This window comes from Galeopterus variegatus, unplaced genomic scaffold (assembly GCF_000696425.1).
Source record: "Galeopterus variegatus unplaced genomic scaffold, G_variegatus-3.0.2 Scaffold133, whole genome shotgun sequence".
NCBI classification, from domain to species: domain Eukaryota; kingdom Metazoa; phylum Chordata; class Mammalia; order Dermoptera; family Cynocephalidae; genus Galeopterus; species Galeopterus variegatus.
Window position 1 is genome coordinate 308,462 of NW_007726244.1, and position 52,844 is coordinate 361,305.

The window sequence follows — 52,844 nt, forward strand, 5'->3', positions numbered from 1 at the left end:
GAGGCACAGATGTTTAAGTTCTTGCTCAACATCTACTCTCAGTAAATGGTAGTACCTACACTTGAACGCAGGCGACTGAGCTCCAGAGCTGACATCTCAACACTAAGATGTAAGTTGGAGGAGTGAGGGTGGAGACAGGTGATAAGACCTAGGACCCCCGCATAGATGCAATTTGTGGAGTGCAGAAAGGGTCCACCTGCTCAAAAACATCTCCACAGCCGTCGGGGATCCAACAGTGTGCTGCGAACTCTCATTAGCGTTCTTTATATGGTTTTAAAAACAATCTCTTAGCATTTCCATTAAATGGCAAATATGCTATTGAGAGAGAAGCACATGAAATCTTTATGCCCATTATTGCAGCATAGATTAATTTGTTGGATTAGTGGGCTGAGCCAGCTGGAGGAAGATTTATGGAGATGGGGGACATTGAAGGGGCTGTGTAAGTCTACCGCCACCTGGNGGAGGAAGATTTATGGAGATGGGGGACATTGAAGGGGCTGTGTAAGTCTACCGCCACCTGGTGGACATCTCTCAGAGTGCCAGTCATTAGCCACTGTGAGACAGAGCACCATTTCCCCAGAAGGAAGTGTGTACACCCACAAGGGCACTTACTCTGCTCACATGGTCATAAATTTTATTTAATTTGAAAAATAAACTTTTTAAAAAACTTTTTTCTTAAAAGAGCCACTAAGATTATGTATGTTTCAGACCCTCACAAAACCAACATCTACCCTGCCTGGAGAGCTGAAGCTTGAAGTCGGGTATCGTTTCTAGAGAGTAAAGAGTCAGAATTCTTTATCCAATTCTTTATCCAAAAGGATTATTCCAGGGACTCTGGGGTGAGGGTCTGTGAAGCTCAGTACACACTCAGCACACGCCTGCCTTGCTATGACCTTGCCATTCAAAGTGTGGTCTGTGGATACTGTGGTTTCCCTGGATGCAGAACTTTCAATGCTGAAACAGGGAAAGTCCTGGGCAGACAAGCTGGCTACCCAATATGCAGATTAGCAGCATTGTCATCAATCTGGAATCTTATGGAAATGCAGTTTCAGGCCTCACCTCAGACCTACTGAGTCAGAATCTGCATTTTCCAAGATTCCCAGGAGGTTCATGTGCACATTAAAGACTGAATTGCTCTGATTTCCACAGGAAGAGAAAGATTCACACCAGCCCTTAAATGTCTGCCTTCCCTTGGTGCACTGCAAAACCCGCAGGGTGATTCCAATTGGCCTTTAATTCGAATAAAAGGCCAGATTGTTGTTCCAGGCCTAGCTGGCTCCTGTTTCCTTGGCTACAAAAGGAGCCTTGGTGATACGTACCTCCCAGGGCAGTGTGGGCATAAAGTGTTTATCTCTCCTGTGCCTGAACTGGATTATCCTTGGGGGCAAGCCCCTGTCCGATGAAGAAGAGGGCAGCCATGTAAAAATGCCTGGTAAGTTGTTAGGTGGGACTCAATTTTAGGACATTATTGCTCTAAAACATGGAGTGGTCAAAAATCATTATCATCATTGCTCTTATTGAGCAGTTATTATACACCAGGCACTGTTTTAAGCTCTTTGTAGGTATTAACCCTGGAAAGGGTTAATACCTCACAACCAGAATCTATGCTAGATGCTATGACTATTCCCATTTTACAAACGACAAAATTGAGGCCCAGAAGATTGTAAAAGAGATCTATCAGTGAAGCACAGACGACAGCCAGAAGTGGAAATGACCAGTGCGCCCAATGCATGGTGGGGTGGGGGATGATTTCCATTCAACCGCAGCTCTCTCCCTATCAGCGTACCTGGGGAAGGCCTCAGAGGAAAGCTGGGCCTCGGAGGGAAGGCAGGCCAGGTGTGGACAAGTAGCTAAGGGAGGGCTGAGCTCAGCTGTATCTTCATCTGTCCTAACGTGGCTTCATTCATCCATGCTGATCACTGGAAAACTCTAAGAACCAGCTCTGGGCCAAGCACCAGGTCAGGGGTGGGGAGACAGAGCTAAGAGGCCCAGTTAGACAGATTCAGACAAGTAAGCAGAGTTCAAACAGAGTTGTGAAAGAAGTAAGCTTCAGGAGGCGAGGGGCACTCACCCAGTTCGGCTGAGTGTGTGCTGGGGCTGAAAAGCCTTTGGACAGGAACTGACTCTTGTAAGAAAGGGGCGTGCATCCAAAGGAGGGTGCTCGGCCAGGACGGGGAGCACAAGCCCAACAGCCTGGAGAAAAGAGAAGGCAGTTTTGCTTCCTCCTTTAATACCTCCCTGCTTGCCCTTCATCCTCCTTGTTTTCAGATTCCGTGGCCTATAGTTCTTATACGTGTATCAAATATACACTAATGCTTCCCCCTCCTTTTAACCAACTAATTGCCATGGGTGAGTAACAGTATTGATGATTTCATCAATATGCTGGATTTTTTCACTTACTAAAGCTATGCTGCAATTGGAGATGCTTTACTTTTTGTCTGACAAACTCTCACGAACTTTTCTTTTTTTTTTTGGCAGCTGGCCAGTCCGGGGATCCAAACCTGTGACCTTGGTGTTAGACTGTGCTCTAACTGACTGAGTTGAAGGGAAGCATGCGAAGAGAAACCTTGAGTTTTATCTGAAAAATTTCCCCTTAATATCCAGTATGTCGTGTGGGGACACTTCGAGGGAGGAGAGAAATTCTGTGAACAGATTTTGGCGAAAAGCCTAAGCATCACTGGAGACATGGTGATTGCAATGGTTAGGTAAATGGTTCAACTAGTTATTAAAGATAAAAAGGATGGATATAAATGCCACCTCTAAGGTGAGAAGCAAGACCCAATCCCCCTTTTTGTAAAAACTTTTGGGGCAGATCAGCACCTAGTTGAGTAGTTTCAAGAGGTGTATGTGAAACAATGGTAGCCTGTATTTTTAAAGATGTGATTTTGATCTAATCGAGGCCAAATGTGCATTTTTTTGAAATAAAAAATATAACTCGAAGCCATCATGGGAGATGAAGATTGGGAAGCAGAAATCATCAAACCTCATATATCTTCCTCCGTTCCAGTATTTGAGAAGGTAATAAAATTTAAAGTTTTCAGTTATTAAATGCTACAGATTTTATTGAAGTTGGAAATCACCGTGTATAAGTTATACTGCTTGTTTTAGTGTTTATTTCCATGTAACTGTTATTAACAATTTTATAGGGTATGAGAAAGAGGCGAGCTAAGCCTCAAATAGAATAAAATAGTCTGAGGTAATTTGATAATTAACTGCTAAAATAGATGTAATAACATTAACAATTTAAGTATCAATGATTTAGGACTTAACTCAGGTGAAAGCAAACTTGAATAAATGTAGTTGAATGTCTCAGAGACGTTTGTATGGAAAATTGAAAACAGTAACTTGGTTCTGGGTGATATTTTGAATTCTGAAAATTGTTTTTATGCATGGAGGGTTCTCAAGGTAAGTTTATTAAGCTGATTCAGATGGTACCACCAGTTTCATGTATCCTATTATCAGGTTTTTGGGGGGAGGGCAGAGGGTGTAGGGAAAGGCCCTGGAGAGAGAAGGGGAGTGTTTGTAATCTGTGCTGGCAGATAGCTCTGGCTTGGACAGAATTAGAAAGTTGTTACAAGGCCTGGGAAGACTATATTTAGCTGACAGCATGTTTATCTCTAGATCCTCTTAGGACTAGAACACTGGAGCCTCCACAGGGGCCAGAGCTGTGCTCTCCGGTCCCTGTTCCAGAGGGTCCTGAGGCAGCGGTGAAACCCACCTCTGTTTTGCCCTGTTTCTCAAATCACTGGATTCCCTGCCTCTGGGGCCAGTTTCACCTGACCTCCTCAACCCACCAGTCTCCAGCTTTAGGCATAGCTTAGGAGGCATTGCAAGGGTCCTGGAAAGGGCCCAGGCTGGGCTGGAAGCCTGGATCTATCAGGTGCCTATCAGACAAATTACTTAACCTCCTGCAGCCTTGCTTCCTCATCTACAATGAGGATAAACTAGCTACCTCATAGGTGTGTAGATTCAGTGAGATAACACAAGTAGTAACTGCTCACCAAACAGTTCCTTCCTCCCACTCACCAGCCTCCCTTAGAGTGGGAGGACTCTGGGATGTCTTGGCTCCTTCTTGCTGACAAAGATAATGGTCTCCCAGGAGACACTGTATGTGTGATTCAAAACATTCACTGGATTAAAAGTTCAAATATGAATACAAACTCTTCACAAGTCAAATTCTGAGCCATATATAAAGGAATAACAAATTCTCTCTTCCCTTCCTACAGTTTAACTCCTATATATTCAACGTCCACAGCCTTGTGGGCCCTTCCACAGTTTTCATCTTCATACAAACACATAAAGATGTTTTTTTTTTCCCTCTAACCGGCTGAGATCCCACTAAAGGCATTTCTCTGCAGCTTCTTTTTTCTTTTTAAAAAAAAAAATTTTTTTTTTCCTTTTTTTTGTCTTTTTTCGTGACCGGCAATGGATCGCAACCCTCAGTGTCGCGCCCGCACCTCGCTCAGCCAGTGAGCGGCCGGTCTGTATGTGGGATCTGAACCCTCGGCGGGAGCGCTGCCGGGCCGGCCCTGCAGCTTCTTTTTTCATTTAACCATAAGTCATGGTTATTAATCTATGTGAATACATATGGATCTAGCTCATTCGTTTTAATAGCTGCATAGGATTCTATAGAATGCATGAACCATAATTTTCCAGTCATTAGCCATTTGATGGATTTTTTTTTGTTTTTTGCCACTACAAACAATCCTGCATTGATGGTCCTTGTACAAATATCCTCATGAAATTGTGCTTTAATTTCTGTGGGATACTTTGCTCTAAGTATGACTACTGGTTCAAAGAATGTGCTATTTACCGTTTATATTTTCAACAGTTTAATATATGAGAGGTTAGTTTTTCCAGATTTTTGAATTTCCTTCTCAGAATTTGTTTGTTCCAGACACTGTCGCTTTTCAAGCTCTAAAGAGTGTTGGAGTGAGCAGGACTGAAGCTATGTTTGGACCTAAAACCACATGGGCTCTACAGATTTTAAATAGACAGTTTTGGGCCGGCCTGTGGCTCACTCGGGAGAGTGTGGTGCTGATAACACCAAGGCCACGGGTTCGGATCCCATATAGGGATGGCCGGTTAGCTCACTTGGGTGAGCGTGGTGCTCACAACAACAAGTCAAGGGTTAAGACCCCCTTACTGGTCATCTTTAAAAAAAAAAAAGGGACAGTTTTTTTCTTGGCATGTATTTCTGTGAGTTCCCTTTTTTCCTATGGTTATTTGATAGTGTGAACCTTGGTTATGGGGCGAGATGACATTATTTACATGAATGTGAAGTTGTTTCCCAGCCAGCCTGAAGCTGCAGACTTGCACGTACTAACCAGACCCTGAGATAAGGACGAGAGCAGAAAACAGTCGGAGTCTTGGCTGGCGAGACTTTGCACCCGAGACCCTGCATGAAAACCTCGCTGCTCACGTGCCCCTCCCTCCTGCTTTTCATTGTCTACGTTCCATTCCCTCATCCCCCTCTCTGAAAACCCCTCAGGAAACATGAGTCTTTGAGATGGCTTTAGCCTGCCCGTTCTCCTTCAGGTTTATCAGAGAGCTGAGCCTACCATCGCTCTGCAGGTCACCGGCATTCCTGAATAAAAGCTGACTTCCATTTTCACCAACAGTGGACCTTTGTTTGTCTGGTTTTTTGTCTGGTGGCAGGCAGCCGGATCTGTGAGTTGGTATCAAGTTTGGGGAGCCTCAGCCAGGAGCTGAGTGTGCCCTGGAACAGGGGCAGGAAGCCAGCGACGCCTCCCACGGAGGAAACGCCAGTTGCAGGCAGCATCCCTGTTAGCGTGGATGCAGGTGGTGCGCCAGGGACAGAGGGCTTAGTGGGGAGCGCTAGGCGGCGGCGGAGGCGGAGAGGCCAGGCCTGGGGTCTCGTGTGACCCTGGGCTTCGTTTTCCTTCTGCGTAGTCTGACCAAGGTTAGGCCCTCGGGGTCTAGAGTTGGCGACCTCAAATCTCTGCCTTTATTTTCCCACGGGGCGGCTCCCCCAGGACGGTAGGCCGTGCCTCGCCCCCGCTCTCCGCACCACCTTCCCTCCGCGCGGCCCCACATTCTCCAGAGGAGTTGTCTCAATAAGGCCAGAAAGGGTGAAGCGACCACCATAATGAATCCCTGCCCCAGATCGGTCATTTATTACTTCCGCCGGGCTTTGGCTCGGCTATCGACTACTCCTGTCTCGAGGCTAACAGGTAGCCCGGAGCGCGCCCGTTCGGCCCATCAATTGCTTCTTCCTGGCCCCCGCTCTCCCGACGCGGCAGTGGTGTAAGAACTGCGATCCTTGACTCGGCCAGCAACTTGTGCCCCCTTTACCTGCCGCGGCCGTTTCCGGTTCCGGTAGCGGCTACTGGCGCTCTATCCCGGAGGCCGGCCATGGCGGGGAGCCGGCTGGAAACCGTGGGGAGCGTCTTCTCGCGGTGTGTGCTTGGAGCCGGGGCTGGCCTGCGGGTGCCTTTCCCGGGCGGAGGCTTTCATCGGGTCACGCTCTTCCTTGGGTGGGCTTGAGCAGGGCCAGGCGTCCTGCGGGGGTCGGGTCTCTGCGCCGGGTGAGGCCCTCTCTCGTGCTCTCTCCTGGCTCCGACGACGTCTCTCCTTGAATTTCTTGTCTGTCATGTTAAAGATTGCACCTCCCGTCCTCCCCGAGTGGGGGGCTCTAGGAAGAGGAAGGGAGGAAGAGGCTGGTGGGCCTGACTGAACCGTCTTTGCGTTTTCCGTGACGGAACAGGGGTCGGATGCATATAAGGAGAAGACAGAAGGTCTTAACCCCTGAGCGTTGTTAGCTTGGCTTGGGGTGTGAAAACGTCCTTCCCGTAGGTGGGGAACACCCCTGTTCCGCCCTCCTCCCACTGATCTGTGTTGCGGACTGCGCGATAACTTTGACGTCCCAAGGTGTGCTGAACTGATTCAGGGGCTTTGGCAGGCTGTCGTAACTGACCGACCTTTTTCCCGTTCTCTCCCTAAGGACTCGGAACCTGATTCGGGCTGGAGTGTTGAAGGAGAAGCCCCTCTGGTATGATGTATATGAAGCCTTTCCCCCACTGAAGGAGCCGGTCTTTCGAAGACCCCGCTTGCGATATGGCAAAGCCAAAGCTTCCATCCAGGACATCTTGTACTATGAGGATCGGATTAGAGCGTGAGTATGCAGCCCATCTAGTGGACAGGAGGCTACAGAACTTCAGAAGGAAAGGATTAGGTAGCAGTCTGATAACTCAAGTAAGGAATTAAGTCGGGGATTGTCCTGTGGAGAAGGTCTTATATGTCCAGCCAGATGAGGGGATCAGCCCCTCACCGCTGTAGTGAGAGAAAAAAAGTTCTGAGAAGTGGCATTTGGAGCCCAGCAACTGACAGATCATTGCAGTTATAACCACCTGTTTCTGCGCATCTGCTTTGTGCCAAGTGCTGTGATAACCTCTTTACAGGCTGCATCTCATTATCTCATAGGCCTTGCCTTAATGCTGTAAGGTAGGCTCCTTGTCTCCATTTAATTCGAGAGGACTATGATGCTCAAGGAAGTTAACTTCATGTGTTTACACAGGAGGGTGGCAGATCTGGGAATCACATCTCCAGTTCCAAGCTGATGTTGGTCACTGTGCCTGCTTTCTCCAGGAGGGGAGATAGGAGGAACTTGGTCTATGGATCTAGTACTTGTGATCTTTGAAGCCACTCAGACAGAAGGATGCTCAACAGTCCAAGAGATTTAAAAATAAAAATCATCACTAGAAATTTGAGGGAAAGTGCTTGTGTTCTTTATTTCTTTAGCATTTATTTCCTAATTTATTATAAAAGTAATACATCCTTGTAGAAAATTTAGAAACAAAGGAAAAGCATAAAGAAGAAAGCACAAATTACCTGTAATCAAATAATCGGAACCATAATCAAACAATCAAATAAAATAATCAAAACCATAATAAAGTATGGTTTCAAGGCAAGCGGTGCTACTTCTCAGCTGTGTTACTTACTCAGCTGTGTGACCTTGGGCAAATTACCCTTGTAAGCTTCCATTTCCACAGAGTAAAATCTAATAATAGTACTTAATAGAGTTGTAAAGTTTAAATAAGGTGATCCATTAAAAAGTTTTTAGTTCAGTGCCTGGCACAAAGTAAGCCTTCAATAAATTTTAACCATTATTATTGTTGTTAACAACATTTAGGTTTGTTTCCTTTCATTTTTTACTATGTATATATGTGCATATACATTTAATCGGTAACATATGTTACAAATAATTTGTGTCCTTTTTTCTACTTAACATTATTATGAGCATTTCCCCATGTTATACATTTTAAGAAATACGTTAACCTATTGTGAATGTTCTATATTTAACAACTTCCCTAGGGTTGGACATTTATGGTGTTTATATAATATTAGCTATAATTAAAGCAATATTTTTGAATATATATTTTTCTCTGTAACACTAGTTATTTCCTTAGGGTGGTTTTGAGAGGTCAAACAATGTGAACATGTTTAAAAATCCTGCTGCAGTTACCTAATTTGTTTCAAGTCTACAGCCATACCACCCTGAGGTGCCCCATCTCCCCTGATCTAGGAAGCTAAGCAGGGTTGGGCCTGGTTAGTGGTTGGATGGGAGACCACCTTGGAATACTGGGTGCTGTAAGTTTTTTTATTTAAAAAAAGAAAAAGTTGTCCTAGTTTATACTCTGATTAGCAGTATCTGAGAGTTCTTTATCCTTGTCTGCATTGATAGTGATTATTTAAACTTTTTTCTGATCTAGATAGTTTTAAAATAGTGCCTAGATTTTAATTTGTTTCTTTGATTAGTAATGAGTTTCCTATTTTTAAGTTTACTGGCCATTTGAATTTATTTTTGAAATATCCATGTTCTTTAATAATTGTTACTATTTATCAATAAGAGTTATAGAGTTAAAGATATTAGTTCTTTGACTAATACATTGCAAATATTTTTTCATGTATTTGCCACTCATAATGTTTTTTTTAATGTATAGAAGTTGATTAGTTCATTTTACAAATGTTTTTTGTGGTGCCTTTTATATAGCAAGCATTGTGCCAGACATCATGCTTGGGACTGGAGTATTTTATGTATTCAAATCTACCAATTTTTTTGTTGTTGTTGGCTTTCTTACCTTTAGACTTAGAGAGTTTTAGAAGGTCTTTTTCAGTGAACTCAACTAAGTTTTTCTGAGTCACTTTCAAAGTGCAAATCAGGTATTGAAACTAGTAGAAATAGTAATTCTTTAATCTCTTCTTCTCCTTTCTCCATGGAAAATGTGCTTCTAATGGTTTCCCAGCAACATTCTTAAAAATTTCTTTAAAGCTCTCTACTTTTTTCATAGTAAGAAAGAACAGCTCAGATGTCACATTCTTTTGGGACTACTTCTCTGCTGCCTCCCAGTGTTAGTGTCTCCTCTTTTGTATACCCTGAATACTTTGTTCACATTGCCCCTATTATGGCCTTAGCCTGTCGTTAATGGCTCTGCATGCCAAACGTCCTGTCTTCATTCAGTAACAAACATTTATTAAGCACTACTATGGGCCAGGCACTGTCATGTTCATTCTCAGTGACTAGCCCAGCGTGTGGTATGTAAATTGATCATTAATTATCTCTTGAATGGAGAAATTAATGAACGAATGAACCGTAAGGATAGTAGAGGGAGACATGAGAGAAAATCCTTTGGACAGGAAGAATGGAAGGCCAGGTTTGGGGCTGTTTGGAGAGTGGCCATCAGAGTTTTATTAGCTCCCTGAAACAACTTCTAGAACAGTTGGTTAGAAACCTCTTCTATGGCCACATTTAGCTTCCCTATCCACATATCTCAGATCTAAGTAAGTGGTAAATCACTCACTGGGAATTTACTGACAAAGCCCTTTCAAATACTGATGTCAATTAGTTTTTAGTACCTAGAATTTGTCTGGTTCCTTTTCTCTTAAACGGTAAGACCAGAGATTGTGCCTAATTAAAGTTAATACGTATCCCTTATTCTTACCGCTATTCCTGGATGCAAGAAAGTGGAATTTATAAAGTCATTATATTTTCCACTGGTGCACATACGTATCATTTGAGGATTCTTTTTTTTTTTTTTTCATAGCACTGCTTTGAGGTAGCAGAACAAGTATGTTCTTGCTCTACTTGGAAAGTTTTAGGGTAGGAAACGACATCTTTGGGGGAGTAAAATACTTTTTTTCAGTACCTTCTGCTCAGATCCATTGCATACACTTGGTCAGGATGCTTTTGTGGTTCATTAATGCAATAAAACCATTTGTGCTACTGTGGATAGCACTGGAATTGGGAGATAGATCACTGGAAAATATTTTACTGCTCCCTCTTTCTGGTTAAATATTATTATTATTAATGCCAAAGTAATAACACCTTGTATTTATATAATTCATTGAACCTTTATCTTTGTGGCTTTTTTGGTTTGTTTTTTATATTTCTAAGAACAAAAATTCCAGATATATCAAAACCTAAATGTAAAAAGTAAAATTATAACAGTGTTCAAAGAAAACATGGGAGAATTTAAAAATAAGCTGAGTGGTTAAAGGCCTTTCTAAACATGACATAAAATCCAAAAGCCATAAAATAAAATATTAAAATTTCCTGCACGAAAAAAGAACCATAAGCAAAATCAAAAGACAACCAACAAACTGGGAAAATTTTTAGTAGCCTGTATGATAAAGGACTAATTTTCTATTTATATGGCTACAAAGTCTGCTTATAAATCATTAAGAAGAAGACCACTGTCTTAGTTTGGGCTGCTGTAACAAATTTTCATAGACTAGATGGCTTAAAAACAGCAGAAACTTATTTCTCAATAGTTCTGGAGGCTGGGATGTGTGAGATCAGGATGCTAGCATGGTTGGGTTCTGGCGAGGGCCCTCTTCCTGGTTTGAAGAGGGCCATCTTCTTGCTGTGTCCTCATGTGGGGGGAGAGCAGAGAGAGGAAGCAAGCTCTCTCCTTCCTATTTTTATAAGGTCACTAACCCTATCATGAGGGGTCTACCCATGCCTAATTACCTCCCAAAGGTCCCGTTTTCAAATACCATCACATTGGCGATTAGGGTTTCAGTATATGAATTTGTGGGGTGGGATACAAACATTTTGTCCACAGCAACCACCAAATAGAAAAATGGGCAAAGAACATGGACAGTTGATAGAAATGGAAATTCAGTTTGCTTTTCAACTTGAAAAAGTGTGCAGTCTCTTTAAAAGCAAATTAAAACTCTAGTGAGGTATAGTTTCTTACCTATCGAATTGGCAAGATCAAAAAATTGGAAAATATAACTAGATAGAGGTGATAGTTGCATGACTGTGAATGCACTAAATGTCATATTAAATTGTACACTTAAAAATGGTGCAGATTTCACCTCAGTTTTTAAAAAGGCAAGATGTAACACAGTGTTTACCATTCTTTGGGTTAAAAAATATGGCTGGAGAAAGGAATGGTAGATGCATATATGCCTGTATATTGGTGGAGTATTTCTGGATGAATATATAAGAAACTGGTTAATGTTGCTTCCTGGGAGGGGAACTAAGCGATTAGAGTATGGAAGGGGGAGGCAGTGTTACTTTTTACTGGACACCTTTTTGTACCATTTGATGTACTTACTGTGTGCATGCATTATTTATTTAAAAAACAAAACTGTTCAGCTTAGGCTATGTAGATCATGCTATACTTAACTCCCCTCAGGGCCTAGCAGTTATTTCTTTTACTCCATTTTTGGCCACAGTGTATAATTAGAGATTTATCTATTCGTTTGTTTACTTATTTGCAGCTGGCTGGTTTGGGGATCCAAACCCTTGACCTTGGTGCTATCAGGTGACACACTAACCAACTGAGCCAATCGGCCAGCCTCTATAATTGGAGATATATACTGTGTTATTTGTATCTTCTAGGAAATTTTATTCTGCTTATGGATCTGGTCAAAAAGCATTTGATCTGTTCAATCCAAACTTCAAGTCTACCTGTCAACGGTAAGCTATTTTGTAAGTCCTGGGATACTTTTTATTTCACTTTATTTTATTGAGGTATTTAGTTATCAGTTTGAGAAATTTTGTTGAATTCCACTTGAGGAAAGAAAATGTTCCTATAGGAAGATCTGTTAAGGGAATACTTGATACTGTGTAATAGCTTGTCTTGACAACTCTAACATACAGACCTAACACGTGACTGTTTGGAATTCCAGATTTGTAGAGAAATACATTGAGCTACAGAAACTTGGAGAAACAGATGAAGAAAAGTTATTTGTGGAAACAGGGAAGGCTTTATTGGCAGAAGGTGTCATTTTAAGACGAATAGGAGAAGCAAAAGCTGTGAGTATTTTATTGTTAAAATTTTTATTAGGATTAGCTGCCTATTTGTCAGAAGTTAAAGGGAGGCTTGATTTTCTTTTCCCAACCTTGGATGATGTTCTTAAACTCCATGTCAAATACTGTTAGATTGAATATACTGGAATTTTGTGGTAATGACTGCTACTAGGAACAAGTGAATTGTTATTAGGGCTTTTGAAATTGTGGTTCTATAGACATTTTTATCATGTTTACTATTTGTTAGAATATAATTTGATCTAAGATATTAGTGCTAAATTTTTCACTCAGTGACAGAATGTGCCTAATTACATGGCTTCAGCCAATTAATTGAGTGAAAAATGATAACATCTGTGTGACATACTTATATCTGGTCTTTTAAGCAACAAGGAGGTAGTCGTGTGTCCTGGAAATCTGAACACATGCATGTCATACCCCAGACTGCTTTGGAAGAAAACCAGCCTCAGAAAGAAGTTCCACCAGACCAGCATTTGGAAGCACCTGAAGAACAGTCAAAAGGTCTCTTGCCTCCCTGAAGGACTTGTATACTGTGTATACTGACAACCACTCTGTACCCACTAGATGAATGTTGAGCTATTTTTAACAGTTGAACTGTGTAAATGTTTCTTGATCTCTAAGGCATTATGTTTGTCTTCTCTTAATTCCTGTTTCTGGGTTGTCATAAAGCTCCGTATTATGGTTTGAAAGAAGCAGCTATGTGAACTTTTATGTTAGGACATTACTAAATAAAGAATTCCCTAGATCCTTATAAAGTAAATTTACTTTGAAATTGTAAATAACATGAGAAAACCTTTATAAAAGATTGAATGGAACTCATTCTGAGTAGGTTTGCTCAGATGTTTGCATTAGCATGTGGGCTGACTACATTTGGTATCTGGTATGTATCTCTTCTCTGAATCCATCAGACTTCTACTTGCACATGTGGTGTGGTCCCTTGGCCAACCACTATTTGTCTGCAGCTAATTTTTGTACTTTTTATTGTAGAACTATCGACCTTCAACTTGAGAGGCCACACTGGCTTGGTCATTGGGGGTAAGAGCGAGGACCTATCATTAATGATGAACAGAGGCCAAAACTGTAACTTTAATCTATGGATTGAATGTACTGGAGACAGTCAACATAGGCCTGCACATAGTAGGCTGCTCAGTAAATATTTGTTGAACGAACGAATGAATGAATAAATGATTATATCAGCTAAAGACTGAATTCAGATGGCATCTCTGTAGGTAACTGGATTGCCAAAAGGGGAGGCAGCTAGATGCTCTCCACCAGCATCCACCTGCCTCCCTGGTGCCAAGGTGTGCTTTTAAGTCCCTATCAACTGTCCTCCCTTCCTCATTTCCTCATGTTTTTATTAAATAAATGAAATACTCCTCAGAGAGTATAGCCTTTGTATATGTGTTCAAGCCACTGGTTTTCAGCTATTAGTAATTAGCTGCTTCAGAAATTCCTTATTTTAAACATCATGTAGCTTTTCTACCTGATTGTTCTTTGTGTACAGTCTCTTCTCTCCTGGTAGACTGTAAGGCAGCCTGTACACATCCTTGCGTGTGGGTGCTCAATTAATGAAGGTAAGTGAGCACATGAGGCAAAGCAATTCTTAGCCATGCTGCTCCCCCCTCAACTGTTAACACTGTTCTACAATTCCTCGTGTATGGGGAATGCTTTACTTTTAGATGGAGAAGTAAATTTCATCCATTCAAAGACAATAGGCAACCACTGGGTACCAAATATAGGCCAGATCTTGGGAAGAGGACATGCCAAGCAGGTGAAGGAGATGGTTCTTTTCTCAGAGGAACAACTATGGTCACTGATTATCTCTCTAAGCCTTGTGTTTGTGGGTTTTAAAGGCAATTTCTTTGCCACAGTGATGAAGACTTTTTAAGAAAGTTATTTGTGGCATAATTCCCTAAAAAATTATACTTGCACGTGGTTCAAAATTTAAAGGTAAAAAGCCAGTCTCCCTTCTATCCCTGTCCCCCAGCCACCTATTTTCCCTCCCCTGGGGCCACCACTATCACCATTTCCTTGTGTGGCCTTCCTGATATATTTTGGGCATATATATGGGGACACTATGCATATTGTTCTGTACCTTGTTTTTCCAGTTAATATGTCTCAGAGATCCTTTGAATGGATACATCGTGATTTAATCAGTTCCCAGTTGATTAAAATGTTCATTGTTTCTATGATTTACTGTGCTGCCCATGGGCTAGTATAACTATGGGATACCAGATCCAGCTGGATGCTGGATCTTCAATTTTGATATGATCCTCCACAGAAATTGCGCCAAATCATACTCTCACCAGCAAGGTATGAGAATGCCTGTATCCCCACACATTCTGATCTTCTTAAACCAGACTGGGACTCTCACGAGGAGGGCCTAAGCCTGGTAGAAGGGTATCCTTCTATAGTAAACCTCTGGGCAGGGAAAAAGCTGCTGTCACTCGTTGATTTCTTTAGGTTGAATCTCAGTGATCAAAACAGTGAAATGTGTGAAACTTACTTGGACTGAGAACTATTCCCGTAGTTTGGGCAAAAGTTATCAGTAGGTCCCCATGGTGTTCCTGGAGAAAATGGAAGTGTGACCTCATTCTTACCTTTAAAGAGCTTAAAATCAAGTTGGGATGAAGAGTGACTTATGAAACACGATGAACAGGAATCCTTTAAAACTACTGTCAGGGTACAGGGGGTGAGGGATCAGCTCTGGACTAATCTAGGAGTACCGCACCAGACCCAGGGAGGGTGGATAGGACTGAAGCATGCGTGCGGTTTCTTCTGCCAGGAGCAGCACCGTGACACCGTGCTCTTCAGTGCCCATTTCGAGTGATGTCTCTGCTTGGAAACTTTACCCAACGTTCAAATCAAGTGTCAAGTCCCTGTTGAACCCCCTTACAGATGCACACAAAGCGCCTCACTGCTCTTGGTATACCTGCTCTACTGTTTGTACTCCTGCCTAATTTAGTGTGGCCTTCATTCAAGTGGTAACTATTCTTCCCCTACTAAGAGTGTGAATGGGGACAGAAATTCTTTCTCTTCGTATCCACCGAAGCATTAAACAGCCTTTCAGGAGCAAACCCTCTTGTGGGTTTGCTGAGCTGAAGCAGAGGAAGGCATGTGTCCTACTTACAGTGAAGTTTCCACAAGGCGAGTCTGAAGATCTGAGTTCCAGTTGTGGAGACTGGTTTTACTGTGCCTCTCACAGTCTCCCAGCCTCTAAAATAAGGACAATGTTTGTCTCTGGCTTCCAGTTAGTGTTGTGAGGATTGATTGAGATAGTGAATGCAGGGGTCATTTGTAATATGTGTGACGTTCTTTAATTACAGTTCTGAGGAGTAGTGGAAGACCAGTTTGAACAGATAGGATGGGATCAGATCACGGTGGAGTTCAGTTGGGTATAGGAAAGTTTGAGCGGGGGAAGGAGGTAGGGAAGGCAGTGTCATGTCGAAGGAAGATTTGCCTACGAGTGATATAAAGAATGAGGTCGGGGGAGTGGGCAGGGAGGGAGGGAAGAGATAACACGTGAGAAACCAAAGGAGAGGCAGCGATTCCAGGGTCACAAACCTGAGTGACCAGAATACTAGCAGCATAACTAACAGACATCCAGGTGGACGAGCAGAGCTTCAATCCTCAACCTGCTAAGTTGGAGAAGACAGTGAGACATCCAGGTGGCAGACAGATGGGATAGGTGCCTTGGAGCGAGGGAGAAAACCCCTAGTCTGGGGGTAAGATTTGGAGCCAGGAGAATGAGGTCTCCAAGGGGGAGTGTAGAGAGACACAGGATGTTGGGGGCGTGCCAGGTGAATGCCCTCAGTTAAAGGATAGGAGGAATGAGAAAGCCAGCAAAGGAAACATGTTCCACATCTTCCATCATCTGAACATTGAGACTTGTTTAAGTGGTCCTGGATTCAGATTTTACAGAGTTCTCTGCCTTTGCTTTTGTTGGGTAGACCTGATCCTTAATTGGTGTCCTTAAAAGGCTAGCCTAATTATTTTCAGTTTTGTATGATAGTTAGTGCTGAGTTCCCTGGTAATAAAAGTGGTATTACACAATATTTTGTCTCCAAAGGATTCCTGATTTTATTAAAGTGATACATTTCTCTCCAAATAAATGATGGCTTGCCACTTAAAACTGTTCAGCAGATTTCTTTTTTTATTTTATTTTATTTTTTTGTCCTTTTTGAGACCGGCCGCACCGTGCTCAGCCAGTGAGCGCCCCAGCCATCCCTATATAGGATCCGAACCCGCGGCGGGAGCGCTGCTATGCTCCCAGCGCTGCACTCTCCCGAGTGCGCCACGGGCTCAGCCCTAGATTTCTTTTTTTAAACAAAGTCGTTCAAGGAGGATAAGATTTTCTCTGAAGCTAGCACTGGTGGCTGCCTTCTCTCCTGGGAACCCAGATGTGGCATGCTGAAGTTGTTGGGTCTCATCCATCCTTCTTAGCTCTTGTCTGTGACCAAGCCTGATGCGGAGCGGGGTGGGTAGTTTTCCTGAGTACTTGGGAGTTAGGGCGTACGACACAATGTGGTGCTGATAGTGAAAGCATGCTGGCACTGCCTCAGCCAGATGGCTGTGGAGCCAGAAATGAGGAAAGGAGGGTCGAGTCAGGGCGGGGTTGGGGACGTCCGTGGCTGTTACTTTCTTCCTGTTCTCCATGTTCTTGCACTCTATTCCAGAACAGCCAAAAAGAAGGAAGACACACTGGCTAAGTTAGTCACGTGTTTCGAGCCTTTGACCATGCTCGATGAGGTGAGGGATGCTTGAGCAGGTTCCATGAGCAACTTGGCTGAGGTCACCTTGGCTGGTGGAGGAAGGACACCTGTCTTCCTGTGGAAAAGACAGGAAATGGCTTTCATGTCACTCCTAGGGTAGCGCTCAGTGTGGCAAGTGGGTCTCTGATTGGATGAGCCCAGCACTGAAGCGGTTTCTGTGGAGATGCTGAACCAGACAAGTGGTCATGGCTGCAGCACGAAAATGAGAAGGTTGCTAGGGGAAGGCAAAGGAGGCAGGACGTTAACACTTATGTCCCCACAAAATGTCGCCACCACCACCCTCCTCCTGTATCTATCCACACGGGTTACAGAGGGCATTTTTGTTGCATGCTAGCTGACAACGAAAATACATTTCGAGTATAGTTTTACCTTCGATTGATGCCTTTTCTGGACTGCAACTTAAATAAACATCAGTCACCAGACCTTCCAGTTGCTCAGTTCTTTTAATTAAAAGATGGTTCTAAGCAATATCCAGTAGTGGTCTATTTATTATTTATCAAGCATTTTCCTTCCAGCAGTTAGTGAAAGGTCAGTGGCTTCAACAGTTGCTTTGTTTTTGGTGAGCAGCTTAGATGAAAAAGATACAATCAATCTGTGCTCCCTCCTGTTTGCTCACGGGTGGGACACTGTTTAATAGTCATTGTGGCATTTAGGATCACAGGCCTCTGAAACATGCAAAAAAGTGCATGTGCATCTCTTGCTGCTGAACATTTCTCCAAAAGTAAACATCAGGTTGTGATTATGGTTAATAATAAGGTATTGATGGTTTGAAAATGTCACCGCCTGGGACCAACCAGCTCCAGCACCACTAGATGGCACTGCATTCTCATGCTGTTCAACTACAATCATTTTTATTTCCTTGCCTCGGGGTACCTTGTCTTTCAAGGTTGGCCAGTGTCCTTGTAAAATAATGTTCTGGCTGAGATTTAGGAAGCTGAGGTCCTGGGGTGCTATTGGGATGGGGTAGAGATGGGAGAGGACAGGCCACGAGACAAACGACAAAGGCCTGCGGGGAACCAGCACTGTTTGCTCCATAATAGGAGCAGGAGAGGAAGGAGCTAACCACGCTGAGCCCCTGGAGGCTCTGGCCAGAGCAGTGTTTCCTAACCTTCTCCAGTCAATAACACATCTGCGAATTTGCTGTGGAGGACAGCAGGAGAGAGTGGCGCAGGCAGAGAGCAGTGCGGAGCAGTGGAAAAACCCAGGCCTCGGAGGAGCAGACCTGGGTTTGAAACCCTGATTTACTGCTTTGTCTTGTGACATTAGGGGAATTAGTGACCTCATTTGGACCTCAACTTGGACCTTAACTTGGACCTCAATTTCCTTATCTGTAGAACAGGAATAATAACATCGAGGTGCTGTAAGGATTAATGAGAAGACAAGCAAAGTTCCTGGCGAGCAGTCTTTGCTCTCAATGCCTGGAAGGCTCTCAGCAACTGTTCATTCCCACTGGGTGGGGATGAACATGCATTAAATTCATATGGAGAAGAAACAAAAAGGGGTATCGTTAGGTGGGTGGGTTACCTCAGTTGGTTAGTGCACAGCCTTGTAACAGCAAGGTCACGGGTTTGAGTCTCCTTACCAGCCAGCTGCTAAAAAAATTAAAAGGGGGAAAAAAAAGTTTTGTGTTCCTTTTTACCAGCTACTCCTTGAAATCCTTAGTGTTCTCAATCCCCCACCCCCAGTAGTTACTTTCCTTCTAGTATCAAATAAGTAAATTAATAAAAATTAGGGGAAAAAACAAAACAAAACAAAACAACCAAAGAACATCTTGAGAACTTGTTTATTCTTGGAAATTACCCAATGCTGGTAGGTTTCACTGAAAAACTTCTTTCTATTTAGTTATCTCAGGCAAATTGTGTGTGTGTGTGGAAACCAATGTCCTAATGGCTCTCCTTCCATCTCTCTTACCTCCTCACTCTGCCCTCTTTGCTTTCCTGCTTTCTTTCTCCCCCATTCCCCAGTTTAGGGGAAATGCCAGAGGGTCACTACATAGAGACCCAGCCAAACAAAATAGGTCCAATCTCATCAAGGGGTCTGGTGCTGGTCGGCAGTTGGGGCAGGAGTTTCTGGACCTCCCTCTGGTCCTCCTCCCTGTGAAGGCCTGGGGAGGCCACGGGATGTGGGAGCTGAAATGGTGGGCAGGGTGGGGTGGGGCCTGGAGGCCAGACAGATCTATCCGTGTCCTTCCATCATCTCGTGCCCCCCCACTCCATTTTACCCTGGTTGGTGTGCAGGTGGGCGGTGAGACCCCCCTGCCTCTGGTTACCTGGGATGCTAGGCCAGAGGAGCACAAGAGCAAAGTGTGTCACCCAGCTGGGTCACAGAGGAAGAGCTCTGGCCTCTTTTCTCCCGAAGTCTTAAGAGAACTGGGTTTGAATCCTGATGCTGGAACTCCTGTGTGTCTGTGGCTTTGGACAAATCACTCAACCATTATGAGACATATCCAGCCCCAGCACAGAATCTGAAACCTATAGATTGTTGAAAGTATACTTATTGAGTGAATGAATAAACAAATGAATGGTTTCCCCATCTTTAACATGGGGATAATAATATCAGCACCAAGGATGTTTGGGGGTGCAGAACACAAGATGCTAGCCATGGCAAAACTTTGTAAACTCTCAATCTTTCTACAGTCACACAAAATGAAGATGTGGGGAAGAAGTTGACGGTGATGGTGCTGGACTTTACCCCAGAAGCAGCGGCCTGGAGGCTGGGTCCCAGCAGGGTTGGAGCAGCCCAGGGGAGGGATGCTGGCTTTCCAGTCTGCCTGCTAAAGGATTCTGCAGGAGATGCCGATTGTTCTTCAAACCCTCTCCTGGAGTGCAGTTTAAACCCTCAGCATGCTCCGGGTTATCTCTTGAATATTAAATGCGTAGATGGGAGGTTCTGAGCTTTATCACCAGTTTCCCTGGCTCCTGCCAAGAGAGGCGAAATGGCCCAGCTCCATCTCCACAGCATGGGTCAGGGCCTTGTCCGCCCTCCTGGAGCTCATTGCCTTCCTCAGGCCTGGCTTCCTGCCGGGAGCCAGCCTGGCGTATATGTCACTTTGGTTGCTCAAGGCTTCCAACCCCATAAGGGTAGAATGTCAGGAACAATGGGCTTGCTTTACCCCTACTGCCAGGAGCCACATGCTAACCCTCATAGCACGGGCAGGGCCTCCGTTTACACACTGGGGAATGGGAGAGCTCAGTGCTGGGGTCTAGTCCATCTCAGTGAGTGCCTGAGTGTCCCCCTGCCCAGCAAGGCCCATGGGGCCCCTGAGGTTAAAATGAGACAGCGGCCTTAATCCCAGAAAAATTCCAATTTAAATCCTAAGAAGGCAGAGCTGGTCTTTGGCAACCCTGCCCCATCCCTAACTTTCCCACTTATGGGATGTCAGAGAAGAGACGGGGGCCATGGGAGACAGGCCAGATGAGTAGGATGGGTCCGGTAACTTGAGCTCCAGGCAGACAAAGGGTACCAGAATGTTCTACAGTCTCCTGTCTCTGGCTATGTCTTCTCCTGGCCTTCTGGGCGACCTAACCTCCAATATAGCATGTTCTCAGGGTTGGAACTGTTTGTTTCTTCTCTTTTGATGATTGGAGTTCCTACACTGGCTTCTTTTTTTTTTTTTTTTGTCTTTTTTCGTGTCCGGCAACGGATCGCAACCCTCAGTGTCGCCCCCGCACCGGACCGGGACCGGCAACGGGACCCCAACCCTCGGTGTTGCTCCCGCGCCTCGCTCAGCTGGTGAGCGGGAACCGGTCTGTATGTGGGATCCGAACCCTCGGGCGGGAGCGCCGCCGCGCTTCCCAAGCGGCGCACTATCCAGTGCGCCACCGGGCCGGCCCTTCTTTTTTTTTTTTTTTTAAAGATGACTGGTAAGGGGATCTTAACCCTTGACTTGGTGTTGTCAACACCACGCTCTCCCAAGTGAGCCACGGGCTGGCCCCCTTAGAATGGCTTCTTAAAAGAAATACTTTGAACACCTGTATAGTCTAAGAAGGTCAAATTTAGGAAAATCTCACCTGCAGGACTTAGGTCCCCTGAGCCACTGACCACTTATAATTAATATTAATGAAAGGTAGCTGACAGATGTTTGTTGCTCAGCTGATACATGCATTGCCCCAAAGGGGTTACTTTAAGATCTAAAGACTTGAACATACTCTACTGTCATGTTGAAGAGAATAAAAGTTTCAAGATATAATCAAGATTTCTTACATTTGAGAACCCAATGGCCCATAGGCAATATCTGCCTTTAAAAAGGAAAAAGAACTGTGTGCCACCATTGCTTACTGACATTTAAAAATAGCTCATTTAGTCCAAAAATGAGGCAGAAGATGGCATAGGACAGCAGATGGGACACCGAGTGAGGCTCCTGTGACCTCAGCCTGGCCCCACTATGTCCACTAATTGGTATATGACTTCGGTAAGTCTTTTTTAAAATAAGGGGGTTGAGCTACAATGTCTCTGAAATTCTGTTCTTTGGATCCACAGGTCCAAGAAGAGCTGCAAAGATGAGGAAAGCAAGCACGTTCCAAGACGTATTAAATACTTGCCCACTTTTTAAGTTTGATTATGGAACTGCTCAGAAAGGCAGAGAGAGGAGTATGAAGATCCTGCCTGTGCTCATCAGGTAGACTAAACCATTATTAATGCTTTGCTGTATTTGCTCATCTATACCTTTTTGGAAGTATTTTAAAGCAGGTCCAGACATGACCTCACTTGTCCAAGTCTTCAGCATGCTTCTCTGAAAAATAAGACCCTTTCTTATATCCACACAATACCATTATTAAACCTAATCACGTGGTAGGTAAGTCATTCTTGAATATGACCTCATACAGTCAGCCCTCCGTATCTGCAGGTTCTGCATCCACGGACTCAACCAACCGTAGATGAAAAATATTCAGAAAAAGAAACAATAAAGAATAATAATACAACAATGAAATATAATACACATTAGAACTAATACAGTATAACTATTTACACAGTATTTACATTGTATTAGGTATGATAAGTAATCTAGAGATGATTTAAAGTATACAGGAAGATGTGTGTAGGTTATATGCAAATACTATGTCATTTTATATCAGGGATATGAGCATCCTTGGGATTTGGTACCCAGGGGGTCCTGGAACCTATCCCCCATGTATGCCGAGGGATGATAGTCTTTAGTCCATCTTCAAATTTCCCCAGTCCTCTGAACAGGCTCTCCACCCCTCCCACCCCAGGCCTGTCCCTGGGGCCAACTACTTTTAATGATATCAGTTTTTAGTGCTTCTGGTGGTTCTTCAGGTCCCCAAATAATCAGCTTATACCACCACTTCTTGCTTTACCAGCTGCAGTCTTTGTCTCTTGGCTTTCTGCTATGATGGATGAGGGTTTAGTTAACTTAGACTCCCTTCCTTTCAGTGTGGTATATATCCATAACACTAATTAAGATTCTGTTTTGGGTTGAATTTTGTCCCCCCAAAAGATATATTGATGTCCTAATCGCTGGTGTCTGTGAATGTGACCTTACTTGGAAACAGGGTCTTTGCAGATGTAATCAAGTTAAGATGAGGTTATGTGGATTAGGGTGGGCCCTAAATCCAATGACTGGTGTCCTTATAAGGAGAAAGAGATTTAGAAACAGACACACACAAAGAAGAAAGACAGCCACGTGAAGATGGGGGCAGAGATTGGAGTGCTGCAGCTACAAGCCAAGGAAAGCCAAGGATTGTGGCAGCCACTAGAAGCTGGAAGAGGCAAGGAAGTGTTCTTCCGTAGAGACTTTGCAGGGAGCATGGCCCTGCCGACACCTTGGTCTCAGGCTTCTGGCCTCCAAAACTGAGAGAGAATAAATCACTGTTGTTTTAAGTCACTCAATTTGCAGCAATTTGTTATGGCAGCCCTAGGGAACCAATACAGGTTCCTCTACCTTCAGAGCATGGCATAATATGCTTATGCCTCTATAGCTCGTTCCATCAACTACGTCTTGACTCCTTATTTCATAAGATGAGGGTAAGAACCAAAGGTTTAAACAGACAGCTGGATGGACCCAGGGTCCAAGAAGTCAAGTGATTGTAAGAAGCTCTAGGCAAACGGCACATGCCTTAAGATCCCAGGGCTGCTGCCGCCGGCTGCGGCCTACCTTCCATGCCTGGAGAGTGCCTTGATGGTGTGTCCACAGCTACCGGTCCCAGAGCCAGGAGCAGGTGTCGGAAGGAGAGTCCTGCCCAGGGTGATGGCTCTTATGCTTCCAGGCAACAATGCCCAGGGTCTGCCTGCTTCCTGAAGACGTGGAAATGTCCCGGATGCTGGCGCCAGGACATAGATGGGTCCCCTCCTACAGCAGCTTCTTCTGAGTCTTGCTTCAACATTAAGCCACTGGCATGCATCGAGGAAAGTGGTTGTATGAGGCAGTGGTCGTATGAGGTCGTATGAGGCTATGAAGTGGTTGTATGAGGTGTACTTTTGGTTTTTTACCCATAGGAATTTATTACCCGTCTTTTCCTCTGTGAAGACCCATGCGAGAAGTTTCTTTCACATCTTGTTTTGAGGAGACCCTGTGCTTCTGAACAACAGGGGTGGTTTACATTCGTGGCTTGACAAATTTGGTATCTTAGTTTCCTTCTTAGCTTTGGCTGTAAGGAAATTAAGAGCTAAACTTATAGTCACATGCAACTCTGGGATAGGAGCCTATGATGACTATTATGAAACATTTCAGACATAGGAAAATTACAGAGAATATATATCAAACATCCACATACTTACCAGCCAGCTTTAGGCATAAAACTTAGCAAATCCAAATGAGGCCCCTGTGTATTCATTCCTGATTCCTTTCTCCCTCTTCCCTACCCTTGTGGCAAGTATCTTCCTGGACTTGGTGTTTGTATTTCCCATTTAAAAAATAATTTTTCTACAAATGTATGCATCTGTAACAAACATACAGTATTGTTTTGCATGTTTTAAAACATTATAAATGGTTTTATAATACATGCATCCCTGTGTAATTTGATCTTTTTTTTTTTTTTTTTTTAAAGATGACCGGTAAGGGGATCTTAACCCTTGACTTGGTGTTGTCAGCACCACGCTCACTCAGTGAGCTAACCGGCCATCCCTATGTGGGATCCGAACCCGTGGCCTTGGTGTTATCAGCACCACACTCTCCCGAGTGAGCCACTGGCCGGCCCCGTAATTTGATCTTTTTGCTCAAGAGTTTTCTTTTGAAAGTTACCTGTTTTGCCACGTGTAGTTTGGTTAATTCATTGTTCACTGCTGTATAGTATTCTACTATAGTGTTCTAGTAAGACTAGACACATGTACTTGTAGGGTTTAAGAGCACAGCCCTGGGGCCAGACTGCCTCGGTTCAGCTCTGCCACTTACTAGTTCTGTGACCCTGGGCAAATTACTTAAACTTTCTGTTCCTCAGTTTCCTCATCTATAAAATGGGGCTAATGATAGCACCTTCCTCATAAAATTGATATGAATACTAAATCATTTAGTAGATGTCAGTCATTTAAAATATTCCTGGTACAGGGTGTGTGCTATTTAAGAGTTGGCTATAGTTCTTACACATTTATCTTCCTGCTGGTGGATGTTTAAGTTGCTTCCAGTTTTTTTCTGTCCCCAGGATGTTGCAGGGAACATTATTATACCTGTTTCTTGTGCACATGTACAAGAAAGAGTTTCTCTGAGCCAGGGCATACCCTAGGAGTCAGATTGCTGGGCTGTAGGGTGTGCTCATCTCTAGCTGTCTGGGTGATGGCAGGTTGCTCTCCAGAGTGGCTGTGCTGATTCACGCTCCCACCTGAGTGCTGAGGGTGCCCATGTTCCCACTCTTGCTAGTTCTTGGCATTATTTTTGTGCATTACTTTTGATTAAATTTTGTTTAATCTTTATTGCCCTTTACCAACATGTCCCCATCTATTTATTTTCATCCTGGTATGTATTTCTGTAAGCATTCTTTTATCTATTCTCTGCCATTTTTCTTTTCTTTTGTGGTTTTTTTTTTTCCTTTTTGTCTTTTTTCATGACCGGCAACGGGATCGCAACCCTCAGTGTCGCGACCGCACCGCGCTCAACCAGTGAGCGGACCACTCTCTATATGGGATCTGAACCCTCGGCGGGAGCGCCGCCGCACTCCCAAGTGCTGCACTCTACCAAGTGCGCCACCGGGCCGGCCCTTCTTTTATGGTTTTTTTTTTTTCCTTTTTTGTCTTTTTTCATGTCCAGCAACGGATCGCAACCCTCAGTGTCGTGCCCGTACCGGACCGGGACCGGCAACGGGATCGCAACCCTCTGTGTCGCGCCCGCACCTCGCTCAGCCAGTGAGCGGGAACCGGTCTGTATGTGGGATCCGAACCCTCGGCGGGAGCGCCACCGTGCTCCCAAGCGGCGCACTGTAGCAGTGCGCCACCGGGCCGGCCCTCTTTTGTGTTTTTTGGTGGCTGGCTGGTACAGGGATCCGAACGCTTGACCGCGATATTAAATAACGCATTCTAACTAACTGAGCTAAACAGCCAACCTCCCCCTTTTCTTTTGAATGAAGCAGCATATAAATACATAAAAATTAGACAGGGTCCCATAGAATGAAGCACATAATATACAGGAGTTGCCTGCTGCACTAGCTCTGGACCTAAAGGCTTCCTAGCTCTCAGAATTGTTAAGTAGTGGCTAACATTTGCTGAGTGCTCACTATGTGACAGGTGCTGTACATCTATTATCTCATTCAATCTCACAGCAACCTCATTAAATAGGAAGTGTTACTCCTGGAACCTTGCTTCAAGAGAGGCAGTCAGATGCCAGAGTCTAGCCTCCTACAGGGCTGCCATGTGGGGTGACTCAGGCTGCACATTGCGCAACCCAGGGGCATTGTTTGCACAGACTACAGTGTGGAAGGCACCCCCTGGGGTTGTGCAGTACAGTGGCCCTAGCCTTCTACTAAGTAAGAGCTTAAAGAAAATGCTTAGAAACAACAGGCTTAGAAGGGTAAACCCCACAACGCACCGAAGGTCCTTCTGCTCTGGATTTATAGGACTTTCTTAGGTCATGGTCTATGTTTTAAAAGCCTGTTGTCATGAGGGCCCTCCTACCTATATAAGCATTTGTTTAGGATGGGAGAGCCCAGTGTGGGCCCCGTGCCCTGACACCAGCTGTGTAAGGGCACAGACTGGGCTGCTGTTTGTGGCTTTCTCCCTTGGCCATCACAGACTTATTGAGCAGTATATTATGAGTGTGCCTCACTCTGATGATGTGTTATGGATAAATCATTAAGGAGGCAGCTCACCGCGGTGATGTATTGGTGTAATAGATCATCAGAGTGAAGTCTTCTACTGACATACGAGCTGGCTCAAAGGGTGGTGTCATTCAGGGAAGAATTAGCCCAGCAGCAGATCTGGCTTAATTACAGGATAAAAGGTTTGTGAATGATAGGCTAAAGTCTGCAGTACCAGCATTTTGATTCTTGATGTAAAAATATAATTGGGCTTCCTGAGAGAATTTTTGATTATTTTCTAACAGCCTTCTGCTTTATATCGCAACAGCACAACTTGCCATGTGGCTGCAGGGGTACCTGTTATCGGGAGGATCTCCAGGCCCTTTCCACATCTGAATTATAGTCCTCCTTTCAATCTGTAGGTCACAGAATGAGCTAAGGGAGATAAAATTCAGGAGGCCTGCTTTTTAGGCCTTCAGAATAATATCCTTAGCAACTGGATCATTGGAACTAAGTTCATTAACCAAGGCAGTGGTTCTCAACTCATCAACTAGATCTGTGAGCACCTGCAGGGAAGAGAGGGGTGGTCTGGTGAGTGCATGGGTGAGGACATAAGCATTTTAGGGGTAATAATGTTTATTGAGCACTTAACAGGTGCCTAACACTGTGCTAATAGCTTTGAATGTATCATTTGATCTCATTTAATCTGTGAGACAGGCATTATTGTCCCTTTTTCCAGATGAGAAAACCAATTAAGAGCTGCTTCCCTTGGCCAAGGTTGCACAGCTGCTCCATGGCAGAGCCTGATGCTGCAGGTGATTCTTTTACACTTCCCTTCCTATCTCCAAAGCCCCCTTTCCTTTGAGGACCCTAAACCAGTACTTCTGCGAACTACAGACCTCAGTAAGTACAATTAAATATGCATTTATTGAAAAATTGATTATTTTGTTTTAAGACACATAAATCAAACTTTAGGTGTTTCTTAACGACTATTAGGAGGGTCCTAAATTTGGTCTGAGTCAGTTCTTTCTTTTTTTTTTTTTTTGGCGGCTGGCTGGTACAGGGATCCAAACTCTTGGCCTTGGTGGTATCGGTACCATGCTCAAACCAACTGAGCTAAATGGCCAGCCCCGTGAATTGGTTATTTCTTCAGAAGCTTTTAAGATGAGACTTCCTAGCAGTGGCAGATTAAACTATTTGGACCAATTCTTCCATTGGAGACTACCATAAAGTCTGTCTAAAGTATTTTTTGAAATCTTTGATAGTATGAGATTGCTGACAAGACAGTAAGAAATGATCAGATCAATAGGGAAGGGAGAATAGGAACCAGAGAGGTGAATGAGCCCCAAGGCCACTTTTGCCCCGAGGGTATTTACTGATCCTGGATGGGGAACTTTCCTGGATGGGCTGCAGCCTGGCCAAAAGAAGGGACAGAAATGGAAGCCAGGAACCAGGCCCAGGAGAGGAGGCTGTCTCTACTATAAGCTGGATGCCCAGTGGCTATACCCTCAGGGTGAGGGTGTAGAAGTGGAGCAGACTTCATGCAGGTTCTAGTTACCCAGGAAATCTCAGGTCTTGGACTTGGCTCAAGGTGGTCGTCCGAGAGTGGTATGGCCAAACACATCACAAAAGCAGATCTTCTCTAGGCATAGATAGTTTTATGTTAGTCCTTATATTATTCCTATAAATAATTTTTTAAAATACTGAACTATGGTCAATGATAACCAGGCACACAAGGAAACTGGACACCATGAGTAAAAGCTAGCAAACACAGACAATAGAAGCAGACTTTAGACATTGAAACCATCAGACTACAAACAATAAATGACTTTTCTAGCTTATTATGTTCTAAATAAATAAAAGATAAGCTTGAAGATATCTTCAGAGGACAGGAAATAATCTTAAAAAGTTGTTATAGGGCAAATATATAGCTTCCTATCCACCATTCTCACCTCCCACCCTACCTCCCCAAGGAAGAAATTCTGGGCAGTGGAATTCAATAGGGAAATCTCACTTGGGTCAGTATTAGGCAAACTAGAAAAGACAGCATCCTCTCCTCTATATGTTCATTTTCAACAAAAAATGTCGAACATAGCTTCTGGTCAAGATGGCAGAATAGATGGTTCCCAGCATCACTCTGTCCCACAAATCAACTAATGCGTATCTATTAAAAAGCAATGACAGGCAAGCTGGGGCTGCTAGGGCTCAGGGGAAGAGGAGGAGAGACCTATGGGGTGCATGAAGGTGGGAGAAGCCATGATGAGAGAAAGAAAAAAACACTCCAACCATTTCGAATCTCAGCCATTTCCATGCTGGAGCTGTTGAGCGTATGGAGCAGGAGCCAGCAAAAGCCACAGCTGTGCCCTTTGGATGCAGGTGCTTGGAGGTGTCAGGGGAGAAGAGGGCCTTGGTGGCCCCCAGGCCAGCAATACCACTAATAAGGTTCCCATGGACCCCCATAGGACCGAGGAGCCACAACAACTGAAAAAAAGGAGCGACTCGGAGGCCAGTGAGTCATTGCAAGGGACCAGCACATGGCCTGTCCTATGGGAAGTGTTTGCAGCACAGGCGGTGTGGGAGATGGGCCCATTGGTAGAACACTGGGGCACAGCAAGGACAGCTGATCTACCTCCCAATCAGCGTAGGACCATTCAGAGGAGACTGGTCAGGAATATAGAATTGCATGGGGTGAAGTTTGATGAAAAGACTCAGGCCCAGATCAGAGTTTCTACACAACCCAGGTGCACTGGATGTCACTAGACCCTGAAGTACCTATAAAGTCAACCATTAAAACCTGAGCTGCACAAAAAGCCTTCCCTAGGGAATCAGCAGCAAAGCAGCAATTTAGCTCAACCACACAGCTCAAGTACTGGTCTCCACAGGAATTCCCCCACTTTAGAAGTAAGCAAAGGACAACACATTAGTTCCAGCCCAGAGTTTAAGTGGTGGGAACAGCAAATAATCCAACACAGAACTGAAAGAAAAAACAGAGTACCTATTGGGGCCTGCCTGGGGTCCTGAGGTATGGAGCTAGGGACCGGACCCCCTGCCTAGCCAGGCACACTGCCGGTGCCATGAGGCCTTCCCTGGGTCCTGAGTTATGGAGCCAGGAGCCACCAGCAACTAGGTAAGGAGCATGCCAAAAGCATCACCTCCAGGTGTGGCCCTCGACAGCCACCACAATAACCATGGCTGCTGCGAAAGCAGCTAGATGCCACAACCACTGTGCAGATGGGCCACCAGCCACTGGAGTGCATTGACACAAGGAGAGTCACCAGCAGAGACCAAAGAAAAGAAGAGGATGTCTCTCTCCACAAAGCCTTTTCCAGAGAGACAGAAGAAGCATCTGCTCTGTGATAATATGGGGGGAACTGAACACACCTCTCAGCATTGGACAGATCATCTAGGCAACAAACCAACAGAGTAACCATTGTTCTTTCAGAGGAGAGAAGAAATCTAGGGTTATCAGAGGTGGGGGGGGGAGAGAGGGGGATGGGGAGAGATTGGACGGGGGGCATAGAGAATAAATACAATTTCTAACAATTTATATGCAAATAATATTGATTCGATCAATATGTATCAACATTGAACCCCCCAAATATGTATAATCAATTATGATTCAATAAAAAAAAATGTCAAACTTAGACCTCAACTTCCTTTTGGCTTTTACCTGAGACTCTTTAAAAAGTAATAATTTTAATTTTATTATTAATATAGAAGTAATGCCTGTAAACAAATTGACTAAAACATCTTGGAAATAGACAATGGATAATATGCTGTACCCTTACCCACACAAAAAAAGGAAGGGAACACAACCTCAAATTTTTAAATCATTGTAGAAAATATACAATTTGATATGTACGTGTTAAAGTACGAAATGTAAGTAGCTATGATATTATGATGTATAAATGACATCACTAAAAATCCTTAGGATACTGGAATGTAACATCATAGTTAAAAACACGGGCTGTACATCAGACAGACTGGGTTGGGGTTCTAGCTCTGATACCACATTCTGTAATCTTGGGCAAATTACTCAATTTCTCAGAGCCTCAATTTATTCATCTGCAAAATTGGGGTAACCATAGCACCACCCCTGCTTCAAGGGGTTGTAAGAGATCCTGCATGTTAAGAACTTAGCATTCTTCGAACACATGAAACTTGCCATTGTGACTTTAGCTTCTTGGAATGGCATTACTGTATTCATGTGAAATTGACATCTAAATCCAGGAAGGCTTCATGTAAAAAAATAGATTGATTCCCCATGTGTAACTAGTCAGAAAAACTCTCTTAACATGAAAAGCTGATGAAACTTGGTTCCTGGGGATGGACTCAGGGCTGCTCAACTTGGGCACTTACGATGAGCCTTTTGATAAAGAAGCCACTTATTCTGGCCTCTAAAATCAAGGCCATCTCTTTGGGAAGGATAGAAATCTAGGTGAGATAAGATTGATAATCCGGCATTGCAGAATTTATTAAAGATGTCCAGATTAAAAATTGGGTTGTCTGTCAATCAGCGTGTTTTCTACATTTTAGTCTGTCATTTACTAAAAATATTCCTGTATAACACTGAATCTCCTGTGGACCACAAAAATGCTAATAGCCCTTTTCCTTCCCTTCAGAAGGACAAACTTGGTCATGTTCCCTAGCAGAGATCCCTGGATTTGTCCTTGTCTTGCTGAAGGCTTTACTATTATTATTTTAAAATTTCCCCAGTCACATGGTGTCAAGTGGGAAAGAAGGGCACATGAATGGAGTGACCAGTGGGGTATAGTGTAGGCTGCATTCCTCTTCTTTTGGGTAATTTCCTTGAACCTCAGTGAGAGGGACAGGTTGGAAACAACCAACCTGAAGATCAATCTAAGGCTCAATGGTTGATCAGCAGATTGCTGTGTAACTGTTGGGGCCCCTTGGACCAAGAAACTGAATCAGCATCACTTGGGTTTCCCCATATCTTGGCCTGAGCTTGGGGGATGTTTGAGGTTGGGCTCCCTGGAAATAGACTCTGAGATGGAGAGCTGCATGCATAATATTAGTTAGGGGTGTTCTCAGAAGTTATGACTGTAAGAGGCAGGAAGGCAGGACTGGGCAGAGGGAGAATGTGCCCCACAGTTGCTTGCCCTGGAGACCCTAGCTAATCTTACAGGAAACTCTGGAGCTGGGATGACCCTCCAGAGTTGTCCAAAGGGGAGAGGGCTGGGCTGTTGCATCCCCCCATCAGCCAGTCATTGAATGGGGCCATCCCCTAGGAGGGCACGTACCTCAGGTAATGTAATTTCCAGTGAGGGATGAAGCTCAGAGCCATTAGCAGCCCATATTTTCAGAGCTGGGGGATGGGTGTGTGGGCCCCAAAGAGGGGATCTGGGTGGACGGTATCCGTGACAGAATACCTTTTGAGCTGCTCAGATTCACTTGCTTCTTACAGTCAGCTTCTTCAGGATCGTAGTTGGTTTTGTTTCCTAGGGACACTGACAAGAGAGGGGTTAGTGGGACAAACCACAGTCCTTGATCTCAAGGCCTGTGTGATATTCTTCTGCCCCTTCTCCACCACCTCTTACCCTCGGACTGGATCTCTGCTGGTTTAAGTGGCTTGTCTGGTGGGATGATCCAGGCCCGCATTCCTGAGGGTTCTGACTATGTGGCTGACATGCTCTTTTCAAGCTTGGCTGCTGTCTTTGCCCATTCGTCAGTAAAACTGGGTATGGGAATACTGAGGAATACCTCCGTGGATTATCTGGGTGCCAAATATATTCTTCCCTGCCTTCACTGAGTATCAGCAACCCTAGCTTATGCTGACATACTGAGCTGACCCATCATGAACTTAGCTTGGACTTTTCCCTTCCCCATCAGCTGGCCATAAGGGACGCCTCATGCAGCCACAGGTGTGAGCTGAGGGACAGGGGCCAGGCCAACAGTGGTGCGTGGCATGGGAGTCTGGGCTCCCCGCTCATGCAACTTCCTTGTGCTGATCCTGAACGTACCACTTCCATCTTTTGACAGATTGCTGCTGGGCTTGCCTGCCCTGTGACTCAGTAGAGTTGACAGAATCCAGTTCGTGATGAACGGCACCAGTTGCCTGGTCACTTGGTGTCATTCAGTCAGAAGCTTTATTTCTATCAGGGTCCAGTGGCATTCTGGGAGCTGCTTTTCAGTTGAAATGTAGTTTTCCCTGCAGACGGCAGGCCTTGCTTCAGAACCCTAGGCCTCTATAATATTATTCTGCTATTGGGGCTCACCAGAAATTCCATGTGATGCCTTTTTCTACTACAGGTACCTCTAGTACTATGGAGCCTGCCAGGTCACACAGAGCAAGAGGCAGACTGCCTGCACTACAGCCTGACCCTGCTGCAGAGCCCATTCCTGCTCCGGGTCCTATTCAAAGCTGGCAATCTCTATGTTACCTGGTAAATGGGTTAGAGTAGTATTCCAAAGTGGACTGTGGTGCCTCCAGAACCTGATGAGGCCCACCAAGCATCATGCTTCTTGATTAGTGTAGGGAACTGGGGCTCTGGAGCACTGGAGCTGGAAAAGCTCTTAGAACTCTTCCAAAGTGAGACAGCGAGGCTGGGTATTTGCATCCTTGCATCAGCTAGTCCTAAGCCACAGGCTGTCCCTTGAAGGGGTGTAATTTTGAGCAGGGCAGTTCCCTGTGGCTAGTGTAGTTCCCAGTGAGAGATATAGCTGTGAGCTGTTATCAGCTGATGGTCCCAGAAGCTGGAAGGTGCAGAGGGGGTCTGGGCAGAGGACCACAGTATCTACTACATGGGATTCAACTCCAGGACTGGGACTAGGGTGAGGCTAATGAGACAACTAAGGCAAAATTTAAGGAGTAACTCGCTCACAGGGCCATGCAAGTGCAGATTTGGCCTCACCTAGTTCTGGCCCTGTCAAACACCCATGGGGACATAATATCAGGACATGTTAGAAAATTCAGGTTGACCAGGATAAACTTCCCAGTTACCATGAAAACAGTGTCTTTCCAGGAGTGGTGGAATCTTGGACAAGGTAGTCCTAGAATATTTCCTTTCCATGTCTCTGCAGGGGACAGGGAAGTGTGGATAGTAGGGAAAGGTTTTACCTGCTACTACTGCCACCCCCCACCCCCCCAAAAAAAAACACCTGTCCTAACCTACCAGTTATTCTATGACTTTTTTTTGTCTAAGCCCATAGTTATTTCCTCATGACCTTTGTGTTACGGAAATGAAGTAAAAGGAAGGGGTTGGAACTAAAAGATTCCTACGTTTCCTTCTGTTATTATGTTATCAAAGACATTGTCCAATCCTGACCCTACTGGCCAGCTTCAGTGGGTGAGGCTAGTCTGGAAGTATCAGATCTTACCTGCATGAAGGAATGGATTACAGAATGGTCAGAGGAGAAAAGACCAACCATGTCATTCTGGGAGAAGAGGAAGTGGTTGAAAGGCTAGAGAAACAGATAATTCATAGGCAAGTAGGAATTAGAGCTGGCATTTGCTATATTCTGAATGTTTGTGTCCCCCCCAAATATATATATTCAAACCTAACCCCTGCAATGATGGTGTTGAGAGGTGGGGCCTTTGGGAAGTGATTATTAGGTCATGAGGGCTCTGCTCTCATGAATGGGATCAGTGCCTTTATAAAAGAGGCCCAAGGGAGCTTGTATACCCCTTCTATCATGTGAGGATACAGCAAGAGGAACTATCTATAAAGAATGGGCCCTCCAACCAGACACTGAATCTGTTAGTGCCTTGATTTTGGACTTCCCAGCCCCCAGAACTGTGAGCAATAAATTTCTGTTGTTTATAGATTACCCAGTCTAAGGTATTTTGTTATAGAAGCCTAAATGGACTAAGACAGAGCCCAATAGGAAGAAAAAGCAGGAGTTGAATGTAAGTTGAGTGGAGCAAGACATGAGTGTGGGGCTGGATCATTCTTGGACTGATCCAAAGCACATGGGATTCTGGCCATGGCATCCTGGGTATGTGTGGGCATACCAAAGAGTCTTGGACCATCCTTCTCAACTTAACATATACAATTAAGGCATTTGTAATCAGATCTCATTGTAGTTTGTATTTTTAAGTTAATAACTTGATGATAAAGCTCAACTGAAATGGTAAATGCATGAAAATAGCCAATAAAATTTTGAAATATATGAACGTGATATTATCTACTAACTATCAGATGTATTATCAAGCAAAAGTAATTAAAACAGCACGATACAGGTATACATATAGGCAATTAGATCAGGGGAGTACAACAGGGAGTCTAGAAAAAAACCTGTGTGTGTGGGGAGGTATTAAGTATATGGCAAAAATAGCATCTCACATCAGTGAGTAAAGGATGGATTATTATATAAACAGTGTTGGGAATAGGTTGTGAATTTCAGAGAAAATTTAAATTTGATTCTGTATCTGGTTCCATACCCAAAATAAATCCTAAATGGATTAAAGATCTAAAAATAAAAATTAAAACTATAAAAGTACTAGAAGAAAATATAGGGCTCTTTTTGAGCATGACCCAAAACCCAGAAGACAGCAGGAAAAGAATGACAGTTCTGACTACTTAAATAAACGAGCAACTTCTGTATGCAAACTTCTGTACGGTGAAAAATAAACACAAACAAAAGTTAAAGAATGGAAGAAAATATTTTAAACACATATACTTGAAAAAAATGTTAACATTTGTAATATACAAAGAGCTGTTACAAATCAGTAAGAAAAAGAAATACCACAGATAAATGAGCAGGAGTGACAAACTGGCAATTCACTGAAGAAAAAACACGTGGCATATAAAGCATGAAATGATGCTCAATTTCAGCAACAATGAAAACAACACAAATAAAAACCAAGTGAGATATATTTTCCCTATCAAAATTGGCAAAAATCAAGCAGATTGCTAGTACTCAGTGTTTGGAAGGATACAGATAAAAAGGCATACGTTTTTGATGAAACTCAAACTTGCTAAAACATTTTTGAAGAAGAATTTGGCAATTGTAGTCAAATTTAAAATACATTTATCCATTGACCCAGAAATTATACTTTTAGGAATTTACCATGCATAAATCCTCTTAGTCGTTTTCTGTAGCTGTAACATAATATCACAGACTGGGAAATTTATATATATAGAAAAGAATTTTATTTAGCTTACGGTTCTGGAGGCTGGGAAGTCCAAGAGCATGGCACTGGCATCTGGTGAGGGCCTTTTTCTTGCTGTGTCATAACATGGTGGAGGACATCACGTGATGAGAGGGTAGGAGGATGCCAGCTCAGGTCTCTCTTCCTCTTCTTATAAGAACTATAAGTACTTACAAGTACTATCATGGGGGCTCCAGCTGATGACCTTATCTAATCCTAATTACCTCCTAAAGGCCCCACCTCCAAATGCCATCAACATATAAATTTGGGGATTAAGTTTCCAACACATGAAATTTGGGGAACACATTCAAACCTTATCATTCTCCTTCAACAGAAAAGAGACATATGCCTAAATATGTTTACTTAGCATTATTCATTGTAGAAAAACACTGCAAATAATCCATCAGGGTAAAAAGGTTGGATGCATTGTGGAAAATCCATCAATGAAAAACTATTAGAAAGAATAGCCATACAGACATGGAGCTATGTTCACCATGAGTGGATGAATAGTATATAAAACAAAAGTCCATTTTTTAGAAGTTAAAAAAGTATAACTGTATCTAAAAATCAGCTATTATTGTCTGAATTTTTTTTTTTTTTTTTTCTGACCGGTAAGGGGATTGCAGTCCTCGGCATGGTGTGGTCTGCACCATGCTCAGCCAGTGAGCTCACCAGCCATCCCTATATAGGACCCAAACCCTCGGCCTCGGTGCCACCAGCGCCGCACTCTCCTGAGTGAGCCGCGGGGCCGGCCCTATTGTCTGAATTTTTAAACCCATAAGGAGTATAGTGTAATTAGCTTCCATATTCCCATCACTTGGCTGCAACAATTTTCAGTTCTTGACGATTCTTTTTTCATCCCATCATTTGCTTTCCCCACCCACGGATTACTTTGAAGCAAATTCCAAATGTCATATCATTATATCCATAAATACATCATGCCCACTTTTACATTTCAAGGATGGTATAGGCAGAAAAGAAAAGCTCAAAGGATTCATACATACCAGGCTGGTGTCAGTGGTCATCACTGGGGAGTGGGATTAAGGAGGGAGAGTTTTTTATTTTAAACACTTCAGTATTGTATGATTTGTTTTGCATTATTATGTCAAAAAAAAGATCAGTTAAGATTTTCAAGAGAAAAAGCGAGAAATCTCAACCATCCTTTTTATCTGTACAGAACCCCCTTCTAAACTTTAAAAACAGCAAATAGAATTATTGTTACTTGGCTTTTTAAAAAATATAACTCATGTTCATGGAATGGTTTGGGATTGATACAATAAAGATATTAAAACTTGAATACATAATCACTACTTAGAATATCCAGTTTAGGTCAAGTGTTTGATAGTTGAGTCATAGTCCTTATGTGCTGTGTATACTGTATGTGTGTCACAATATAGAGAAGCTCTTATACATAAACATGTACATTTATGACCATTTTATGGAATTAGCTCAGCAGCTCAGTTGTGAAGTTTCCAGAGGCAGAATCTGATTGGTCCACCCTGGGTCCCTTGTTCACTCCTGGCCCAATCAGCTATGACCAGGGAGGGAGGGGTCTGGGAGGCAGGTGCATGTGGACTGAGCAGACTCTCACTTCCTCTGCCTTCTACTCCTTCTTCTATACTTCCACCTGGTGTTTCCTTCCGTGGGGTTGATGACACACTGCATCAGGCAGCCAGCAAGTGTGTGGTGAGATGAGCAAGGCAAAAAGCACAGAGAAAGGGGCTTTGCAGGCAGACACGCTGGCTCTGAGTTGGCCACCTGTGATTTTGAGCAGGTCCTTCGTCTCTGAGGCTGGTTCCTCACTTTAGTTGAAGGTTGTGCGGGGAAAATGCATGTTGGATGAAGAGGACCACGTGCATGCCTGGCACACAGTAGGCCTTGAGCTCCTCTTCATCATCAGGAGTGATCCTGGGCTTCTCATTCAAGGACATGCCCCAGAACTTTCTAGTGTGGGGGACTTGGATTTGCCACAGCCCAGGCGATATGACTGTAGAGGCCATTGGCAGAGGCCTCCCCCTTTGCCTCACTAGCTCTGCAAACAGGGCCAACCACAACCTCAGTGAAGCACTGTTTTCACAATGGGGCTCTTTGGCTCTGCCCCTGACCTTGGAGTTCAGCCCCCAGGGCGTTGCCTGATAGACCTATCTTTCCTGCTCAGGCCCATCTCCTCTCATCACAGGCCTCTCCACAAACTCACTCAGATATGTGCTAATGCCATTATCTTCCTGAAATTAAAATCAAGCCTCAACCTATAATGTTTCACGGAGAGGGAATTGGGGTTATATATTCCTGCATTGAGCGGTATTCTATTTCAGTCATAGCATTTAATTATGATTGGTATGTTAGTGCCCATCGGAGCATAACAAATTGTCATTATGTTATTCTGCTGAGTCTAATTTAATTGGCAAGTTGTCACAAAAGCAATTATCCATCATTTATTTTGTTGCCATAACCACATCTAGAAGAGCACCTGCTGTCTGCGAGGAGGGACGCACCACAGTCTCTCAGCCCTGGATCCAGGCCACTTATCTGACACAAAGACATTGCTTCCCCTTCTGATTTAGAAATATGTTCCTCATTTCCTGCTGTGGTCTCATGAATCCTCCTGGGGGAGCCTCAAAGTGCCAAAGGAAATTCATGGGCTAGGAAGTCGCCTGGTCCCCCCCACCCCAGGAAGCTGAGAGATCTGCCCTGCCCTGTTGGGATGTGGGTGGGAGGCCCTGTGGAGGGTCCGGGACCTGACTGAGTCAGGCTTTGCTCTGTCAGCTGTTCCTGCTGCCACCTCCATGATGGATTTATAAATATTTGTTGCTCTTTCCTGAGGCACACCGCACGCATGCTTGCTCCCTGGGAAACAGGGTTGTTTGGCCATTTCATTGAAAGAGAACCTGGGGCCCCAGGAACTGAAGGCCCAAAGTCACACAGGAGGTCTGGGGAAGAGCCAGGACTACAGTTAAGATCTCCTAAGTCCAAAGGCTTTTTCCACTCTTCTGATCGAACATGAGCTGGCAAGACCTAGTTACCTTTAGGCCCACCAGAGTCCTTGACTATGCCTCTGGGCACAGGGGGACATCTCTCTGTCCTCCTAAGGGCTAGACTTCATCAGCCCAATTTCTCAGTGTCAGGCTGGGAGGGGGAAAAAAAGCAGAGGGAAGAGAGAAAAGGGAGAGGGCAGAGTCACCAGCCTGTGTACAGAGCCCAGGACAGGGAATGTCCTCTCTCCCTGGAGCCTCCGATTCCAAACTCTCTGGGAGGCCCTGTCAGCCCCACTCCGACCTAACCACTTCCCATGCTTGGACAGGATCTCCCACACCCAAACACAATGAGACTTTTGTGAATGAAAAAGCAGAGGCAAGCACAGTTGTCCTAAGAGTCTTCCCTGAAACTGGGAAGATAGTCTCTCCTGTGGGCTGGGAGCAGGTGGAAAAGTTACTGATCTTGTTCTTGCTTCCATGATGCTTTTATTAGCACAGTCAACAGAGGACTCACCAAAAACAAAACAAAACAAAAAACAAAAATGCTGACCAAATAACAACAACAACATCAACAACAACAACAACAACAACAAAAATCAAACTAAAAAACTACCTCTATGTTGCAAAGGGAAAAAAAGAACCAGACCTTTAAATAAACCAGCTTTTCCCTTGGGCTTGTCAGCTGCAATTCCCAGGCTACCTGTTTGGGGACATTGGAAAATTACCAGCTTCCTAAACACCGACAGATCTCGCAACTTAAAAAAAAAAGTCTCTCACTGCAATTGCTGATAAAATAAACTAGGGATGTGTCAAGTTCCTCCCTCCTGGACCAGCATTATCCCTAAGGAATGTTCCTCACGGCTGTGGAGATGTCACTCCTATCACCGTAGCATAATGTCCAGATCTCTGTTCATTGTGGGAGGCCCCCCTTGAATTTCAGGGGCTGGAAATTACACAGTTGATTCTGGAGCAGGGAAAGTTTAATGTGCAGGGAGGGGGTTGTGCTGGAGGCCCCTGCTGGGCCTAGCCGTGGTAGAGGGTGGTGTGTAAATTAGCACAAAATCTGTGGAATGTAAATTGGCTAAATAGGTGAAGAGCCATGAGAAAAGTGCATCATCTTGGACCCAGGAATTCCACTTAGGATAAGCAAATTGCTCAAAAACAGAAGAAAAATGATTGCTCTGGTGTTAGTTATGACAGCAAAATCAAAGTCTGTGTTAAAGAGCCAACTGACCTGGAGCACGTGGCTATAAGCACATGAATGAGGATAGAGTTTAGTTTTTGTTCTCTGAGAGTGATATTGAGACAAGGAATTCTTCATGCAATTTTATTAAGTGAGCATTTATTGGGCACATCAATACATGGAGCCAGGGTATGTGTGGATGTAAGTACAGAGGAGACATATGCACACAGAGGTCCCTCCTATATGAGGGTACTTCAGAAAGCTCATGGAAAGATTCATATTATCTTCTAATTCTGTTTTCCACAGTTCTTTTTGATGTACTCTTGTATTAGTTTCCCATTGCTGTTGTAACAAAATACCTCCAATTTAGTGGTGTAAACAATACAAATTTATCACCTTATGGTTTTGTAGGTCATATGTCTGAAGTGGGTCTCAGTGGGCTAAAATCAATGAGGTGGAGAGGGCTGTGTTCCCTTCTGGAGGCTCTAGGGAAGAATCTGTTTCCTTGCCTTTTGCAGCTTCTGGAGCCTGTCTGCCTTCCTTGGCTTGTGGCCTCTTCCTCCAATTTCAAAACCAGTGATGGTGCACTGAGTCCTCAAGTCCTTCTCACACCGTGTCACTCTGACCTTCCTCCATAGTCACATTTCCTCTGACTCTCTGCTTCTGTTCCTCTTTTAAGGATCCATGTGATCCGTTACACTGGGCTCACCGGAATAATCCTGTAATCTCCCTGTTTTAAGGTTGATTAGCAACCTTAATTCCATCTTCAACTGTAATTCCCCTTTGCCATGTAATGCAACATATTCACAGGTTCCAGGGATGAGGACATGGACACCTTTGTGTGCGTGTGGGAGTGGTAGCATTATTCTGCCAACCACACTCTAGACCAGAAGCTCACAATTTAGTGGGGAGACACATGAACTCATCTTTAGAGTACATGACAGCATCAGCCAGCAGGATCTGGGGAGGCAGCATGCGTATTTGTACATGATCCAGAAATTCCTTGCTGGGGAGCTAGATGCTGTCACCTCTTCCCAGCACGAACTCTCTGCTCTGGTCACTCAGCCATACCCCACTGTTTCATGATCCACTGTTTCGTGATCACCCTGTGCCCTTTCCCAGCCCCACACCTTTGCCCATTGCCCCCCCACCCGGCTGCCCTGCTTCTCTCCTTCTGCCCACCCACCCACCGAGATCCAGATCCAGTCCCACACCCTCCATGACTCTTCCCCGTGCCCCCTCACCCCCAGCGCAAGCTTCTAGAACACGTGTATTCTCAATTGCACAATATTCTATTTAAATATCATTGCTTTCATGAGGTATTATCTCAATTCTAGTGTGTTCTTATGTCTCAGCTTGTTTTTATTCACTCTGAGATCGGGGATCATGTGTTATCATCCTTCTGTCACCTCCACAGCACCTAGTGGTGCCAAAGAAAAGTTTGCTAACTTTGTTCAGGTCATTTTTTGAACGCACCCAAAGATGCTAGACCCTGGGGACGGAACAGTGCTCCAAAGGGGTCCTGCTCTAAAACAGCGCTCAGTCTAGCAGGGAGACTGACAAGAAACTGTGGGTTATGCTGTCATGTGACAAGCACTAGAATAGAATCAGACACAGGAGGGGTCTCTAGGTCAGCTTGTGGGAGGATCACGGAAGGCTTTTCAGAGGAAGGGATGTTTGAGCTGTTCTGAAGAAGGAGTAGGAGGGAGCTAGATAAAGGGATGTGGGAGAAGAAAAGGGCTCTTATTCCAAGAGGAGGATCACTCCAAGAGAACAAAGAGATTCATTGGATTCTAGAAGAGCCACTTACGTCTCTCTACCAGATACGAGTATTATAGGTCAAGCACAATGGATAAGCTCTAGAGATCTGCTGTACAACATTGTACCTATAGTCAACACTAATGCATTGTGCACACTTAAGAATTTGTTGTGATCTTACCAAAATAAAATAAAGTAAAATAATTGATCACAAGAAAAGGAAAAGAATATTACTGTATTTAGCACGTCCAACTTGGATTTCCCAGTCTCCCAGCACAAACTCTTGCTCTGGTTACTTGAGACCCCTCTCTGTTCTGCAGTCTCGGCATGCTTTTTCCCAGCTTCACATCTTTGCCCATTAAGTTGGAAAAAGTGGTGAAAGCTGACATTCACAAATGAAGCTGACAGGGAAGAGACAAAAATGATCAAGTCTCACTATGTCAAAAGACCAGTGATAATACCTATGACAGACAAGAAACAATATTCCTTATATATAACCTGACAAGAAAAAGACTAACCTTAAAAAGAAAATGGACAAAGGATAAGAACAAACGGTTTACAGATGAGAGGATACAAATGGCCGATAAGCATATGAAAAGACTCTCACCTCTACTTGTAGTCAGGGAAATGCAAAATTAAACAATTAATAGCATTCTCACTCATCAGATTGGCAAAAATTAAAGACTGATAACATCCAGTTTTGTCGAGTATGTGCGTAAACAGGGACTCTCATCCATTGCTAATGGGTATGTGAATTGCTAAACCCTTTTGGGAAAGCAATCTCAAGGCGACTATTAGAATTGAAAATGAACACATCCTTTGGCCCAGCAGCACCAATATGGGGAATGTATTCTACAGAATAGTAGCATTAATATACAGAGATATATAGGAGTATATGCAATATTATTTATTGCAGGATTGCCTCTAATAGCTTTTGCTGGATAGAATCTGCATTGTCCATCAGTGGGGGAATGTTGAATAAATTACTGTACAAATGTACTATAGAATGTTATGAAGGTATTGAAGAGTGTATTAGACCCATATGTGTTGACCTGAAGGAATCCTCACGATACCATGATATATGTTAAGTAGCAAAAGCAAAAAGCAAGTAGCAAGTACAATCTTACAGTGTGTGAGGTGGGAGAGACATAATGGGGAATGGTTTTGTACTATTAAATGATCTCAAAGGAAGATACAATGGCTGTATACCTCAGGATGTTAACAGAGATTACTCTTCACAGGGGTTGCTGAATTGGAATGAAGAAAGGGGAGACATTAACTTAAAAAGTCTGTATTGCTTGACTTGTTATAATGAGCACACACTATTTGTGTAGTTACAAATATTAACAACATGGAAAGAAAAGCACTGAGGAGAGAGGTGAGCAGGGTCTCCGCGTGAAGGGGGTGAGGAATGACAGGTGTGGGCAAGCTGCTGAGTTCAGGCCTGTTTGTCCCTCCCTGGCTTCTCTGCTATTTAAACGAGCTAATTAAACAAAAGTGAGAGAGCTTTCATTTCCTTGGTTAAGCGGGTTTAGATCTCTGGATAAAAGCAGCGGCATTTACATATGTAGCGACCCTCTCTTTCGACCAGTGAACTCCAATAATAAATTAATTAGAGCCGTTCGGTCCCACCCCGCCTCCCCGAGTCTGGCCTTTCTGCTGGTGCAGGCATTTGTCTGCACCAGGCCAGGGCGAGGTGCATTGTTCATGCCCGTGCACTCGAGTAGCCGGGCGCGCCCTGTCGGCTCCGCGCATCTGAAGGCGTTTGAGCTCTTTCTCCGTCTGCAAGGCTAGCCTAGTTAAGTATGTGCCCGACTGACCGAGGAGAATGCCATTTGCTTCTCAGCTCCCTGCTTCTCAGCCACACTGGGGGAAACCCTTTCTTCTGAGCCTGAGCTACTCCGAGGTCACAGTCCCACAATCACCATGGCAACTCCCTTCAGGGTATGACCGAGGGGGCTGAGGAAAAGAGTCAGAAACTTACCAGGGGGCCCCAGGAGAAAGCCACTTTCACAGAGAGGAATTTCAAAGTCTCAATTATAGGTTGGTATCGGGGCATTGCATTGTATGGGATGTGTTATTTCTGGAAAGTTGCTCCATGTCATTTTTTTGGGTAAAATTTTGTAATTCTATTTTAAGCACACAAATAGAGCTCCCTATATTAGGACTTGTGAATTTTTTTGCAAAGTGAACTAAAACCATTATTATTCTTTGAGAGCAAGCATAGATATTCAGATGTCAAAGTTGTTTTAAAGTTCAGCACAGTAGTGTTTTTGGGTTTGGAAGGTGGGGGATGGTAAGAGTGTGGGTGGGAGCTGGGGAGAAATCTACTTTGAGTAGTGCTTTGGATGATATTTGGATGCGGTTGTAAGGCTAAGTAAGGTCTCAAGGTTTTACCAAAAGAAGAGCCTGGACCAGGCATTCTATTGCAAGTGATATTATAAAGGAACTGCTCTCAGGAGAAACCTGTAGAATGGGAGAAGTAGGACACAGAAGGGAAAGAAGCCAGGCAAAGGTCAGATTTCAGGTTCCAGACTCAGCCTGATCGCATGGGGAGCTTTGGCGTATAAATCAGACCTCAGAGTTTACCACCTTGAATCAAAGGAGCCAGGCCTTATACTCTCAAATTAGTCAGTTATTGGCTATAGGTTGCCCAAGGTAAGGTATAAAATTCCCAGACTGAAGCAGCTTCAGTGCCCAAGATCAATCTTCTGCAAGTCATCAGTGCAAGCAGAGGACACAGCAGCAGCAAAGGACACATTAGCAGCAAAGGACACATTAGCAGCAAGAGTATGGAATGAATGGCTGTTGGTTGGAGGAGCAGCTCTAGCAGTAGACAGGCTCCACCTGTACCGTGAAACATTTATATCTACATCTGGGAGGCAGATGGCGAGCTCTTGCCAAGTAAATCTGTGGATTATCCTAAACTGAGAGGAAAGCTAATGGAACAAATGGCAAAAGAGTTGAAAAGGAGATTCTGATGAATGGATATCTGTAAGATTAAAATTAAAGAGATAAATGTAAATGTAACAGGAAGTTAATTTCATTATGGTTATCACCACAATGCATATTTTATGGCCACTAAAAATATTGTTGAAGAATAATAATGACATGGAGAAATGGTCATGTTTCTTTGGTTATAAAAGGCCATTACAATGTGCATGGAAAATATTTTGAAAGACATATTCTAAAGTGGTGGGATTCTGGAGATGGGATTACAATTGATTTTTATTCTACTCTGATTTTGTTCATCTCTATTTCTATTTTGTAAAAAATTAGAATTTGTGAAATAATAGAGTATGACATATTTTTGGTTGTTTTTTGTTTTAGCCGTATGGGAAAAACATAATTTAAAAACAGAAGACATTGGCTGACTGGTTAGTTAAGCACAGCCTTATAACACCAAAGTCATGGGTTTGGACCCCCACACAGGCCAGCCGCCAAAAAAGAAAATCAAAAACGAAAAACAAAACAGACAGAAGACATAATAATTCTAAATCTGAATGTATCTATCATCAGAGCTTCAAAATATATAAAACAAAAGCTTATAGAACTGATAATTGGCAATGATCAATCATTGATAGAAAAAACAGACAGAAGATGAGTAAGGCTATGGAAAACTTGAATACCACTATCCACTAAATCAACCTAATTGACATCATCTATCATCAGAGCTTCAAAATATATAAAACAAAAGCTTATAGAACTGATAATTGGCAATGATCAATCATTGATAGAAAAAACAGACAAAAGATGAGTAAGGCTATGGAAAACTTGAATACCACTATCCACTAAATCAACCTAATTGACATTTGTAAAGCAATGGTATAAATGTGGAGCAATGGCAGAATAGATCATCTTTTCAAGTACACAGGCATCTTCACCAAGATAGACCATATATTGAGCAATATAACAAGAATTAACAACTTTTTTTTTTTTTTTTTTGTCTTTTTCTGTGTCCGGCAACGGATCACAACCCTCAGTGTCGCCCCCGTACCGGACCGGGACCGGCAACGGGATTGCAGCCCTCGGTGTTGCTCCCGCGCCTCACTCAGCCAGTGAGCGGGAACCGGTCTGCATGTGGGATCCGAACCCTCGGTGGGAGCGCCGCCGCGCTTCCCAAGCGGCGCACTATAGCAGTGTGCAACCGGGCCGGCCCAAGAATTAACAACTTTGAAGGGAATGAAATACTATACAGTATATTCTCTGGCCATGGTGGAATTAAAATAGATATCAATAATAAAATATCTAAAAAGCATTCCCAATATTTGATAATTAAACAATTAAATAATCCTTGAATCAAAAAAAAAAATCACAATTTTTTTTTTTTTTTTTTTTTTGCAGGGGGCAGCTTTCTAGTACAGGAATCCAAACACTTGCCCTCTGTGTTATAACATCCTGCTCTAACCAAGTGAGCTAACTGGCCAGTCAAAAAAAAAAATCACAAATATTTTGAAGCAAATGATAATCAAAGCAACATATCAGAATATCTGAGATGCATCTAAAATAAAGCTAAGAGAAAATTTAGAGCTTTAAATGCTTATATTAGGAAGAAAGGTTTAAAATCAATGACTTAAGTATCCACTTCAAGAAGCTGGAAAAAGAAAAGCAAAATAAACAAAATAAGTAGAAGGAATGAATTTATAAAGATGAATGTAGAAATAAATGTAATAGAAAACAAATTAATAGAAACAAAAACTATTAAAAAAAATAATCAATAAAGGCTGGCCAGAGCATGGTGTAACACTAAGGTCAAGTGTTTGGTTCCCCATACTGGCCAGCCACCAAAAAAAAAAAAAAAAAAAAAAAAAAAGGGAAAAACTTTTAGCTACAATGATGGGGAAAAAAAAAAAAAGGGGGGCCAGAGCAGGGTGTAACACAAAGGTCAAGTGTTTGGTTCCCCCAACCGGGCCGCCCCCAAAAAAAAAAAAAAAAAAATCAATAAAGTGATAAACTTCTAGCTACAATGATGAGGAAAAAAAAAAAAATAGGGAAGACACAAGTTACCAATACCAAGAATGAAAAAGGGGTATCACTATACAGCCTATAGATGTTGAAAAAGATAATAAGGAAATAATATAAACAACTCTATTCCAATAAATTTAACAACCTAGGAGAGATGTACAAATTTCTTCAAAGACAAGTTACCAAAACAGACTCAAGAAGAAGTAGAAAATCCAAATAATCCTATTTCTATTAAAGAAGTTAAATTTATAACTTATAAAAGAAAATTCAAGGTCTGCATGGTTTCATTGATGAATTATATCAAACAGTAAGTAAAAATAATACCAATCTGTTAACAATTTTTTCAAAAAATAAAGATGAAGACATCACAACTCACTTTATGAAGATAGCATTACCTGATACCAAAAGCAAAGACATTGCAAGAAAAGGAAAACTATAGAACAATATCTGCAATGAACATAGATGCAAAAATTCTTAACAAAACCTTAAAAAATTAAATCCAGAAACATTTCAAAAGGATAATACATCATGACCTAGTGGAGTTTATTTCAGGAATTTATGGATGGTTTAATATTTGAAAATCAATTAATATGACTTGCCTTATTAACATAGTAAAGGAGAAAAACCTAGAGAGTCATCGCAATAAAAGCAAAAAACATACTTGACAAAATTTGCTTGTTGATGATAGGAATCTTCCTTAACCTGACAAAAGGCACCTAAGAAAATCCTACAGCTAACATCATATTTAATGGCGAAATATTGAATGCTTTCTTTATAGGATTGGGAAAAAGGTAAAGATGAATGCTCTTACTACAGCAATTCAGCATTGGACTGGTTGTCCTAGCAGGTGCAAGAAAGCAAGACAAACAAACAGATCCACAAGCATACAGATAGAACAGAAGTAAAACCATCTTTGTTCACAGATGACATGATTTTCTATGTAGGAAGTCCTAAGCAAAGCTACTAGAACTAAGTGTTTTTAGCAAAGTTTCAGGATACAAAATCTATCATGTACAAAAATAGATTGTACTTACATATACTAGCAACAAACGACTGGAAATTGAAATCTTTAAAAAACATCATCTATAATAGCATAAAAATATTAAATACATAGGGATAAATTTGACAAAAGATGTATAAGACACTGAACATTTTTAAAAAAATTGTTGACAGAGATCAAAGAACACAAATAAATGGAAAGATATCTGATATTTGCTGTGGACTAAATTGTGTGCCACCCAAATTCATATGTCAAAGCCCCAACCCCCAATGTGGACTATGTTTGTAGATGGTGCCTCTAAGGAAGAAAGTAAGGTTAAATGAGGTCATAAGGGTGGGGCCCTGATTCCACAGGATTAGTGTCCATATAAGAGATACCAGAGCTTGCTCTCTCTCCAGTGCACAAACAAGGGATCATGTGAGCACGCAGCAAGATGATGGCTTCCTACAAGCCAAGAGAAAAGGCCTCAGGATGAAACCTACCTTGCTGGGACCTTGATCTTGAATTTCCTAACCTCCAGAACTGTGAAGGAAATAAAATTCTATTGTTTAAGCCACCAGTCTGTGGTATTTTGTTACAGCAGCCTGAGCAGACTAATACAATGTTCATGGATCAGAAGACTAAATATTAAGACGTCAGTTCTCCCCAGATTGATCTATAGATGTGATATGATCCCAATTTAAATCCCAGCAGACATTTTTATAGAAATTGGCAAGCTGCTTCTAAAATTTATATGAAAATTCAAAGGACCTAGAATAGCCAAAACAATTTTGAAAAAGAATAAAATTGGAAGACTTATCTACCTGATTTCAAGACCTCATTGTATAGCTGCAGTAATCAAGACAGCATGGCACTAGTGGTGTAAAGATAGCTATATAGATCAATGGAACATAACGGAAAGCGCAGAACTAGATCAGTACATAATGAACCGATTGATTTTTGACAAAGCTGCCCAAGGCACATTAAGATTAAGAACTTTTATTCACCAAAAGCCACTATCAAGAGAGTGAAAATCAGAGTTCAGCCTGGAGACAGAAACCATGTCATTAATAAAAACAGGGAAATTTAATATAAAGAAATATAAAGAAAAGGAAAGATGTGATCACTGTTTAAAAAGGTAAAAGAGAATGCTAAGATATAATAAATTAGTAACTGCAGGAAGTAGCTACTACCCCAGACCTGAGGGAGAGTGAACAAGGAAGGATCTTAAAAACCCAGGAGGGGAGCCCCAGATTCGGATCTCTGAGGAGTAGCCATGTCTGCTACTGCAGTAAAAAGGAAACAGCAGAGGTTACCTGCTGCTGAGCAGGAGCAAGAGCATCCTGCCGTTGTGGTAAACACAGCCGGGGTCCCTGCACTCTGCTCCATTTGTAAAAATAGAACAATAGAAGAAAAAGCATGCTTTCTCCTCTTCCAGTCTTGCAATGAATCTCCAATGTCCTCCATTGACAGAAAATATCTTCAAGCCAGCTGGCCAAGGACAAATGCCATGTTCAAAGTCCAGTTCCAGAATCATAAAGCAGAGCAAAGCGAAGTAGTAAATTTTCAACTGGAACAAACAATGAAAAGACAAACCACAGAAAAAGGAAGAAAATATTTGCCATATGTATATCTGTCAGAGGACGCATATACAGAACATGTAAGGAACAAATCAAAGAAAAAAGACGGACAACCCAATAGAAAAATGGTCAAAAGACTTGTACAGGCACATTACAAAAGACAATTTCTGAATAGCAAATAAATATGTTAAAATGTCATCTTGGAAATGCAAAATAAAACCGCAATGTGATGCCACTATACACCCACCAGAATTGCTAAAAATGAAGAGATTGAAAATACCAAGTGCTGGTGAAGACGTGAAGTAACCAGATCTTCATACATTGCTGGGGGAGTACAGCTGCTGGCACAGCTACTTTGGACAACCGTTTGGCAGTATCTAATATGCTAAATATATGTATGCCCTATGACCTGAAAATTTTACTCCTAGATGCATACCTAATGAAAATGAATATATTTGTTCAATAAAACACATGTACAAGAATGTGCATAGCAGACTCTTCATAACAGCCCCAAACTGGGAAATCCACCCACTATCCCTCAGTGTTTGAATGGATTATTAAATTGTGAAATAGACACTATAATGTTCCATGTCAAAATGAAAATGAATAAACTCTAAGTATATATAAACATATGGATGTCTCATAAACATAATGTGGGATGAAAGAAGCCAGAGAGAAAAAGGTTCATACTCTGTTGACTCCACCTATATATCAAAACAGGAAAAACTAGCCTATAGTGTTAGAAATCTGCATAATGCTTAGTCTTGGAGGGTGGGGGAGTGACTGGAAGGGGGTATGAAAGGGCATCTGGAGTGCTGGCAATGTCCTGTTTCTTGATATGGGTGCTGGTCCTTACGTATGTTCAATTTCTGACAATGTATTAAGCTGTTTAATTAAGATTGTGTATTTTTCTGTATGTGTGTTATACTTTATTTTTTTACTCTTACCCTGAGAGCTCAACACTACACTTGTCTGGCCATTGAAAGGTGCAGAGTATAGAATCTTCTCATCTGGATTTTACACATTTGTTAACATCATTTAGATTGCATTCAGGGTGATTTGTTTCTTTTTGTAACCTCAACACTACTGGCTCACACTAAGATGACATGTCTTGCTTAGTACTTTTTACATCCTTTTAAAGACAATTTTTTACCTACTGTCCTATGTTTCCTTTTAAAAGCTCAATTCTTTGATCTTTCATAAGTAGATCTGTATTTTGTGTATATGTATTAGGAGGGATCAAGGTTTACTTTTTTCTATATGGATGTACAATTAACCCGGCACCATTTTTTGATAAGATCTTTCTCTCCCCACAGCACGGCACTATCATCTTTGTTGTAAATCAGGTGATCCGTTATATATTTGCAGATCTGTTTCTGAAATCTCTATTATTTCCATTGGTCTTAATTACTTCAGTTACATAACAGGTCTTGGTATCTGATAGTGTAATTCCTCCAGATTTGTTCAGATTGGCATGGCCATTCTTGGCCTTTCACATTTCCACATAAAGTTTAGGATCAGCTTGCTAATTTTCAAACATAAACAAAAACTCTGCTGAAATTTTAATCAGGATCTCATCAGACATAGATCTATTTGGGGAAAAAAAAGGACTTCTTTAGGGGCCAGCCCATGGCTCACTCGGGAGAGTGCGGTGCTGATAACACCAAGGCCACGGGTTCGGATCCTATATAGGGATGGCTGGTTGGCTCACTAGCTGAGCGTGGTGTTGACAACACCAAGCCAAGGGTTGAGATCCCCTTACCGGTCATCTTTAAAAAAAAAAAAAAAAAAAGGACTTCTTTAGAGTATTGAGCCTTCCAATCCATGAACAGGGTATAATCATCTACTTATTTAGGTTGTCTTTATGTTTTCAGTATAAAAGTTTTGCACATATTTTGTTAGATTTATTTATTGGTTTTTGATTTTTATGCTACTATAAATGGTATCATTAAAAAGTTCTACTGTCTATTTGTTTGTGGCCAGTATATAGAAATGCATTTGATTTTTGTATATTGACTCTGTATCCAGTGACCTTGATAAATTACTTATTAATTATAATAATTTTTCTTTTTATCCTTTTGTATTTTCCATGTACTTACTATGTTCTCTGTGAATAATGACATTGTGTTGCATGTATTTTGAAGCTCTGCTGTTAGATGTCTAATCGTTTATGATTATATGTTCTCTTGATAAATTGACTGCTTCATTATTATGAAGTGACTATTTTCTCATGCCTGGTTATATTCCTTATCTGAAATCTACTATGTCTGATATTATATAGCAGCTCCTGCTTTCTTTTGCTTAGTGTTAGTATGGTACATCTTTTTCCATCTTTTTACTTCTAACCTATTTTTTCTCCATATTTAAAGTGGGTTCCTTGCAAGACGATATTGTTGTGTCTTGCTTTTTTACCTGATCTGATAATATCTGCCTTTTAATTGGGGATGTATATTGATGTGGTTGATTTTCAATGTTCCATTTTACTATTTGTTTTCTATTTCTGCCATCTATTCTTTGTTCCCCTTTTCCTCTTTTACTACTCTATTTTGTATCAAATGAGTCTACTTTTTATGATTTCATTTTATCACCTTTATTGGCTTATTAACTAAACTTCTTTGATTTGTTCTTTTAGGGGTTGCTTTAAGATTTGCAATGTACATCTTTGACTTATCACAGTCTATCTTCTAGAAATACTACATCACTTCATTTACAGCGTAAGAGCCTTGCAACACTATCCTTCCATTTCTCCCCCTCCTGGGCTTTGTGCTATTATTTTCATACATTTTACATCTATGTATATTAGAAACTCCACAATGCATGGTTATTATTTTTGCTTTAAACATGAATTACCTTTTAAGGTGACTTAAGTAATAAGAAAATGTCTTTTATATTTCCTCACATATTTACTATTTCCAGTGCTCTTCATTCCTTTATGAAAATTCAAAAAAATTTTTTTTTTTCCTTTTTGTCTTTTTTCGTGTCCGGCAACGGATCGCAACCCTCAGTGTCGCGCCCGTACCGGACCGGGACCGGCAACGGGATCGCAACCCTCGGTGTTGCGCCCTCACCTCGCTCAGCCAGTGAGCGGGAACCGGTCTGTATGTGGGATCCGAACCCTCGGCGGGAGCGCCGCCGCGCCCCCAAGCAGTGCACTGTAGCAGTGCACCACTGGGCAGGCCCAAAATTCAAAAATTTTTTGATATAATTTCCCTCCTGCCTAAAGGACCTCCTTTGACATTTCATTGTACTGGTGGTTTTCTAGTGATTAATTTTCTAAGCTTTTGTGTGTCTGAAAAAGTCTTTATATAGTTTTTATTTTTGAAAGGTATTTTGTGTATAGAATTCTAGTTCTTTTCCCCTAGCTTTTGCACCTAGTGCCTTAAAGATGTCACTCCACTATCTTCTTATTTGCATTGTTTATGCTACAGAGTCTGCTGTCATTAATGTGTTTTTCTCCCCCTCTAGCTGCTTTTAAGATTTTCTCTTTATTACTGGTTTTAAGTAATGGGATTAAGATGTGACTTAATGTAGTTTTCTTCACGTTTCTTGTTCTTGAGGTTCATAGATACTCTGGTATGTGTGGGTTCATAATTTTTATCAAATTTGGAAACATTTTGGCCATTACATCTTCACATTTTTTGTCCTTCCTGTCTATCTTCTCTTTCTGAGGTTCCAATAATACATATGTTTGATGCTGTGTCATAGCTCACTGATACTCAGATCAATTTTTGAGGTCTTTTTTTCCTGTTTCACTTTGGATTTTTTTTTTTTTTTCCAAATTTTATTTTATTTTGTCAATATACAATGTGGTTGATTATTGTGGCCAATTACTGAAACCTCCCTCCCACCTCCCTATCCCCCCACCAACAACCTCATATCTGTTCGCTTGTCATATCAACTTCAAGGAATTGTAATTGTGTCTTCTTCCCTCCCCTCCTGGTTTTTTTGTATATTTATTTATTTATTTATAGCTCCTACCAATAAGTGAGAACATGTGATTTTTCTCTTTCTGTGCCTGACTCGTTTCACTTAATATAATT

General features: G+C 42.6%; 1 protein-coding gene across 2 annotated transcripts; it reads left to right on the top strand.

Annotated features, from left to right (window-relative positions):
- The first annotated feature begins 6,312 nt into the window (after positions 1-6,312).
- Positions 6,313-13,680, top strand: MRPS23 (mitochondrial ribosomal protein S23). 2 transcript variants are annotated; one of them, XM_008588939.1, is made up of 5 exons: positions 6,313-6,419; positions 6,965-7,135; positions 11,870-11,947; positions 12,160-12,286; positions 12,664-13,680. In XM_008588939.1, the coding sequence occupies exons 1-5, from the start codon at positions 6,376-6,378 to the stop codon at positions 12,814-12,816; spliced, it is 573 nt and encodes a 190-aa protein (XP_008587161.1). In that variant the 5' UTR covers positions 6,313-6,375; the 3' UTR covers positions 12,817-13,680. The 2 variants fall into 2 exon arrangements, with proteins under 2 accessions (XP_008587161.1, XP_008587167.1); XM_008588945.1 differs by having other exon boundaries at positions 12,670-13,680.
- The last annotated feature ends 39,164 nt before the right edge of the window (positions 13,681-52,844 follow it).

Excerpts from the sequence above, each read along its gene's own strand:
- MRPS23 (XM_008588939.1), top strand. The coding sequence starts at position 6,376 with ATGGCGGGGAGCCGGCTGGAAACCGTGGGGAGCGTCTTCTCGCG. Across the intron at positions 7,136-11,869 it reads TATGAGGATCGGATTAGAGC|GAAATTTTATTCTGCTTATG; the intron begins GTGAGTATGCAG and ends TGTATCTTCTAG. Across the intron at positions 11,948-12,159 it reads TTCAAGTCTACCTGTCAACG|ATTTGTAGAGAAATACATTG; the intron begins GTAAGCTATTTT and ends TTGGAATTCCAG.